General features: G+C 37.2%; 1 long non-coding RNA gene across 1 annotated transcript; it reads left to right on the forward strand.

Annotated features, from left to right (window-relative positions):
- The first annotated feature begins 675 nt into the window (after positions 1-675).
- On the forward strand, positions 676-29,097 carry LOC105467595 (uncharacterized). Its single transcript, XR_011625338.1, has 3 exons — positions 676-757; positions 1,685-1,750; positions 28,873-29,097. It is a non-coding gene; the product is annotated as an uncharacterized lncRNA (long non-coding RNA).
- The last annotated feature ends 42,992 nt before the right edge of the window (positions 29,098-72,089 follow it).

Below are 72,089 nucleotides of genomic sequence, written 5' to 3' on the forward strand. Positions count from 1 at the left end.
ATCCCTCCAAGGGAAGACCTTGAAACTTTCTCTGAGCACTTGGTGTGCACGGCCCTGTTTACAAAGACTTCATTTCCCTTCATCTCTTCCAACATTGTCTTCACCCCTGGCTACCTTTCTAACAGCCCAACAAGTTGTGACACTTGCAATCTGCTGAGTAAGGACAAGGCTTAAATCAGATGCAAATTTCTTAATGCTTCCTTTCCACCTACTAACATTTGCCATTTATATGCAAATGTTAGCCTACTCTCTGTTCTCATTGTCCCTCATCTGTCCCTCCAACTTTGCCCTAATCTGGCTTTAGATAATGAAGGCCTTCGAGTTTGTTAAATCTGGATCCACATTTAACTGTCCACTCGGTAACTCAAAAACCAAATGTCTCGGATCATAATTCTTCAGGAAATCACTCTCTGTAAAAATATATATCAGAGTCTGGGTGATAATGTAATCACAAACTAAGGGTGTTAGTTAAAGTTCTTAAAGGTGAATTTTCTGGCTGTATTCCCACCTCCATGAAAGATAATCATTGTTTTCAAAATCTCCAGTTTAGCAATCTAATGCCTTTGGCAGGAATGCACTAATGTATCAGGAACAGGCTTGTTTAACACATAGAAAACCCAATCAGGACACTTCACTAATATATGCGTCTGCATCGATTTTTGTGTTTTTCTTAAAGGCTTATTTCTGATGAAATCTGTCCTATCGGCTCCACTCCTGGGATAGAAGCTGAGCTCTGCATTCTTCCCAGCAGCTCAGGGTGAAATAAACGCTTGTCTAATGCTGCATGGCTCAATGCCCCTGTGTCATATCTATGCATGCCATAAAAGCAGTGATAAACATGATATATTTTTATGACTCTGAATGCTCTATGTGTCAATAAAATATTTTTTAAACTGGATGAAGGCTGCAGTGAACCTGCCTCCCTACTGAAGCACTGAGTCCCAGTATCTCCGGCTTGATTCTGCCCGGATGGCAGAATCATCAATCGTCTGTGATGAAATTAGGTGTCTAGTGCTTGTGGCATATGCAATGCTTTAGTCCTAATGGCCTAAGGGTTTTTTTCTCTGATACACATAGAGAAACGTTTCCCTTGCTTCTTGTTGGGGAAATGGATCGCAGCTATAATCGACCAGATGAGCTAAATGACCTTTCCTTATTTGAAATGCCCTGGGATTTTACAAGAGGAAAAGATCCATATATGCAAGAGAAACTGCAGTGTAAACTTTTCAACCACACTTTAATAGGCCGCTTTAAAAATATAATTTAAATGTGGAGGAGCTCCTTTACAGAATACTTCCATTGACCGAAGACAAGATGCCTTTCAAACTTTGGGGGAGCAGCATTGTTTATCGTGTTGCAAACTATAAATGAATGATACTGCTAATCGTATTACTTATGTCTACACAGTGCTTTCTCTTTGCTAAAGCATTTTATGTTTAGTTCTCATAATAACATTTAGAAGAATGAGTTATGTCTTATTCCATTTGATAGTACATAGAGCTTAAGAAACTTTACACAGAACAAATAATAGCACTGGGGCCAGAGCACGTTAGAATGGATTAGATCCGGATGAGTTCCTCAACGATTCCCAGTAGGAGTGTCAGCCATTCTATAATGAAAGTATTTTGAATACAAGACAATGAGTAAAAAGCATACTTTAAATGATGCTTTTGTCTGTTCACAGATAAAGGTCAAGGACAAACATCAAGTCATGCTTTGAAAAGAGGAGAACATGTTCATTTCTAAACTTGTGAGTTTCCCAAATAGGCTGAATAAGAACACTTTTCTGCCCTTGAATATAAAGCGTGCATGTTTTATATTTTCCTTAGTTAACTCTATATCTGAGTTTTATTATTTGGGAATTAATGTTGTTTAATTTTGTTTTATTATCATTGGAGATAGGTAAGTGGCTGTGAAAGGAATTAATATTCATCTGCTATTTATTGTCACTGGTACTGGTATATGATTCTAGGTCCTACATAGTCTAGGTAAGGTGCATCTATTAACAAACAGCTCACATTCTCCTAACAACTTCGTAAGTTGACCTGCTTTCCAATTTTCCAATTCATATCGCAGAGGAAAAGAAAAACTTCCAGCTCCTTGTGATATTGCTCATTAGCATAGGGCTGTACATTGTGAATCTCCCCAGAATTGCTGATATTTACATACCGATTCGACATGCATTAGAATTTTAAGGGTCGGTGCTCTAAAATGTTAGCCCATTGAGCACATGAACTGGAATCAGATGCATAATGTTAACATTGCTTTCCCGTTCAATTACATAGCGTTTTGGTCAAAAGTTAAGTTGACACATTTCTGCCAATTCCCTTTTTTTTTATGATAGCCAAATGTCAAGTACATTGCAAGTGAACATTGGCATATGACAGATCGATAAGAAATCAATGTTAATAAGGCCTTTATGGAGGTCCAGATTACACACTCAGATAAGAACAAATGAAATTTTGCAAGAAATCAGGTCAGGGCAGATTCCAGGTTCTGGCTCTTCTATTTCTCTTAGATAAAATGCTGCTTTCATCCTACTGTGTGATAGCAAAGCAGCTGAGCAATGATAACATCCATTGCACAAGTGTGCCTAAACTCCTCAACATTGTGATATAGTTAATGTCATTTACAGATGTACTCTAACACAAATTTACTTCACTTCTTTATTGACAACAAATTCCAAGCATAGAGGAATCAAATAACTTGACTCCCTCAAAGCTGGTCATAAATGTGTCAGATCAGCAATACAATCATGGCTCGTTAATTATAGAACTAAAGTCTTTTCAATTTTTGGCCTCTAATCTTTCATAATAGAATCTTGACACTTCTCACCTGAGAGTGTTGAAGAAAAACCAGAGCTGGATAGTTAAATAAAATAAAAACAGATTTTATTCAGAAAACAACAACAACATAAACCTATTGTAATGGAAAAAAGGGTATCAAGATAGATAGACTCAAACTTAATTCTAAATACAACAAGAAATGTATAGCCAGGAACGAGAGTAAGGATCTGGCGAATTGAAAATTATTAAAAGATTGTATCAGACATAAGGAGAGATTCTGCCTAAATCCACCTAACAGGACTCTTGCTGAAGGCAGGCCAAGGTAATCACACATCACCTGGGGGATGGTGGAGGATGAGGAACCCAATCAGACATTGAGGGTGATCAGATATTAAGGGTGGGGATGGGTCTTGCTGAACCCACTTACTAGGATGCACTCTTGGCACAGCTGGACTCTATAAAAAAGAACAAAGGAGCTCAAGTGTTGGCCCAGTCAAAGAGTGAGCTCCGAGGAGCCTGGTCAAAGTTTGGTCAAGGAAAGGATCTTGTCACCAGAAATTTACACAGTTTCTTCAAAGTAACAGATAGATCATTAAATTGAAGAAAAGTCTTAAGGTCTGGCATATACTGGAAAGTCCCTAATTACAAACTTGATGAAATCATTTGATTTCTCTGAGACTCTTGCCTCAGATAATGGAAGTAAAATATTTAGCACAGTGCATACCGTATTAGCATTTGTGGCATACGTTAAGTGTTCAAGATATGATAGCAGCTATTGTTGATTTGCTTCTCTTTAATCATCACCAACATGAACGTTGGTAAGATTATGAACTTTTCTGTCAGAGACCAGGATTCACATATTAACTCTATAATTTCTGTCGGTGACTCAAAAAATCATTTCTTCACTCAGAATCTTTGTGTCTCTATAAATTGTGGATAACAAAATTATCTAGGAGCAAAATTACAGAGCTAGCATAGGTATAGTATGAATTATATATGAAATATTCATTAGAAATTAAAGTCATAATATTTATTATATAACAATATAAACTTATAAATATATACACTATAACATGTAATTTGTATATTTAAATTAAGTTTATTATCTATCATCAATATCATATTATTTATTATTTTTATTCTTATTCATATTTATGAATAGACACATTTAATGATGTATTTCTGCCAACGACGATTTCTACTTTTACTTTACTACAGAGCGTTCAGCGAAATGATTATAGCAACAAATCTTCACCAAAAAAGGAATAAAGAAAAGAGAAGATTTAAGAATTAAAAAAAACAGTGGTTAATGAGCAACAGATTTAAAAAAGGAAATGACTTTCTAAGAAGGTTTACTACCTCTGTGTAATCCCTCCTTAACTACATTGTATTCTTAATTCTATCTTCTTCATGGAGTAAACAAAAATTCTAATGGTTCCCTATTCAGTTATTAAGAAAACAAGAATGTAACATTCTTTTTCCTTCTCATTGACACCCACCACCATGGAAACCACTGGGAATATTAGAAAAGGGGCAGTACTATGAACCATTCATTACATCTGCATTTCTTTTCTTTTTTTTTTTTTTTTGAGATGGAGTCTCGCTCTGTCGCCCAGGCTGGAGTGCAGTGGCGCGATCTCGGCTCACTGCAAGCTCCGCCTCCCGGGTTCACGCCATTCTCCTGCCTCAGCCTCCCGAGTAGCTGGGACTACAGGCGCCCACAACCGCGCCCGGCTAAGTTTTTGTATTTTTAGTAGAGACGGGGTTTCACCGTGGTCTCGATCTCCTGACCTTGTGATCCGCCCGCCTCGGCCTCCCAAAGCGCTGGGATTACAGGCGTGAGCCACCGAGCCCGGCCTACATCTGCATTTCTATGGTTTAGTTCTTTCTTTTCTTTTCTTTTTTTTTTTCAAATTCTTGCTGTCTTTTTGGTTTACACTAGCTGGTGATAAGGACACTTTGATACTTACTTCAGAAACTGTTTCTCAAAATATCTGTAGTAGTATTTCTGGCTGATTTTTTTTTTCTTTTTTATTATACTTTAAGTTCTAGGGTACCTGTGCACAACGTGCAGGTTTGTTACATATGCATACATGTGCCATGTTGGTGTGCTGCACCCATTAACTCGTCATTTACATTAGGTATATCTCCTAATGCTATCCCTCCCCACTTTCCCCACCCCACAACAGGCCCCGGTGTGTGATGTTCCCCACCATGTGTCCAAGTGTTCTCACTGTTCAATTCCCACCTATGAGTGAGAACATTTCTGGCAGATTTTAAACTCAGTAGACAGTAAACCATTTTGGATTCGATGTATTTAACAGGTGTAAAAGCTCTGATTCTCCATCGAATAATACAGGAATTGATACACCATACCTGGCAGAATTGTGAGGCTCAAAAGAGACTATTTGCAGGATGTTTACAGTGTGATTTAACCAACTGGTTTTCACTTCATCCCAATGCTTTAGTGAAAATAATAGTAGAAAACATACATTGAACACTTATTCCGTGATGAAGACCTTACGAGTTTGGGACATTATAGAAAAACAGGTTCAGCTGGCATGGTGACTCACATCTGTAATCCCAGCATTTTGGGAGGCCGAGGCGGGCAGATCACCTGAGGTCAGGAGTTCGAGATCAGCCTGACCAACATGGTGAAACTCCGTCTCTACTAAAAATACAAAAAACTAGCCAGGTGGAGCATGCCTGTAATCCCAGCTACTTGGAAGGCTGAGGCAGGAGAATTGCTTGAACCTGGGAGGCGGAGGTTGCAGTGAGCTGAGATGGCTCCATTGCACTCCAGCCTAGGCAACGAGAGCGAAATCCCATCTCAAAAAAAAAAAAAAAAAAAAAAAAAAAAAAAAAAAAAAAAAAAGAAAAGAAAAAAGAAAAGAAAAGAAAAAGGAAAAACAGAATCAAAAAGATTTGACAACATGTTGAACAACAAACATGTGGCTGGTGAAGAGTATAAGTCAATCATTTTTATAATGCATAGTATTACTTTACCTATCATTCTCATATTCCCAAAGCATAGAGACAGGGTGAGGTAGGTTACATAAACCTATAGAACAAATGCTTGAAAGACTGAGGATTTAAATTCAGGGCTCCTTAATCTTTACATTAAGGATTCTTGATTTGAGGATGGGGACAGAATTAGAGAGAAGACTGATTTTACATAATTTTATTTTTCTACTAGCTATGTAAGCACAAACTTCAGCATTCTCTCACCACTGATATTCCTCCCTGTTGTCTGCCTTGCAAACATATGGAATTGGCAATTAGTAGTTTACAGTCCTGATGTTTCACTTTTGCTGTCATCTGAGCTTTTTCTCAGCTTAGTAACTATAAAAACCTGCCAAGCCTATAACAAGCTTTGAAAGATGGAGCACAGCTCTTGGTGTAACAGCTGATGTGATGATCAAATCCATGGTCCCTGTGTGTGTGTCACCCTGCCTCCAGTCTGTTGCAGGACTTCTCTGAGTCTACAAGTTTAAGTTTGTTTGTACAATTTGGCAAAGCACCCTAGTCATTAAAATGGGCCATATTGTGTTTAAAAGATGTTGAAAGCTGCGTAAATGAATCAAGTTCTGTGTAGTAAAGAATTTGGCCTTGCTCAAAGAGAGGTCTGGCAATTGCCCTCAACTTCTAGGAGATCGTTTGGTGTCTGATAAAAGCACCTTTGTTTAGGGAAGGGGCTTGATGCACAGGAGCTCAGGGTGGAGCCCGTAAGACCTGATAATATTAGGAGGAGGCCTAACCACACCACAAAGAGCTCCTATGTGATTTAAAGTAGGGGCTTTGGATCATACAATATAATTCACCATGTGGGCAATCAATCAGTCAAGCCCATGTCATGGAACTCCAGTGAAATCTCTGCACATGGAAGCTCCAGAGTTTTTCTGGTTGGCAATACTCTTTAAATAGTGTCACACATCAATGTTGGGAAAATAATGTATCCTAATTCCATGGAGGAGGACAAGGGAATATTCATGTGTGAAGCCCTCTCAGACTCTAACCTAGGTGTCTCTTCCTTTGGCTGATTTTATTCTGTATTATTTTCCGTAATGCACTATAACTGTGAGTATAATAGACTTCAGTGAGGTCTGAGAATCCTTCTAGTAAATGGGTCATTTGAGGAACTTCCTGAACTTTCAGTTGGTGTCAAAAGTTAGGGTAGTCCTGCTGGCTGTGCCCTCAAACTTTTCGGTTTGGCTAATTGTGGTTAACAGCTTCTTTACAAAGAGAGAGAAAGAGACAAGAGAGAAAGAGAAAATAGAAAAACATCTGTCTTTGAACTTTCTTCATTATGTCCAAATCTTGGACAAGCTCTATGCTAATTATGTCAACTTGAACCACTTATTTCAACTCTCTGATTTTCCATCTAATAGTGTAGGAATTGATGCAACATACCTTGTAGGACTGTTGTGAAGATCAAAAGAGATGATTTATTAACAGGATATTTCCAGCATGATTTCTGATGCTGCTGCATAAACATTATGTTTATTGTTTGAAATTCAGGAAGGGCTCTTGGAAACACTCTTAGGGAAAAATCTGTTCTTGGTTAAGTGTGGTCATTTCAGGCATAGACCCCAAAGACCTACGGGAGAGTTACATGGAATGGAGGATATTTGAGTTGCAGGCAGTGAATAGTTAAATGTGAAGCAACTGCCCACTTCATATACCCATGCAGAGAAAATCAGGAATGATCTAGAGAATTGCTGTTTTAAATGTGGAGGCTGTGGATCTGACGACTAAAGTGACCTCATTTAGGAATCACAATCCAGTGAATCTAGGGAGCATTCAAGTTCAGAATATATATTTATTAAGAACTTTCGGCCGGGCACGGTGGCTCTCACCTGTAATCCTAGCACTTTGGGAAGCCAACACAGGCAGATCACTTGAGCCCGGGAGTTCGAGACCATCCTGGCCAACATGGTGAAACCCTACCTCTACTAAAAATACAAAAATTAACCAGGGATGGTGGCGTATGCCTGTAGCCCCAGCCACTTGGGAGGCTGAGGTGGGAGAATCACTTGAAGCCGGAAAGCAGAGGCTGCAGTGAGCTGAGATTGTGCCACTGCACTCCAGCCTGGGCAACAGAGTGAGACTCTGTCTCAAATATATATATATATGTGTGTGTGTGTGTGTGTGTGTGTGTGTGTATATATATATATACATATATTTTTTTAATGTGCTAGGCACTATTGTGGGAGCTGAGGAATTAGCCGTAAATGGACAAAATTCCTCTTTTTCATGGAGGTTGAGTTCTTTCAGGAAAAACAAAAAATAAATGAATAATTGTATAACAGAAATGTCAGTAATAATTGATATGCAAAAAAAAATAAAGCCGACCAAGAGGTTGGAGTGGAGGGGGTAGTGCTATTTGATAATAGGTGGTCAGAGAAAACTGAGACTACAGAGGGAACAAGATTCGTCAATATCTGTGGGAAGAATGTCCAAGACAGAGTGAAACCTAAGTGGAATGTTCCTGGCTATACTGGGAGCCATAGGAGACCAGCCTGGCTACAGCATTTAATTTTATCAGTATTCTCTAGTCAGTCACAAATTTTAATTTAATTATTGTATTGCCATGTAATATTTTAAAATTGGACAAAATATTTTTATCAGACCTTTGAAGTAATATATAGCTAAGATAAAACATTGTAAAGACAATGTAGTGAGACTTTTTAAGTGAACTGCTTAAAAGCATTACAAAAAGATGGTGAATAAAGTCCGCGTGCAGTGGCTCATGCCTGTAATCCCAACACTGTGGGAGGCTGAGGCAGGTGATTGACCTGAGGTCAGGAGTTCCAGACCAGCTTGGCCAACATGGTGAAACCCCATCTCTACTAAAAATACAAAGATTAGCTGGGTGTGGTGGCAGGTGCCTGTAATCCTAGCTACTAAAGAGACTGAGGCAGGAGAATTGCTTGAACCGGGACCCGGGAGGCAGAGGTAGCAGTGAGCCAAGATTGCGTCACTGCATTGCGGCCCAGGCAACAGATAGTGAAGACTCAAGAATCAACAGCCAGATTGGTGTATCAACAGCAGCAGTCTGGAAATGCTCCCTGAAACAATTAACTTCCATCTGAGGTCCTTAGAGAACCATTGAAAACCATTAGTAAAGGGATAGATGATTTCAATTTTGCTACTTGGAAAAAATCAAGTCAGGGCCTTCCCACACACCATGTACCAAAATATTTTTAAATAAGTTATTTACATATAAGATTGCAATCCATAAAAATGAGAATAAGGCATGAGTTAGGACTTAGCCAATCTTGGAGTAGAAAGTGGCTTGCAATATCTTTAGCTAAAATAAAAATTTTAAAAACACATTAAAATATAATACAGCCTGTCTCCCCAATTATTGGCAATAACTGTTTTTTACTCAAATAAGAAAACAAAATAGTTGAAGGGGAAGGAAAATTACTACATGGGGCACTTTTCTGATGTCTCAGCATTTCCCTGTTTTCGATTTTATTTATGTCCTAAGCATAAGTCTGTTGGTGTTATCTGAAATTTGCATTTTCACATACTAATGAGAAGTGTTAGTCATCACAATTCTTAAATTGAACATTACATGCAATCAATCTATTTTCAAATAACTTTTTAAAATTATACTTCCCCATATAAAAAAAAAAAAGTTTAGATAAGCTTCAGAAAATAATTATATTGCTTAGATACCTGTAGAAATTCTTTAGGAGTTGTGCACCTCGTCAGTCCTAATATTTCTAGAGACTGTGATAGAATACCCTTCCATGGAAGGAGACATTTGAAAACATTTGGATCCCACTTTTAAAGTAGGATGTTTTATTTTCCCCTCCATTTCACTCACAATCAGAAACATATGGAATGTTTTATTTGCAGGCTACAAAAACAAATCAAACGAGCAATCCTGTGTTGGAAAGAATTTATTCCTCCTGTGGAACAGGAGTCTAGCTCTGTGTCCAAACTTCCAAGCCCATTGCTTTCTCTCTACAGTCATCAAACTTAATAGCTGCTTCTGTGCCCTCTGTTGTTCCTTCTACTCTGGCAGTATTATAGGGCAGCCCTCGTTTTCCCTCCTGAGATTCATTATTCTGTCCTCTTCTTCAGCTTCATGGAAATATTTACCCGATTATTGTCAGTTTCTCCATCAGGATTGCTGACTGTGTGGTTATTCTGCTGATAAAGTTTCTTATCTCTTTCCTTGAGTCCCTTGATTCTCTACCTACAGGCAATTTCTTTCCATGTGTAAAGGCATTTTCTAGTTATGTGTACTGCTTGTTCTTGCATTGTTATAGAGAAATACCCGAGGCTGGGTAATTTAGAAAGAAAAGAGGTGTAATTGACTCACGGTTCTGCAGGCTGTACAGGAAGCATGATGCTGGCATCTGCTTGGCTTCTGGTGAGGTCTCAGGAAACTTACCGTCATGATGGAAGGTGAAGGGGAAGCAGGCTATGGCCAGAGCAGGAGGAAGAAAGAGAGAGGAGGTTGGAGGTGCCACACACTTTTAAACAACTAGATTTCCTGAGAACTCTATCATGAGAACAGCACCGGGGGATGGTGCTAAACCATACCCCCATGATCTAATCACCTCCCACCAGGCCCCACCTCCAGCACTGGGAATTACATTTCAACATGAGATTTGGGTGGGAATACAGATCCAAACTATATCACAATAGACACCTCATTCCTACAGTTTGTATGATAACCTTAGATACAGGCAAATGAGGGTGCATCTGTAGCCAGTCCCTCAGCATCTTCTCTCTCTCATACATAGTAAGAAGGTTGTATTAGTCAGAGTTCTCTAGAGGGACAGGACTAATAAGATAGATGTATATATGAAGGGGAGTTTATGAAGGAGTATTGATTTACACAATCACAAAGTGAAGTCTCACAATAGGCCGTCTGCAAACTGAGGAGCAAGGAAGCCCGTCTGAGTCCCAAAACTTCAAAAGTAGGGATGCTGAAAGTGCAGCCTTCAGACCGTAACTGAAGGCCTGAGAGCCCCTGGCAAACCACTGGTGTATTAGGTCCAAGAACCCAAAAGCTGAAGAACTTGGAGTTTGATGTTTCAAGGCAGGAAGCATCCAGCACAGGAGAAAGATGGAGGCCAGAAGACTTAACCAGTCTATTCCTTCCATGTTCTTCTGTCTGCTTTTATTCTAGCTGCACTGGCAGCCGATTAGATTGTGCACACCAAGATTGCAGGTGGGGCTGCCTCTCCCAATCCACTGACACAAATGTTAATCTCCTTTGGCAACATCCTCACAGACAGACCCAGGAATAATACTTGCATCTTTCAATCCAATCCAGTTGACATTCAATATTAACCATCACAAAGGTGCGAAAAGGATGTTAACTAGCTTGTTTCATCTTCTAATTGTCTTATCTTTCCCTATTGGAATATTTTCTGCAACAGGATATTATGATTTTATGGAAAGAAAAAACAGGAGCTGCTTTTTAGAATTGGACACAGAATTTGTTGCATTATTTTCTGCTAGTAGATTGGATCTTATCGGTGATTTTTGATGTGTTTTACAGCTTAAAACCTCTTTTGTAGCTGTTATTTTTCAGCTGTTCAACAATATTTGAATAACCTAAACTATTAGGTTTGTGACTAACCTGTTTTTTTCCCCATCTTCCCTTGGACCACTTCTCTTTAGTTTTCATTTCCACCTGAAGAATGTTAAGGCACTCCTAACATAGATGCTTTAGCTCCTGTCTCCATCTTGAGATTCTATTACAGTGACCCCAAAATACGTTCTTTGAAGGTAGAAAATGGTGATGGTAAACCACATAAAGGTGAATAAATATAGCACTTGTGAGACAGGTGAATTACAACATGAAATATCAGCAATTTGAGTCAGGGATTGCATCTTGTTCTAGACACCATCACATTGCATGTGCTGAACAAAAACATGTTTAATGAAACAATGCTTCACATGAGAAAAATGTGTAAATAACCAGATCCAAGTAAGAGTCTACAGAAGTTTGGTTTTTTAGGCCACAAAAATAAAATACACTTGTTTGCAAAAGAGTAATAAGTAGAAGTACTCAAGTATAGACATGTATGTAAATTTGCAGTATACAATTGAACGTGCAAAAATATGATGCATAAAGGGGCTTTTCCTAAGACATTAGAATTTCATTGCTTTTGGGTACTTCCAATTTTATGGCCAATTCCACCCATGCAGGTGTCAGAGTGAGGAAATAGTTGTATGGAATATGGTTTAAAGCCCTTTGGATTCGGTTCATATCAACCAGATCACTGGTCTTTCTCCTGCCATATGCTTGCCTTATATGGTACTTATAAAGAATGCTGACTGATTTTTTTTTCAGCATAAAAAGTTTTAATTTTTCCAAACAATTTTTTTCAAATGGCAAATGAACAGAAATTCAAAAGTTGCAAATTCACAGCTGCAGTCTGTGGGGAGAGAAAAACTTCACCCATCAAATCTGCAAAATATACCAGAACATAAAAAAAAAATCAATTGATTGGCAGATGTGGATATTTACATCTCTCTCTTTAATTGCTTAAAATCATCGAGTTGGGAGACTTCACTAAACTTGGCAGCAATTCAAGTTGAGTATAGCTCCTCTTTGGTAGGAGGCTGAGAAAACTGAAATGTGTATGATACCTTTAAAAAAGAGGATTAAAAAAAACAGGAGAGGTAATGAGGAAATTATAACCAGCAAAGCTGAAGAAGTTCAGAGTCATAGCCTGAGGGATATTAAGAGAGGAGCAAGTTCAAGGAAGCATAGAATTGTCATCATCGAATGCAGAGAAGTTAAATATCATAGACTAATCTAGGTTAATATATTTTAAAAAGTAATAGTTTAAAATTATTTTTGAACAATTACAATTGAGAATAGGGTTTTAAAAGAAGCGACATGATACTGCTAATACCTTACTCAAACAATATTTATTTGGTTTTGTAAAGGTCAAGGAAAATTGCTTCTATTTCTAAGGAAATAGGAATTTTTAGAACCACAGGAGCTGCTTACACGCATTTTCAGCCCACTGTGATACCTAAGGTGCCTTAACTGGAAGTAAAGTCAAACCTCATGTGAGCCACTGCCTGCATGTCTATGTATTGCCACAGGGGGAAACAGTCCCTCCTTTTCCATCTTCAAAATATCACTGGATGTTTCTCATTGATGGCATTTAAATATAACTCTGCTGGCAAAAGAATTTGCTAAATAGTTTCAAGGCTTTTAGCTCCCATAATGCCAAGCCTAACTTAAAGGGCAGAGATAGTACTGAGTATCAACTACGAATAACTTGCATAGACACATATAGGAATGACTAAAGCACTTAAACAAAGTGGAGACAGTAACATTTCGATTAGAAATTGCAAGGAACTGGCTGAATTTTCTAATTTGTAAATGAACTTCATGTTTTATATACTTGAAATTAGGTATAATTAGCATAATTATCCTGATGAGGACATTGAAGACATGAAATGTTAATTTTCCCAAGATAATATATATACCAACTTATTTTTGAAATTTGATTCCAAGTTTTGAAACATAAAAACACATGATCTTTCACCTGTCCCACATTATTTCCCAATAGAAACCCAGGGAACTAAGATTCCCACAGTAAAGATTTGTGTTCAATATGCAGAGTAAAACCTATAGGTTGGTGCTAAAGTAACTGCGTTTTTGCCATTACTTTCAATGGCACAAACTGCAATTACTTTTGCGAAATCCTATTATTACAGAAAAGATTACAAAGAGAATTTGTGGCATTATTTTTCTCTTATTGCCTTAGAAAAGAAGTGATTTCAGGGATCAGAAACTGTTTCTACATGCTCTTGAGGTCTGTGTATGCTTTAAAAATCAGTTATTTTTATTTTTTATTATTTTTTCTATCACCTTATGAATTTCTCTTCCTCCACCAGTTTTTGTAACATCTAAATCCCAAGTTTGAAATATCCTAGTGTTCTGAATTCTTATATACCCTTTTAAATTAGGCTTTTTAAAAATCATGGTTTTTTTATTTTTAGTTTTTGTATTGCCAATACCATCCTGTTTTGATTATTATACATTGCTATGACATCTAATACTCTAAGTCTCCCTGTTTGGTCCTGTTTTCCAAGTTGCCCGTTATGAATTCAGTTTTTCTTTCTCATTTAGGTTAAGTTTAAAAAATTGTGACATCCTACAAAATACCATTAAAAATTTTGCTCACATTTCTTTTACTTCTAAATTAAATTAAATTCTCAATTTGAGTAGTTTCTTCAGGGAATTATTTATTTATTCATTTTTGTCTATTAAGGTTATTTCTATGTCCCTTAATAATGTTCCATAGATTTTCTCCTAGTGGTTTGCTAAACTTTCTAAGTTCATTCCTAAGTATTTTGTAATGTAGTTAGCATTCAAAAAGGTATTTATTTTCCATTAAGCTTTGTAGTGTTTTTTTTTTTTTTGAATGGCTGGTTCACAAAGTACATTAATTTTTTGAAATGTTTATTTAAAACTCCCTATCTACCCAAACACTCAAACAAATTTTGATAGCTTTCTTTTTGGTCTAATGATATAATTTGCAAGTCGTCATAATTTTCTTCCATTTTAAAATTTTTATTACTATATTTCTTCTCCTCCTTCTCCTTCTCTTCCTTGTCCTTCTCCTTCAATTGCCATTACTAAAATTTTCAGGGCACTGACCAATAGTAGTGATAGAAAGTGGTAGAAGTGATAGAAGCCTTGCCTCTGACTTAATTCATAATGACTGGTGTTTCATTCAGTTGTTGGTTCTACCTCGCTGCTCTCAACTTATGTCTGAAATGTTCTCCCTACACATAAACACACAACCGGGTTCCTTACTTCATATTGGGTATTTATTCAAAACTCACCTTCTAATTCATGTAAACTCCATGAAAGACAGAGCCCATCTTCTTTGACTCTGTCTTATGTACTCAGATTCTAGGCAAAGCTTAGTCAATATCTCTTGACTCCACGTTATTGAGCCATTGAGAATAGTGCTGATTGGTAGCTTGACACAACTATTTTTTATTATGTTGAGAACGTTAGCTCTATTATTTATTTGTATACATTTGATCAGGCCTAGATTCTGAATTCTACTAAACACTGTAGGATCTCTTGAAAGGATAAAATTATTCTCTTTTTACTTTTGATCTAATGAAGTTAGACTTTTATTAGATTTTGTAAACATTAAATGATTCTTGCATTCTTGTAATGAATACTGCTTGTTTGCAATGTGTTACTTCAATAATATGCTGAATTTGATTTGCTAGGGCTTTATTTACTATCCACCTAAACTCAAAAGTGAGGGTTTTCTGTACTTTTATGATTGTGCCTCATGTGTTAGGTATAGGTATTTGGGTTATGTGAGGTTTGAAAGCAGAGATAAGGGTGTTTTTCACATTAGACATAGAAATGTCTTTTAGACATGACACAGACTTAATACTGAATTAAGTTTTATAACTGTATTTTATCTAAATTCTATGTTTATCTGGTTTCGTTACATTCCAGCAGTTATTCTATACCAACACTTGCATGGAAGCTGTTTTATTAATCTCTTATTAAGGTAAAGTTACTTAAATCTCATGTCTCCCCTGCCCCACTTGCCAGAATGCTACACGAATGGCCTACTTTCTGAACTTTTACTTGTCTGAAATATTCACTCATCTCACATAGGAAGGACAAGTTCACTGGCTACTTTTCTCACTATGCTCTATGCTAACTTCTTCTATTGTTTAGAATTGAAAAGAAATATAAAAACCACTCTCTACTTTTAACTGCATAACAGGAGCTCTTCGGCTAGGTGCGGTGGCTCATGCCTGTAATCCCAGCACTTTGGGAGGCCAAGCATGGCAGATCATGAAGTCAGGAGATCGAGGTCATCCTGGCCAACACGGTGAAACCCTGCCTCTACCAAATACAAAAAATTAGCCAGGAGTGGTGGCAGACACCTATAATCCCAGCTACTCGGGAGGCTGAGGCAGGAGAATCACTTGAACCCAGGAGGTAGAGGTTGCAGTGAGCCGAGATTGCGCCAGTGTGCTCCAACCTGGTGACAGAGCAAGACTCCGTCTAAAAAAGAAGGAGCTTTTCCTGACTGACTGTATTTTGAATTCTTTTTCTTTATCTTGGAAATTTCAGGACATATCTAACTAGTTTTTTTAGTAAATCAAAATTCCTATTTTCTCCATAGAATTATTATTATGGTTGTTGTTATTGTTTATTTCAGTGAAGTTTCCTTCTATGTCTCATATTGTTTCTGTTCTATTTTTATAGGGTTGCTCCTTGGCTAGGTCTCTTCAGGTTACTTCCAAGGAGACCAACCTATAGGAAGAGCAAATCCATCCTTCATGCCTCTCACAGACAGATCTCATTTACATTGACTCCAGAAAAAAAATCACCAATGTTTGTGATATTTGAAGGGTACCTTTTTCGATTTTAGAATGTTCATATCTCTCTAAATTCTGTATCTTGAAAGGAATCTCAAAAGACTAGGCATTTAGAATTTTTAGTTAAAATTTGTGTGTTACTGAGAATTCTTGCCTGGATCAAGTGTTTCCTTAAATAGTTGGCATAATGCCTGGTGAATAAGAAATACTTCAATCAAGAAGGAAATGGGATTGGATGTATGAGATTCTTTATTCAAATGATATCTTTTAAAGTACAGACTTGGAAACCACAGCTACCCCAAGGATTATATTTTGGGAGTGTAGAAAGATTCAAGAAGATATATAAATTTCTTTATGATGACAAAGATTCTTTCAAAGGAAAGGAAGCGGAGATAGAAATACACTAATGATTACAAAATGCACAAAGTTATATCCATAGTCATCCTGTTACAAGGCAATGTTTTTATAAGGTTATAATGCTGTTATAACACTGTTAAAGCCAGAACTTTCACTGGCTCCCTGTTTTACTCAGAGCAAAAGCTAAAGGATTTGTTATGTCCTCCAAGGCATGGATGATTTGTTCTTCTTTTGCATCATTGAGTTGTCCCTCACTGGCCTCATCCCTGTGTACTTAGCTTGGTCTTCACTGGCGTCCTTTATAAGCTGATATGCTTGTCTCACTCCTACCTCAGTGAAACACTTGTCATTTCTTTTTTTTTTTTTCTGCTTGGAATGCTCCCTCTACAAACACATATGCAACTAGATTCTTCATCTCCTTGTGGGTCTTGATTGCAAATTCACCCTTTTCTTAAGACCATTCTATCTAAAATTTTAATCTCCCACCAACATTTCATACTCCCATTCTCTTATTTACTTATTTTTCTTATCATGACAGAAAATGCTTTGAATTTCACCTGTGTATCTTGTTCACTGTTGTTCTTTCTTGTTTCCATACAGGCTTTATAAGGACAGGGCATTCAGTATGTTGTGTTCCCTATTGCAACCCTGGTTCCCAGAACAGAGCCGACCACCAGTAGGGATTCAATAAACATCTGTAAAATGAATAAATAATGAGATATGATAACAAAATTGGCAATAATGGTGGGTCTCTGATATGGTTTGGCTTTGTGTCTCCACCCAAATCTCCTCTGAAATTGTAATCCCCAAATGTCAAAGGAAGGACTTGGTGGGAGGTAATTCTCATAACAGTGATTGAGTACTCACAAGATCTAATGGTTTTATAAGTGTTTGGAAGTTCTTCTTTTGTTCTCTCTCTCTCTCCTGCCACTTTGTGAAGGAACTGCCTGCTTCCCTTTCTTTGTCTGCCATAGCTGTAAGTTTCCTGAGGCCTCCCCAGCCATTCAGAACTGTAAGTCAATTAAACCCCTTTCCCTGATAAATTACCCAGTCTCAGGTATTTCTTTATAGCAGTGTTAGAACAGAGTAGTACAGGAAACTGGCACCCCAGCAGAGAGTGGGGTGCTGCTAAGAAGATAACCTGAAAATGTGGAAGTGACTTTGGAACTGGGTAACTGGGCAGAGGTTGGAACAATTTCAAGGGCTCAGAAGAAGATAGGAAAATGTGGAAAAGTTTGGAACTTCCTAGAGACTTGTTGAATTGTTTTAACCAAAATGCTGATAGTGATATGGACAATGACTGGGATCTTTGAGGTGGTCTCAGATGAAGATTAGGAATTTATTGGGAACTGGAGCAAAGGTCACTCTTGCTATTCTTTAGCAGAGAGGCTGGCAGCATTTTGCCCCTGCCCTAGAGATCTGTAGAACTTTGAATTTGAGAGAGATGATCTGAAATTGAAACTTATGTTTAAAAGGGAAGCAGGGTGAAAAAGTTTGAAAAATTTGCAACCTGACCTTAAAATAGAAAAGAAAATTCCATTTTCTGGGGAGAAATTCAAGCCAGCTGTGAAAATTTGCAGAAGAAATGGGAAGTTGAATGTTAATAGCCAAGACAATGTGGAAAATTTCTCCAGGACATGTTAGAGATCTTCAAAGCAGAGCTTCCCATCATAGGGCAGGAGGCCTGAAAGGGAAACTGGTTTCATGGGTCGGGCCCAAGGCATCCCTGTTCTGTGCAGCCTCAGGACACAGTCTCTGTCCCAGCCTCTCCAGCTCCAGCCATGGCTAAAAGGGACCAAGGTACAGCTTGAGCTGTTGCTTCTGAGGGTGAAAGCCCCAAGCATTGCTGGCTTCCACATGATGTTGGGATTGTAGGTGCACAGAAAAGAAGAGTTGAGCTTTTGGAACCTCTGCCTAGATTTCAGAGGAAGTATGGAAACTCCTCTTAGATGTCCAGGAAGAAGTCTGCTGTAGTGGTAGAACCCTCTCTGCTAGGGCAGTGCAGAAGGGAAATGTAAGGTTGGACTATGCATCTAGAAAAGCTGCAGGCACTCAACACCAGGCCAAGAGAGCAGCTGTGGAAACTGAACCCTGCAAAGTCATAGGGCAAAGGTGCCTAAGGCCTTGAGAGGCCACCCTTTGTATCAGTATGCCCTGGATGTGAGATATGGAGTCAAAGAAGATTATTTTGGAGCATTAAGATTTAATGAGTGCCTGGCTGGATTTTGGCCTTGTATGTATGGGGCCTGTATCTTCTTTGTTTTGGCAAATTTCTCCCATTTGAAATGGGAGAACTTATCTGATGCCTGTACCCTCCATCGTATCTTGGAACGTAACTAGCTTGTTTTTGATTTTACAGTCTCATAGGCAGAAGGGACTTACTTTGTCTCAGATGAGACTTTGGACTTGGATTTTTGAGTTAATGTTGGAATGAGTTAAGACTTTGGGGGACTGTGGAAGACCTGGACTTTTGAATCAATGCTGGAATGAGTTAAGACTTTGGGGGACTGTTGGAAGACTTGGACTTTTGAGTTAATGCTAGAGTGAGTTAAGACTTTGGGGAACTGTTGGAAGGCATAATTGCTTTTAAAACGTGAGGACATGAGATATTTGGCAGTTCCTCCTTTTCGCTCCTTCTCTCTCTCTCTCTCTCTCTCTGAATCTCCTGCAGCCTTGTGTACAAAGTGCCTGCTTTCCCTTTGCCTTCCATCATGATCGTAAGTCTCCTGAGGCCTTCCCAGCCATGTGTAACTGTGAGTCAATTAAAACTTTTTTTTTTAAATAAATTAACTAGTCTCAGGTATTTCTTTATAGCAACATGAAAACTGACTAATACAGTGTCTTAGTTCATTTGTTTCTATAAAAGAATAACAAAAACGGGATAATTCATAAAGAGGTTTATTTGGCTCAAGTTTCTTGAGGCTGGGAATTTTAAGAGCATGTTGCTGGTATCTGGTGAGTGTCATCTCATGGCAGAAGGACAGAAGACAGAGAGAAAGCATGAGGGGCACATTGCCTTTTATAGTAATTCACTCTATGACAATAAAAACTCACTCCTTCAATAATGGCATTAATCCATTCATAAGCTTTGTGCTAGTGACCCAGTCACCTGTTAGTTGACCTCACCTCCCAACACTGCTGAACTGGGAATTTCGTTTCCAACACATGCATTTGGGGAAGACATTCACACCATAGCAAATGGTGACAATGTAACTGATTACTTAGAAAATACAATTTGCAATATCCAAACTAGTATTGAAATTTCCATCTGGAGCTATGATTGAGTTGGGGACCTAGTACTGTGTATAGGAAATGGGGCAACCTTTAAATTGTGTTTTTCTCTTAGATGCTTTTATGTTTTATGGCAGTGAACAATACATGTAACAAAGAGCTATTAAAATTATGGGGCTGGTGGTAGTAACTCTGATTCTGATAGAATGCAAAAGGCTGTTATTCGTTTACAGAGAGCTATTTCCAGATAGTGCTATATTTACTTATTGATGTTATGTTTATAGCAATACAACTAAAGCTAACTTCCAGGCAGCATCCCTGCCAGTGTCCATTCTGATTGGTTATTAATTATTTTGAATGCCATCCCTAATGAGTGTTTAAGAAACATCTTAATTACTGGAATTCTATTAAAAAAACTCAGTTGCTATGGTCTAAAATGTTTTAAGCCCTCACTTCTTTCTCCATTAAGTAATTATTTTTTACCTTTATTTGTGATAAAGCAAAGTTTTTAGATATTCAACAGTAACATTAGAGTAAAGCACCCTGTAATCTCTCGTGATGTCTTCATGGGTGATTTCATGTTTGCTCTTTTCCTTTGCATACGTTTCACATGGTGGAGTTTTCTCAGCACTTGCTTCTCAGATAAAATGTTATTATACCTTTACAGAGAGGCTATACTTGTCCATATAACCTAGAGTAGTTCATCTCAACCTTCTCTGTCACTGATCCTTTTTTCCCTATAACATATGTCATCACCTGAAGTTATTTAGTTACGTATGTATTTATGTGTAGTTGTATTCAATTGTTTGTATATTCCTTTGCTAGAATATAAGTTTCACGATGAGAGGATTATGTCTCTTTTTCAATACTGTATCTCCAACACATAGAATGGTGCCTCGTACATATTAGACATTCAATAAATAGTTGTGAATCAAATGAATTAATGCTGATATTTTATAGTTGCTTGATAGTTAGCCTACTGAATCTTATATTAGCATTGAAACATGGAGTAGGCGTTACAGATAATGAAAAGAGAAAACAAAGAATAGCAGAACATAATCTAAAATAACATCCACCTAGTTGCTTCATGTATTAAGTTATCATATGTGGCATCTGGAAGCTCTGCTCTTACTAGTTCTATTTTCATACTGTCAACAAGCTGCTGCCTCATCCATAAAAGTGAAGCATTTATGCACCAACGCAAGAGTTACTTTTGACTTTTTTTCTCCTGTAAAGCACTCAAAAATATAATTCCAAAGGATGAAATGACTGGGGGAGGATGGATGGTAGGAGAATTGTATGACTGAAACCAGAAGCTTACATAAGGATTAAATCTGGTCCCTAACATTAAAGTGGTAGTTGCATTTTGGAAAATTGAAATAATGAAATAATGATGCTTGGCTGAGCTGTAGTTGTACTCTCAATGGCACTATACGATTTGACTTGAATAGAAAAGCAATTTAAATTCTTGTTTAAATTAGCACTGAACTCCAATATCACCTACTAGTTTTAAGTTTAGAGGTATATTTTATATTCAACACTTCTGTGGCAAAAATCGACTGCATTATTCATTCTATAAATATCTCTCAAGTATAAAACGTGTGACAGACACTCTGCTAGGTTTTGGGGATGCAACGTAAACACCAAATAGCCTCTACCCTCTCGTAGCTAACACCTACTAGAAAAAAGTCAGTCTGCCCAGCACTGGGGAAAATGTAAAGCTAAAGTGTTATCAAAAGCTATTGCAAAAAATTAAAGTGTCATAAGCTATGTGACTAACCATGTGACTGGCACCCAACAGAAACACAAGCAAAGATCAAGAAAAACTTGCATCTGCATGTGCATGTGCGTGTGTGTGTGTGTGTGTTGGGGAGTGTTTGTGTGATTGGTATATAGACAACATAATTGGTGACAGGAAGGATATGCAGACAAATTCTACAAAGGCCATGTGTTCAATGTTGTCTGTGCATCTATGATATGTGCTGCAGACATTCAGAGGGAGGAATCACTAAGGTCTACTCCAATGGTAGAAGCCGTAAGCAATTGGAAATAGGTACTGAGGCATTAATAAGGCATTAATAAAAATTAAATAAACAGAAAACAGGAGAAAGGAACTGTGTCATTGTAAGCTAGGTGATCAAGACTTGACAGGGGTGAGATTAACCAATCTTTAAGTTCCCGTCATCTGGAAATGTATTGATTTTCTTTTGAGTCATAAAAGTAAGGTTGAGCTAGATCAAGGAAGAAAGGGAAAAAAAAATATTCTTCTAGGCAATGGCTCTCAAAGGTTTCTTTTTTTTTTTTTTTTTGAGACGGAGTCTGGCTCTGTTGCCCAGGCTGGAGTGCAGTGGCCGGATCTCAGCTCACTGCAAGCCCCGCCTCCCGGGTTCACGCCATTCTCCTGCCTCAGCCTCCCGAGTAGCTGGGAGTACAGGCGCCCGCCACCTCGCCCGGCTAATTTTTTTTTGTATTTTTAGTAGAGACGGGGTTTCACCGTGTTAGCCAGGATGGTCTCGATCTCCTGAACTCGTGATTCGCCCGTCTCGGCCTCCCAAAGTGCTGGGATTACAGGCTTGAGCCACCGCGCCCGGCCGAAAGGTTTCTAGATACACAGCATCAACACCACCTTGGAAATCTGTTAGAAAAGGAAATTCTCAGACCACCACCACAGGCCTACTAAATAAGAAACTCTGTGCAGAGCCCAAGAATCTATGTCTTGACAAGCCCTCCTGGTGATTCTGAGGCATACTCAAGTGTGAGAACCACTGTTCTAGGGGATGGGTATATAAGAGAATAAGACAACAAGCAAAATTAAAAGTCAACTATAATTGAGATTTTGGGCTTTGGCTGCCAAGTGAAACCCAGGTGAAGATTTTTGCAGGCTCTGGGCTAGAGAGTCCCAAGTTGACCAGATCTCCTAACAAACTTACCCTGGGTCTTTATTGATCCCGGCATTTGTTTTTTGGCTTTCCTCTGTGGTCACCTTGTTCTTTCCCATTGTGTCTCCATTTATGTAAAGTCTCCCTTTCTCTGTGTCTCCATTTATGTAAAGTCAACTCATTTTGGGGGCCTCCTTAAAGTATTGAAAAGTCTTTTTTTTCCCTGATTTTTTTTTTCATTTCAATAATGTCTGTATTACTTGCAAGTTTTTATTTTTTGTTTAAACTTTTTAACTGAAGAAGAATTTACATTAAAAAACATGACGATATCTTACATGTATAGATTCAAGGATTATTTAGAAATATAACACACCTCTGCAAGTAGTAGCCATGTTGAAAAACAAAATATTACCTGCACCCGAAAGCACCTGCATATTCCATTCCAGGCACTACATATTCCCAAGGTAAAGGGAACAACTGCTTTTATTTCTAACATGGTATATTAGTTTTGATAGCCATTTTCTCCAACTGCACCATTTGTTCTCATTTCATCTGACCACTTCGTTTGGATGCAGAACACTGTTTTATTGATCATTTCATTCGATTGCTGAAACATCACTGATAGCAACATTGGAATGTTGAAATATCATGACTAAAAACATGCTGTGATTGGTGACCCTTTGAAAGAAGCCCAGTTCTTCAAGATTGTACATTGAAAAGGAAATGCACAATTATATTAATCACTACCAATCAGAGCAGCAAAGCAAGCAAAGGAGCTAGCAAACTTGTCTTACCAAAAGGCCTTCTAGGAGTCTTCATCTTAGCTTCCTTACTCTTTGACACTTAACCACTTCTTTTCTTTGAACCAAATCGGGGTGGGGGTGGAAATAAGGAAAGGAAAAGAGAGGAGAGGAGAGGAGAGGAGAGGAAAGGAAAGAAAAGGAAGAAAGAAAGAAAATGAAAAAGAAAAACAATTCTTTCATCGCAAAACACCACTCTCCTCTATCAGCACCCTCACTTAATGTCAGCATCACTTCCTTGACATGTTCTGCCCTCCTCTTCCATAACAGTTGACTAGACTTTCCTGAGATGAGGGAGGTGTTGATTCCTCACCTCTCTGGAATTCTGGCTTACCCTCTTCAGGAATTAATATTTGTTCACTGATTTCCTTTTTGATGTCCATCTATAAGACCCTATAACATAAACTCCAAAAGAGCAATAACTACTGTCTGGTTGAGCATTGTCCCTCTACCCCCTAGAACAGGGCCTGACACATAGTACATGCTCAACAGATATTCACTTGAAACAATACATTTTATGCATGAGTACTAAAGTTTCAAATAACATTTAAATTAGGCAGTGTTTGAATTTGGAATCTGCCTTGGCTCTGCCGATGACTAACCATTTGATCCAGTCAAGTCATTACTTTCTCAGTGCCTCAGTTTTCTCCTTTGTAAAATTGGGACTATGGAGATTATCAAAGGTCTCTAACTCAATGAAGTGCATAAAGGAAATATGTGGAGGGTAAGGATTAGGGCAAACAGATCTAAGAGGCAGCTTCCACTCAGCCCCAGCAGTTTGTTACAAAGGAAAAACACAAATGCAATATTGCTTCAGAGTGTAGTATTTCTAGAAATGCTGAAACTCCAGGTTTTTGTTTTTTTTTTTCACTAAAATTCACATGAAATGTTCACAACGAATTCAATTAAGAAAATGAAAACACCATAGGCTGAAAGTGACCCACAGTTTAATTCTTTCTGTCTTGGGGTTAGGTCAGCACTAACAATACTTTGACCCGTGATCATGTAACCTTCCTTAACAAAGGAAGGTTATCTGTTTGAGTATACAATTTATCAGCTTTCTCAAGATCTCTTAAACATAAGAAGAGACTTGTAAAGTGAATCTTTTTATATTTCTGAGAGTGGGAACATTGATTTTTCTTAGAAAAATTTCTTTCCTCTCTGTATATATACCGCTGTATTATGGCATTTTGATATCAGAGCAACTTTATAAGATTTGATAGCAAAATGACCACTACTCAAATTTCAATGACCATTTTTATTCCCAGGATCTCAAATAAAATACATTCAGGTCTATATATGAATTTTTCCTCTTAGGGCTAATATTTTCTATATATTTAAATTAAATTTATAATCATGAAGTTTAGAAAATAAGCTGACCAATGGAAAGTTAAAAGCTATTTGGAAATAAAATGATAATAATAATAATTGGGGAGTAATTGAGAACATGTATCCTACTTGAAGAAATAGGGAAGTATTTAAAAATAATAGTCAGTAAAATTATTACAAAAAATGAGATCAAAATCCTGAATATTAAATAGAAAGAGAAAAATGCTAAAAGGTATTTTTAATATGTCATTAATTTTTTTTAAGTTGCTGAGTTAAAAAACACTGGCAGAAAAAAAAATACCAAGATGCTAGAATGGATGCTTTAGGGAAAAAGATTATAAATGCTCTTCTTCCTTTTATTAATTTTCTGGCTGTGACCCTATCTTTCTTTTTTTTTTTTTTTTTTTTTTTTGAGATGAAGTTTCACTCTTGTTGCCCAGGCTGGAGTGCGGTGGCGTGATCCTGGCTCAGGGCAGCCTCCACCTCCTGGATTCAAGTGATCTTCCTGCCTCAGCCTCCCAGTAGCTGGGATTCTCCTGCCTCACCCTCCCGAGTAGCTGGCATGCACCACCACCATTTTGTATTTTTACAAAATTAGTAATTTTGTATTTTTAGTAGAGACAGGGTTCCTCCATGTTGGTGAGGCTAGTCTTGAACTCCCGACCTCAGTGATCCACCCACCTCAGCCTCCCAAAGTGCTGGGATTTAGAGGTGTGAGCCACCGTGCCCGGCCAAGTAAAATTTCATATGCATATCTGTGTGTGTTCATGGGTATTGCATTCTCTACCAAATCTATTTTATAATATAGAACACATTATTAATGGAGGTAAATGAAAGCCATAATATCAAACTGGGTCTTGCAGAAAATAAAATGGTTTTTTAAACTAAACCACCATAATACCAAACCTGTTTTATGTATTTATTATTTTTATCCTGAGTTTGATTCTTACTATGCTTTCACTCTGCCCATAAGCATGTCTTCCCTGCAAATTCAGACTAAGAAAGATTTAAAATGACACCAGATGCTAATTTCCTTAGCATCTTCTTTTAGACAAATAGGTAGATGCTCCCTCAGTGGGGGGGGAACAAGCTGCTTGCTGTACTTATCACAGAGATTGGAAGAAAACAAAACACCTGCAGGAGCAGGTAAGGATTAAACCATTTCTGGACAGAGGCCCCGGGGCTGGAACAGGCCTTCACTCTGGCTATCTTAGGTCAGGACATCTGTGCAGTGTGCAATTGACATCCTGAGAAAACAGAGGTTTAGAAAGAAAAGTCAGGGTCAGTCCAGGGAATTCATTTGTTGGAACAGCTTTGTTGCACTATTCTAGGGAGAAGAAGATAAAACTACATTGCTAGAAGTCCTGCTTAGAATATAAAGCACATTGAAAAATATTAAAATGTCTTGTTTGATCAGTTTTATACTCCAAGACTCATGCAAAAATGAAGAAAAGGGCATGTATTCCCAGAAGACTGTTTTTATTTTTTGATCATGACTAAGATAGATTCAAGATGGGAGAAGAGGTAGATTCGTGGATGATGGAGACTGTGGCGGAGTTTGGGAGGGGAGCAGAGAGATCAACAAATAAGAAATTGCTTGAGGATGTGCTAAGCAGATGATAACAAATAGCTAAGACCCCAATGACAAAACCAATCCAATCCTCTTGGGAAGATTATTTGAGAAAACATTCCAGACAGAGGGAATGCAGTGCAGGGTCATAAAAGAGGAATGAGGCCGGGCGCGGTGGCTCAAGCCTGTAATCCCAGCACTTTGGGAGGCCGAGACGGGCGGATCACGAGGCCAGGAGATCGAGAGACGATCCCGGCTAACACGGTGAAACCCCGTCTCTACTAAAAAATACAAAAAAACTAGCCGGGCGAGGTGGCGGGCGCCTGTAGTCCCAGCTACTCGGGAGGCTGAGGCAGGAGAACGGCGTAAACCCGGGAGGCGGAGCTTGCAGTGAGCTGAGATCCGGCCACTGCACTCCAGCCTGGGTGACAGAGCAAGACTCCGTCTCAAAAAAAAAAAAAAAAAAAAAAAAAAAAAAAAAAAAAAGAGGAATGAACTTGGCAACTATTAGCATCAGATAAAAGGCTGTGAGGATCTGGTATGTGAAGGGTGAGACCTGGAGGAGATGGCCCTGAAGAGGCAGAGAAGAGCCAAGTCACACAGGATATTTTAATCCAGGTTGAAGGATGTTTTCTTAAATGCCCTGGAAGCCATTGAGGGTTTTTATGTTGGGAATTGGGGTGATTTGATTACCATTTTTTTAAAGATCACTCTGGCTTATGATGACATACTTTTCAATATTTTCCATTTATAGTCTTGCCTTTGAACATCCAGGCTGTAATCCAAGCCATCAGACACAAATGGTGACATGATTAGGAAAAGGCTGTCTTTATAGTACCCATTCTGGACCAATCTGTAGCTTTTATGTGCACATTATCATTGCCCCTGAGCCATAATGGGCCTGAAATTGGAGGCAGCATTCCACCTGAGTCATCATCCAAACCACTTTATAAAGCCATCGTCTACATACGTCTCTAGAGGCTCATTCAGTTACTCATAAGGCCTAACTTTTCTCAGCTTATGAGGAATATCAAAATCATGGATATGGATGTTCATATTAACACCATTTGGAGTAATTCTATTTTCATAAATAGCCACCAAAAATCCCTCCATGCATTAAACATAACAAATTGAGCAACAACACAAACACTTCTGTAACTCATTAAGGGTCTTTTTTTTCTTTTTTCATTTAATTGTATCCTAACCCTTTCATGTCTTGGCAAAAGGCAAATATCAGTATTTTGCCAGAATGGCGTTATTTTAAGCAGAAAAAGAAGGACCATAAAGGCACAAATAAGTCTTGGGGGGAAATAAAAGACTTTTTTTTTTTTTGTTTAACTAAACCACCATCATATCAAACCTAATTTATGCATAAATGTTCTCAGTTCTCCTCCTCCGAAGCCTGTAGCTGGAGAATATATTCTCTCCTCATTTTTCTCAGCCTTTAAGGATTGTTTGATCTTTACCAGAGAAGTTTCTGGACTTTTATGATGGAGAAATGGAGAATGGGCAGAAGAAGGAGCAGTCAGTAGACGGGGAGTTGAAGGGCTTAGCAAGATATAAGTTAAATCAGCCTAAGTAGGAGACAGCAGAAGGAAGAACCAAAGGTTTCACAGCCAAAATTGGAGGGTCAAACTGGGGAGAATGTGATAAAGAACAAGAGGGCCTAGTGGAAGCAAGAGAGTGAGAGCACTGGAAAGAAGAGAAGGAAATATAAGAGAAATATGCTGGAGGGATGGATTTGATCAGAATTCTCTCCTCTCTTTCCTTCCTCTCCCCTCCCCCTTTCTTCCTTCCTCTCTTTTTCTCCTCTCCTCTCTTTTTCAGTTTTTCTTAAGACACAGTTTTATAGAAAGATTCAGCTGCTCAAATCTGGGAGTCAAATACAAGTATGTTCTTTTTACTTATTTGGAGGAAAGATGGTAAAAGGAAAGAAAATAAAGGAAGAAATGTGGCAGGAAAGAGACTAAATAAAGCAGCAAAACCATTACAGGTATAGTTAAAGATTTTGCCTCTTACCATTTCCAACTCTTTTTTACTGTACAAACATTGCCTTTTTTTTTTTTTCTAAAACCTGAGAGAAGGCACGTTCTTTCTTAGTGATAATAAATAGCTCTATGGGTGCGAACAGAAACAAGATGCAACAGCTTAGCACGGAAATGGAAGACGCACAGGGATCTATATCAAACTTACCTGCTATTCCAGCTCATCTCCCTTCATGCTGCCTTTCTTTATGGATCAATCATATGGAATTATTCACTATTCCCCAACACACAAACACTTCCTCACCTTATTCTTGCCTTCTCAGCCAGAAATCCCTTTCTCTTCCTCTTCTCATTAAATTATTAAATGGTAATTTATTTTGCACGTTGTATGTATCCATGGTACTAGATACAGTGATACTCATTGAGAACAAATGTTCAATCTGCCACTTTCTAAAATTGGTTTTCAAAGTGTATGAAAATAATTATGATAATACCATAACATATCTTCACAAAAATCCTTATAAACGTTTAATCCTATAGTAATTTTTGTTTTGTTTTGTTTTTTTGACACAGGGTCTTGCTCTGTCGCACAGGCTGGAGTGCAGCGGTGCCATCTTGGCTCATCACAACCTCTGGCTCCTGGGCTCAAGCAATCCTCTTACTTCAGCCCCCCAACTAGCTGGGACTACAGGCACAGGCCACCACGCCCCATTAATTTTTGTGTATTTTGTAGAGATGAGGTTTAGCCATGTTGCCCAAACTGGTCTGGAACTCATGAGCTCAAGCAATCCACCCTCCTTGGACTCCCAAAGTGCTGGAATTAAACGCATGAGCCACAAAGCCTGGCCCTGTGGTGATTTTATTCATCCTCTCATTTTGCTCTGCATTTCACACAAAGCCACACCCACAAAACACAAACAGACAGTTCCACATCCTTCTCCCAACCCCACATGTAAATTAAGATAACAATGCTTTGTTGTTGAAAATCATTGTCTAGAATCACACAGAAATGATTCTGCTTCTGTCTGGATTCGTGAGCAGTCTGTCACTGGAAAATCCATACAGGTTATATCATTAGCAAAAATGAATTAGTTCACATTCAGTTTTGAAATTCAAATAAATCTATGCAATAATTACATATATATTTGAGAAGATTCTTACACACATCCTTATTTATTATATACCTTAAATATTTATAGAATTTAAAGATTGGGATACAGACTGTTATAGTTATTAATTAAAGAAAAGAAGATTGTCTTTTCAGTTGAGTAACTAGGTTTACAAGCATCTAATGAGGCTTGAAAAGAGTAGAAAGCATTGACTAACTTTGGTCTAAACAAGTAGGCAATGCATCAATATGGTGAATCATATGCCTGAACAAACAAATCTAACTACCTGGTAGGGTGACCAGGAATGAAAGTCTAGTCACTGGACTTGGGTAATGATTGCCAAGGAGTGATTATCTTTTAGTGATGAGAGAAAGAAAGCCCATTCATGTGCCAAATGAAATTCTAAATCAATTCTTCAGTTTGCTGTTTAAATGTAAAGTAGTCAAAACACTAGTTGATTAAGCACTTCATTTTATGAAGCAGTATTCTTGAAAAGGAGGAACTTAATTATATCAGAGGCATAATATTAAACAATGATTTTCCTTTATAGTCTACTAATAATAAAGGCAAAGGTTATTCAAAGGGTGAGCATGAATAAAAGTGTTATGAATTCTGAAAGAATTACATAAAATACAGGAAGTATATTCTTAATCACATCCTTGGTCAATGGCAATATTTACATTTTTGTCTTAAAGACAAAAAAAAAAAGAGGGATTCAAATATACTAACAAGAATAAGGGTGTACCCACTTCCATGGCCCTATTGCCCCCAAAATGTGTGAGTAATTCTAAAATCTGAGTAGGCTTCAGCTATTTATGGGTGACATGCAAATAATAACTAGAGGTTCCAATAAAATGTTTTTTTTTTTTTTTACAATTATTTAAGCATTGATTAAAATAGTTGAATTAAGAATTATAAACAGTTTAGTGCACAGGCCTGTATTAGTCTATTCTCACACTGTTATAAGAAATACCCGAGACTGATAATTTATAAGGGAAAGAGACTTAATTGACTCAGAGTTCCACATGGCTGGGGAAGCCTCAGGAAACTTACATGATCATGGCAGAAGGCAAAGGAAAAGCAAGTATCTTCTTCAAATGGCAGCAGGAGAGAGAAGAGCATGTAAGAGCAGGGAAAATTGTCTTATAAAACCATCAGATCTCCGAGAACTCACTCACTATCACGAGAACAGCATGGGGGAAATCACCTGCTATGATCCAACGGCTTCCCACTGTGACCCTCCATTGACTCGTGGAGATTTTGGGGATTACAACTTGAGATGACATTGGGATTGGGACACAGAGAGAAACCATATCAAGTCCAAACGTAATAGATTAAATTAATTATTTGAGAACTGATTGGCTAGAAGAAATTCCACTTATAAAGTAATTACTTATTTTAAAACATAAAATAATTAGAGATATCAATACATGCCATTTTTGTTTCAGAGCAATGTATTAGAGGTGAAATTTGAAATTTTCTTCAAAATGTTAACAGATTTTAAAGATATTTATTGTGGTATTTTCAGTATAATCGTATTTGGTAAGTGGGGTTATGATTTTTTTGATGTCTTACTTTCAAAAAGACAAACAAAATTCTCACTATATGTATATAAACTGAGTGATTCCAGATTAAAAAAAGGAAAATTAATCTTCATGAGAAGGAAAGCAAAAGGAGCAAATCTATCACAAATATATCCAATAGAACCCACAATATGTTATGTTTAGAAGCTCAATAGTTTCTGTTATTTTCAGAAATTCATTTATGTCAACCATTATGAAATAAAGTACAAAATAAAATACTGTACAACTAATGTAAGAAATATAAAATACTAAAGTAAAAGTGTGTACTTCTTAATGAGAAAGGACAAACTCTTATTTTTTTAAGTGTAGCCAAAAAGACCATTAAAATGTAAACTTTACCTATGAAGAGAGTGCCTGAGTAAGAATCTACAACTAGAAAAAGAAAGTGAGAGATTACGCAACTGGTCTTTAAGAAAGTACAAATCATAATTTACAATGCAAAGCTCTGAGATGTGGTGAAAAAAGAAACACCGTAAAAGCAATCCTTTAAACCACCCTCCTATGCTTCTAACATAACCCAAGAAGAAAATTTTGTCTTCAAGAGACCCCTCTTTCCACAGACGCCTTCCTAGGAAAAAGTGGCAATCTCCATAATAGTACTTGAAGTAAGTACAACTGGCATGTCGTGGCTGCTGCTTCTCACCAGTGTAGACAGACTTTTAGCAATTAAGGCAAGTCTGCTTGCTGAAAAATCCCCTGGTGAAACGATTCAGGCTTGACAGACATGCTGCAAAATACATATCCTTTTAAAATCACACTGATTATTCCATTTTTCTTAATTCCAGAGTTCTCAATTCTATAAAATTTCAGACTTGAAATCTAGAGCAAACCTCTTGAAAATCAGCAGATTTGTTTAGAAACAAACGCACCAGGTAATCCACCCTCTTTTTCTTCCCTCTACTCTCCACATATATATATCTTTTTCATTCTCCTCCCCATGCTTTCCTGTAAAGGTCTGTTAATGTTACTGGCAACACTTCTGTATTCAACCTCAGTTCTTGCCTCCTGATAAAAAAGAATTTAACTGAGAGTCATAAGGCAGAAAGAGACTGAGGCAAATTTTAGAGCAGGAGTGAACGTTTATTAAAAAGTTTAGAGCAGGAACAAAAGGAAATAAAGTACACTTGGAAGACGGCCAAGCAGGAGACTTTAGAGAGTCAAATGCCCCGTTTGACCTTTGATTTAGGGTTTTTTCTTTTCTTTTTCTTTTTTTTTTTTCTTTTTTCTTGAGACAGAGTCTCGCTCTGTCCCCAGACTGGAGTGTAGTGGTGCCATCTCAGCTCACTGCAAGATCCGCCTTCTGGGTCACGCCATTCTCCTGCCTCAGCCTCCGGAGTAGCTGGGACTACAGGCGCCCGCCACCACACCTGGCTAATTTTTTTGTATTTTTAGTAGAGACGGGGTTTCCTCATGTTAGCCAGGATGGTCTCGATCTCCCGACCTTGTGATCCGCCCGCCTCGGCCTCCCAAAGTGCTGGGTGTGAGCTACCGCGCCCAGCCTGACTTAGGGTTTTATATGTTGGTATACTGCCAGGATCTTGCATCCCTTTTCCCCTGATTTTTCTATTGGGGTAGGCTGTCCTCATGGGCAGTAAACTGCTAGGGCTAGGGAGGGGAGCATGCACAGTGTGTATACTGGAGTTGTACATATGCTCACTTGAGGTGTTGTTTCCTTATCTGCCAGATGTCTTTACAAAGTCATATACCAGTTAAACTCCACTATTTCGCCTCTTAGTGCACATGCTTGAGCCCACTAGTCCAACTCCTTGAGATTTTATGGCAAAGGTGCTGATTGTCAGTTTCAGGTTTTTACTATCTATTGGGAGAGGGCCTTTCCCTGGCACTGGTTGTGACCAATTATTATTTTAGAGAGTAAGTTAACAACTGCCTGCCCATCACCTGATAGTCGCCTGACATTCCTGGTGATGTATCATTGGCCAAAAGGAGTCAGTTGCTAAATGCAATCCATACAATTCTCTAGTAGAAATAAAATGTATTAGCATAAAATACAATTAATGCAAAAATATAAAATAAATACAAAACTATGAGATACATGCAATGTGCATGTATCACAGATTTCTATTCAAGTTGATGTATATGTAAACAGTTCAATGTACGTTTTTACAAAATTTTATATAAATTTTATGTAAACCTAAACCATTTCTTATATGGGAGTATGAAAGTAAGTTATTTAGTATATAAAGTTAATATTTTCTGAAGTCAAGACTTTTATAAAATTTACACAGGCACTAAGAACTTCATTCATCTGCTTTTTAAAAATGTAGACATTTAAAATATTTTCATAAAGCCATGCACACTTAGAAAGTCAAAATTAAATGGAAGGCTGAATAATTGTCTGATAGATTTATTTTATTTTATTTTTTGAGAAGGAGTCTCACTCTGTCGCCCAGGCTGGCGTGCAGTGGGGCGATCTCAGCTCACTGCAAGCTCCACCTCCCGGGTTCACGCCATTCTCCAGCCTCAGCCTCCCGAGTAGCTGGGACTACAGGCGCCCGCCACCTCGCCCGGCTAATTTTTGTATTTTTTTTTAGTAGAGATGGGGTTTCACCATGTTAGCCAGGATGGTCTCAATCTCTTGACCTCATGATCCGCCCGTCTCGGCCTCCCAAAGTGCTGGGATTACAGGCGTGAGCCACCGTGCCCGGCCGAGATTTATTAATCATATCATCTATAAGATAATAATTCACTTTCTTGCCTGAATAATCTCTCACGGTTTTTTGAGGGCTTGGGAGCTTGGGGGTATCAAATGTGGCATTTGAGACCTGTCCCATTTATCTTGGCTACAGGAGCACTGTGTTTAGAACAAGCATTCTTTGTTGAAGTTGCTTGAGTTCCTCTTGCTGAGATATGACACATACTAGAAAATTGCTCAGTGTAGAACCATTATCATCAGTATTGTGACTTCTCTGATTCACATTTAGCCAATGTAAACTTTCAATCACTCTTCTTCTTTCCAAATATTTTACTATACTTGTCTTGCCGCAAAAAGGATTACTCATTGCTCTTTTGCTTTTTATTTAGTTTTATTCGCTGTATATGTTTAATAAAGGTCTACATACTGCACTTTAACTTCAAACTTCCAAAACTTCTGATACATCATGAAACTCATGAGCAATTTCCATTTCCAGAAATAGCAAAGCATCCTTCTGAGATGTTGTTAAAGTCTGTTTTAATATAGCATGTGTTTATTTAAACTCAGTGCCAAATAGCTCCTTGGTGGTAGTTTCTGCTTATAGCCAAAGGTTGAATAGACCATGGAGAATAATTCTAAGAGTGAAGAAGGTTGTTCTGTGACAAGTCTAGAGCTCTCTAGGGAAGGAAGTGTTAGCAAGCATACACTTCTCCTTTCAGGAGTAAGAGTCTCATCTTCATTTCTCATCATCGGGCCATTAGGTTTGTCAAATTCTAATACATTATTAAGGTTCTATAGGGAACCAGATACTAACACCCCATTTCTCCTTTCTGGGATGGAAGAAATGTACATAGTCATATCTCTTAACATCTGACATGACACACAACCTAGCCAGATAAAAGAGTATAACCCGTACGTAGAGACTAAAAGGTAAGTTTCTTTTTCTATTATCATAGAAATAATTCACTTCAATTTTAGAGAATAGAGAAAATAATCCCTTAACATTGCAGAAAGGATTGAAAACCCAAACACACAGTACAAATAACATGTTTGAATGCACACACACACACACACAATTGCTGGAAAAAAATAAGAATAAAAGAAATTTTGCAAATATTAGCAATTAAAAACTTGAATACATTATGACCAAAAAATTTTAAAAATGTTCCACAATTTATAAGTGAAATAGAATAATTTTTTTTCTTTTTTTCCCTTCTTTCCTTTTTTCCCTACGTAAAAAAGTACTGAATTGCTTGAATGCTTTTATTTAAATATATTATCAGAGCTCAAGCCTCCTGACATTCATCTCGGCAAACCCATGTGCCTTCAGCGACAGTGAGCGCTCGTCTTCTCTGTCCCTTGACTGATTTGCATGCTCTCTCTGGTGTCCCCAGCAACAGGTGTCTCATTAGCACCTGAGCGATGCCAGCTTCTGAGGAAGGCTGTGAACTGATTAAACACATGCTCCATTTTTATCTCTTTATGAGTCATTACTTAAAAGTTTTATCACCAGATTGCCACACTTAATTACGTGCAGCCATAATTAAATATGAGCATTCTTAGGTCTGCTTTTTAAAATTGTAGTTTAAACTTCAGTGGCATGTTTTGCTGTTTGCTAATTTAGAACTATTTTTAGAGGAGCACTAGAAGGTGCTTGTTGAAGGGGGCATAGTGGGGGAGGGTTTTTTACTCTTTCATACACTAGGTTATATAATTTTTTCATAAACTGAAAACAAATCTACACTGTATTTAAAGGTTAGAGAGAATCATCAGAAGCAGGGGCAATTAAACTAGAGTGTGCTAAGTTTGTCTTTATGGGTGCAGGAAACTCTGGCATTGCTTGCCTTATAAATTACAATTTAACTAGGATTCTAGGAAACCTCAGGCAAAATCAGACAATTTTCTGAATTCTCCTTTTGCCTTGTGTTCTGAAGGCATCTGTTAATTGGATGAGGGCAATATAAAACAAAATCATCCATGTTATCAAGAGGATTATAAATCAATATTTTATTTTTCTCCTGACATATTTGTATTATCCATTTCAGTCAAAATTACTTGGTTGGAATGATTTCATGTTTTGTTTGGTTTTGTTTTGTCTTTTTGCTCTGATCTCCTTCACACTCTCTAATACTTATAAATCAGGGCTGAACTAGAGCTCCTCTTCACATTTGCTAACACATGGAGCAACCAGAAGGTTTGGTTTTATTGCCATGCTTGTCTGTGGCCTCTCCAGGACACTCCCATGAGTTTATGAATCTTTCAGTGTTCGCCAAATTCTGATAACCTATTTGCCATAAACAATTTCATCATTCCTCTAAAGACTTGTACCCCTTCCTGCTCTAATACCCCTTCCCTACTCTAGGATGATGGGAAAATATAGCCACCCCATCCCTTTCTTCCTGCCTTCTAGAAACAAACATGCCAGATGTATGCAAGCTATAGAAGTTATACAAATTTCTTCACCAGAGATTTCAGGCACTCACATAGGGAATTATGAAAAAAGGGAGCAGACCTTTCCTTTTGAATGTTAACATGAGAAGACACCTAAAATCTGAGGCTGCTGTGAGGACATTTTGGAAGATCTTGCTGCCTTCTAATTAGCACACCCACATCCCAAGCATCTTTTTTTGTTTTTTCAAGACTGAGTTTCCCTCTTGTCACCCAGGCTGGAGTGCAATGGTGCAATCTCCGCTCACTGAAACCTCCGCCTCCTGGGTTCAAGTGATTCTCCTGCCTTAGCCTCCTGAGTGACTGGGATTACAGGCACCTGCCACCATGTCCAGCTAATTTTTGTATTTTTAGTAGAGAGGGGATTTCACCATGTTGGCCAGGCTGGTGTTGAACTCCTGACCTCAGGTGATCTGCCCACCTCGGCCTCCCAAAATGCTGGGATTACAGGCATGAGCCATCGTGCCTGACCCAAGCACCTCATGCCTTAAGACTGACAGCCTGGACTCCATCCTACTTTGTGGGAAAACTTCCCTTGCCTCAGAAAAGAGATCTCACTCTGGATCTCTCCAGGGTGGTCCAAGTTCAGGAAGTGTCCTGAGTGTCAGCCAGACGGAATTAATGTTTTATCTCATTTATCTGTGTAGGAGACAAGAGGAGACTCTGCAGGGTGATGGAGAACAGGCTATAACACATAAACAAGGGTCCAAGTGTTTATGGGTCCAATTTTATTTTCAATCTCTCAGTGCAAATTTTTATATTCAATCTCCCCACAAGTAAGAATTGTGGCTCTGCTTCTGCTGCAGGTTTCTTTTTCTCTTTCTTTCTTTCTTTCCTTTTTTTTTTTTTTTTTCCCCAGATGGAGTCTCCCTCTGTCGCCCAGGCTGGAATGCAGTGGCATGATCTTAGCTCTCTGAAACCTCTGCCTCCTGAGTTCAAGTGATTCCCAGGCCTCAGCCTTCCAAGTAGCTGGGACTACAGGTGCCCGCCACCACACCCAGCTAATTTTTGCCTTTTTTTGGTAGAGACAGGGTTTTGCCATATTGGCCAGATTGGTCTCAAACTCCTGACCTCAGGTGATCCACCAACCTTGGCCTCCCAAAGTGCTGGAATTTCAGGCATGAGCCACCACACCTGGCCTCTGCAGGTTTCTTTACTTGTTAACCAACTATGACAATTTGGATACTTTGTTTTGAAGATGTGAAAATAAAAATAAAACAAGACAAAACCAAACACAGAGCCTCTCAACCATAACTGGATTCAGAAAAGAAAAAAAAAAAAAGAAATAGATGGCTTCCACAAATAAAAAGTCCAGAAGTAGTTCTCACTTCAGTCATGGCTTGATAGAAGGGCATAAATATCACCAGGATCTCCAGTGTTTCCCTCTATTTCTCAGTTTCCTTTGAAGTAGGTCCACCTGGGCTTTGGGCACTGAAAGTCGGGGGGGGGTGGTTTCCAAAGAAAAATTGCAGCAGATGGAGTTAAGCAGGCACGGAAGACTTTCCTCGGTTCTATTGCAATAGGGGGGAGAAATTGAACTCAACTCCTCTGAAAGGCAGCAGGGTTTTTAAGTGCTGGGATGAGCAAGTGGAAAAGCACTGGTGAACATTTGTGAGGAGGCTGGTCAATGCGATTAGGCCATCTGTGCTGCTAAGTGGCACTGAGACAAGTTACATCCTACCCTCCCAGAGACATTGGTCATGAAAGGCTCTTTCTTAGTAATTGAAATAATTACATTTAAAAAGGATGGCTCCCAGGTCCTTGAGAAATACATAGCAGGATTGCAAAACTGGCAAGAGGCTAGCAGAGGATTTACATCTCAAAAGGGCAGAGAAACAATGTTAAATTGAAAACTTTCCAAAGTAAATGCTCTAAGAAAGGGGAGACCAGGGATCCATAGCTAGGAAGAAAGCTGAGCTTAAATCAAGCCGAGGGGGATAGTAAGGCTGTCTTGTTCAGGGTGTATCTCCAAATGAGAATCAGAGGCTTTGGTATCAAAAACATAAACAACCAAGTGTTAACCAATAATCACTCTTTCTAAGTAGTGACTAGTCTACCTTCTGTAGATTAAATGTGATTAGTCTACTCTCTAAGCCAACTACTTTCATAGTCTACTTTCTAAGCCAATATTGTCTAAGTCCATAATGTGAAACAAATAGTTGCCCCAAGAGCAAGGCTCTGGCTATGTCATTGGAAATATGTCTTCCCAGTACTGTGTTAGGCACATTTGCTTCCTTCCTATTCGCCTAGTAGGTGGTGACGTCAAATTCCAGCATCATGTGTGAATGATATGCCTTTGCTCCTCACTGCACAGGTAAAGAAAACAACATGTTAAAACAAACAAATAAAACTAAATCAAATGAATTTGGCTTGGGTACCATCTTTAGTTCAGGTAAGCCCAAATATTTTGGAGAGGGTCTTTGCTCTTTTATCCCTTGTGGTGATTTGCTTATTGCTTCTGATGCACTGTCATCATTGTTTACTAAAATCATTCAGCTTCATTGGTTCTGTGCTTATTTTGGACACAAAGGTTTGGATCAAGACTTCCAAGTTGTAGCCCCAAGAACACAACCTCTTGGGGCCTACTTTTCAGATAATTCATGTATCTTCACTACTCGAGGAGCCCCTCCCCATAAGATATGTTCCTGTCTTTGAGAAGTCATCTTCCTCTATATCAAGTCACTTATGTCTTCTATTACTAGCAGAAGACTTATTCATGACCTTAAAGTATGTGGCAGCCTAATTCCTTAAAATAGATGCTGATGCGAAGAAATTCCATCTTTAAACAGAAAGGTTGGTTATCTTTCCACCTAGGGAAGGGAAAGGGACATTTTATTATTATTATTATTACTTTTTCATTTCATTAAGGTTCCTGTAAACATTGAGGACAGTATAGAAATTAGTACTTCAGTAAGTTATCCTGCTACATAATTTTTAATGCCTTCCCTCTTATGCAGGAAATGGCTCTGGCTTTAATTAAATTGTTTTGATTTACATTTTTGCTCTGAAAGAAGTGGATGGGATGCGATGTGGTGGAGAGGAATTTCTCACACAACTTATAGGGATGTGATTACATGGTTTATTTTGCATTTAAGTAGGTTCATTTCATCCCGCTGGATTTGAATTTTAGTGTCCCTTCTTATGAATTTAATTTTTGTCATATAGACTAAGTGTTGGCAAAAGAATAACGACAGAGGTTAATCTGATGGAGTTCTAACACTATCTAATGCTTTCTGGAGACACTTGTCTGCAGGCCTCAGAGAGAAGTACAAGGTGAGATTTAGAAAAATAAAGTACTCAGGAAAAAGAGAATGCGAGAACAAGTAGGGGGTTAGTTGAAGAGTGAAGGAAAAACAATAGGAAAGAAATCATAGTATTTATAAGGAAATGTTCCAGATGTTTTGAGAAAAACAGTAAAGAAATGACTCAAAAGTATATTAGTGGTAAGAAAGAGGGGCTAATGACCAAATAGCTGGTGAAAATAACAAATTAGAAAAAGTAATTTTAGTGTGTGTTTGGAAAAAGAGATTTTATAAGACCGTGAATAGGATGGGCTAGAATATGTCCATTTTAGCTGTGTTTGTAACACATTGGCTATAATTGCATTGTGAGTGTAAAATAATTCAATGGGCCACCATTTTTCCCAAACCATAATTAGTACCCAATAAATGATTATGGAATAAGAGGTATTTTTTATTCACGTCCCATTTTTAATATTTGTTAATAGATTTCTAAAATGCCAAATCTCATATTTTAATGTTATCATTATTATGTTTTAACTTAAAGCAGGAATAGCAAACTTTGGAATCACAGAAAATATGTAGGAAATTCATTTCTTTAATAGCATGTAATTTATTTAAAGAACATTTATTATACATGGTATCCCTGAGCTAAATGTTCAGGATATCCCGCTGCCTATTGGTGGCTACAAACAATTCTCCTCTTTCTGTCCACATCTGGAAGTTTTTCAAGGAAATTCTTTGTAAAAATAATAGTATGGGAATTCAAATTCTTATGTTTATTCATTAAGAATTTATGTAACAGGAAGCATTCTGAGAATTCACGTTGCCTATGCTTGTTTCAAATACAGCCAACATGGAGCCTTCAGAACATGTCAGATCTTAAAGGAGAGACAATTTGGCTCTGTGAAGTTAAGAAGTTAAGCCTGAGGAGGCCTCCATATTGAGTCCTTACCTGGCAAACTCTGACCTTGCTTAACACGTAGTCTAACAGGAAAAGCCTCACTTAGGAGTCCTCAACCATTGCAAATAGTGGCTGAGTCTTTGTCAATCACAGCAACTGAGGCTCAATCAATCACAAGTGGTTAGATGATTAAAATAAGCAAAACACCAAGCTGTAACCAGTTAGGCCGTATTTATGCGTCACTTCCATTTTCTGTCTATAATTATCATCTGACCACCTTAAGACTATGGAGTTCTTAGAGCTTGTTCCAATTCTGAGGGCTATCTGATTCTAGAATCATGAATAAAAGCCAATTAAGATCTTTAAAATTATTGTAATTTTGCTTTTTGATAGCCCTAATAACTCGGGGACACTAGTGGAAGCCAAGTGTCTTCTGAAATTGTTTTCCTGTTCCAAAGACTTCTCGATTAAATATTTAACATAGCATTTTTATTGTGCCTGTTTTGCAGGAATATTTTTTCCAGAGATTTTATATGTTTTGTGGGTCTTTGTGGTATGTATTTTTCTACATAGAAAAATATCCCAGTGAGTACTTAATTGCCAATATTTCAGTTTTAAAAGCTACTGGAAATAATCTAATATCTATATTTTTAAATGGTTATAGAGGGTGTCAAATATATAACATTGATATAGAATTATTTTAAACTAGTGAAAGGAGAGCATAAAACTTTTCTAACAGTGAAGAATTAAAGGATATGTTAAGTGTCTAATATGTGGGTACAATTCTATAATTTTTTTTCTGCTGTTTTCGCTTTTTTAGATGCTACTAGAGAAAACAAAGATAAATAATGCCAGAATTAAGTTCCTTGGGAGATAACAGTTTGGAATAGAGATGGGCAAATACAAACATAAGCACAATACATGGTAGCAACTAAGTAACAATCATTCACTCTGACTCTCACAGATAATCATTATAAACTAAAAATATTTAAAAAAAACAAAAACAGAACATGGTGCCACCGAGCAGGCAAATGCAGGCAGATAAGGGTGGAAGGCCGCTCGCAGAAGATGAAGATGGCCCTAGTAAGTTTCTGGCTTTCATGGTTTTTCTATGGTTTTCATGGTTTTTCTATGGTTTTTAATGGTTTTCACGGTTTTTCTGTGGCAGATTTAACTGCTATAAGGCAGAGTTGAAGACAACTGCAAGCTTTGGAAAACCAGAGCAGAAATGCCTGATAGAAGAGAGCTAGAGCAAAGGAGCCCCACAAGGCTGACTCCAATCAGTTCAGCTAGGGATAAATGAACTTAACTGACGAATGAGGTGTTGTTTTTGCTTTCAGGATAAATGTAGATATATTCCATTTATTATGTAAATCCAGAACAGTGGCTAGTACATAGTGAGTGCTTATAATACTACTAGATAATATTTGTTGAAAACTTACCATGTCAGCAAGCGCAAAGATAGATCAATAGACATTTTTCATCAGACAAAAAGTGAAAAAAAAAATTTAAAACAAAACAAAGGGAGCACAATACAGTGTAAGCTCCCTAACAGAGTGCTGTGTGAACATAGATGTGATGTGGTTAATTTCGCTTGAAGGTAGGTGAAGAGTGACATTTGAACTGGATCTGGAAGGAGTACATACACTAGCCAACATCTCTGGCAAAGTAAAAGGCAAAGCAAGGAACAGAAACATTGATTAAAAAAACCAAAAGGAGAACTCAGTGGCTTGAATTCAGGGACAAGCTTAAGGATAGGTCCAAGGAGAGATGTGCTACTATATGTGTGATAAAAAATCAGACAACAAAAGCAAAAGCAAACAAAAAAATTGGACAACAGTAGGAAGCTCTAATGATACAAGCATCTCTGAAAGATGACTCTGACTGATGGTGAAGTATATTACGAAGGAAATGCTAAATCTATGGTTTAGTGTATCTTCCAGATGGACATTTTCTACAATTCTTTTGTTAAAATCAAATATTCAATTAGTATTTACTAAATTATATCTTCCTTTTTCTTACCAATCACATTCAAATTGTTATGCCAAGAACTGGGTGCGGTGGCTCAAGCCTGTAATCCCATCACTTTGGGAGGCCAAGGCAGGTGGATCGCTTGAGGTTTGGAGACTGAAACCAGCCTGGCCCACATAGTGAAACTCTATCTCTACTAAAAATGCAAAAAATTAGCCAGGTGTGGTGGTGTGCACCTGTAATCCCAGCCAATAGGAAGGGTGAGACAGGAGAATCACTTGAACCCAGGAGGCAGAGGTTGCAGTGAGCTGAGATTGTGCCACTGCACTCCAGCCTGGGTGACAGAGCGAGACCCTGGCTCAAATAATAATAATAATAATAATAATAATAATAATAATTCTATGCCAAGTTTTGATTCTTTTTTACCCCCTGAACATTGCTAGATCTCATCTATCTTTGTTCTTGTTGTTTTCACCATTACCACCCTGGCCTAAGCTATTTAACGTAGGTTATGGGAATTAATGATTGCAGTTACCTCCTTGCATCATTCATGCTCTCCTCCAATCTACTCTCCAGGTAGGAGGAGATAGAGTGGCTTTATAAAATGTGCTTATGCTCGTGTTACTCCTATTAAACTCTTAGAGGGTTTGCTTTTATTTGTAGGGTAGTGAAAAATGTGGAAATAACTACCATGGCCATGAATAAAGGAAAACAAAAACGAAGATTGCTGTATGCTTTAATATTCTTTGGAGCTGGTTTCAGTGAATAAACAAAATCTGCTTGTATCAACATGAATATATCATAAAAGCAATATTGAGTAAAAAAGCAAGTTGCTGATGGATATGTATAATATAATGTCATTGATATAAATTAAAAGTCACATAATTCAGATGATATATATTATAGATCTATGTAGAAAAACACATTACAAAATGCTCCAAAATATTAGAAAAATGGCAAATCTTTTTCCAAAAAGTACTTTTATTTTCTTTAAATGTTTTTAAGTTTGTTAGCAAAATAAAGTAAATGTGGCAAAATGTTAACATTCATTAAATATGAGCTGTGGATATATAGGTATTATATTGCTTCTTGTTTTTCCTTTGTATTTAACAATTAAAAATAAAAATAATGCTTTAAGGTGTTATTTTCTCCTATTATGTTTATGGAAATGAATCAGTCTTGCAATACTAAGTAAGGAGGAAAGGTAAGATGAATTCTTTATGGGAATATAAAGTAGAATAGATACTTTGGAGAGCATTATGTTAATATCACAAAATTCTTATTTCTACATATTTCCAACTATATATTACTCCTCACAGTAGTTTTCAAAAGTTTTGGTTTTAGGACCACTTAACATCCCAAAATTATAGATTGCACCAGACACTTTCTGGTTATGTGGGTTAATATGTTGATACTTTCCATATCAGTATAGGAAGTTTTGAAAATACAAGAATATAGAAGCGCACAAATTCTATTAGCCATCAAAAGAATGATGTTACACCATGTCAATAGCCTCTCAAAACGCTAAGAGCATGAAAGTGAAAAGACCAATACTGCCTTAGTGTAATTATGGAAAGATTTTCATCTTGCAAACCCCCTGAAAAGTCCCCAGCATCCCCAGGTGTTTGTAGATTACACTTTGATATCCAACAACCCTGAAAAAACTTTACACGTGTGCATTACACTACATTTACAGAAAGATGATCAGAACATTATTTACAAAAGGGGAAACTAGAAAAAATTAAATGTTCATCAATATGAGAATGGGATAAATACATTTTCATATATTCCAAGTTGGGTTCCTGTACTGAACTTACAATCCAGCCATTGTAGCTCTACATATCATTATTACATATCATTATCATTGTTCCTCCTGTATACAGTGTGTATTCATGGGTGTGTGTGTGTGTGTGTGTGTGTGTATGATGGAAGAAAATATATCCAATTAGGTACATCAGTTTATGTTTATCAGGTTGGGAGAAAAGAGAGAAGAAACAATTGGAGCAGACACAATAAACAAAGACCAATTTAAATTTACATGTAAAAATATTTTATCTTAACAATTTCAGAACTGAAGGAAAAACTTTTGAATTTGCCAATAGATGCTATATATTTATTTCTAGTCAAAAGTTTAAGAAAACTGTTCCATGATTTTAGAGAATTTTGTGGCGAGTCAGGTAAATAAATACTTGTTATATTTATTTATGTTAGATCACCATTTTTCAATAGATAGGTCATTATAGTGAAAAATTAATCCAAAGTATTTCCAAAAGTCATTTAAAACTATAGTTCTAATATAATGAACTTGTAACTCCTCATTTTTCTTTTTCTAAAAAAATCTATATGTGATTTGTGATGCTTTTGGTGGGGATAAATGTAATGGATCGAGCTTTCCATGTTATGGATTTGATATTAAGAACATTTATCTTAAAAGTAGCCTTTTGTCTGTTTACCCAATGAACTGCTAATCTGAGAAAAATCTGATTAGTTCCATCCAGAGTTTGATTCAATTTAGGGGAGCCAACCTTTGCTTCTGAGTAGACAGAACTGCTTCTCTCTTTTTAAACTTATCTTTTTTCAATCATTCTTTATCAGTTCAGGGGTGAATATAATCATTTTAATGAAACTTAGATTGAATGATCTTAGAATGAATGGCAAGAATGGTCAGAGTCTCCATTGTAGAATAGATTGTTTCCCCTTGTGTGGTATTTATTTCACTGCTTCTCAATGATTACCTGTCATATGTTTTGCAAGGACGGGCATTAGTGTAACTATGGCAATTTTGCATCAAAACATGTAGTTATTGGGGGGCAAAGGCATGTATAGAATTATCTTGAAATACGAAAAATGAGACTGGAGATAAACCAAACAGATATGAAAGACTTTCTAAAAACTAGTTATTATTTTTTCTCATGAAAACAAACAGTCAGAACCTCACTTCTACATGAAAACCAATCTTTTTATTTGTCAGGAACACTGAGAGATGCTGTAAGCATCTTTTAGACATTCATTTTAAGAACTGAGTCCATCTTTGACAGACTAATTGCTTGTTCAGTGAAGAGAAATCCCAATGACAGATAATGATCCCTTTTAGTTAAACAATCCCTCTTCTGGTGATGTCATCTATGCTGATGTTGGAAGGAGTTTCTGAAAAATGTTTTGCACTTAAAAGGCACTTTCTCTCTGACGGAAACATTAATTTGTCCTGCTAGGCCCCATTAAAAAATAGTAAAATAAATACACATTAGAAGACCTTTAAGGAGTGGCTACATTTTTTCCTATGTATGCAGTCAGTCAGTTTCAGGACCTTGGTTGCTTTGTTTATATTCCCAACTTTAGTGGTGCATCATTAGATCAGTGCACCAGTGGCCCATCCGTGCACCTAGAGAGCTGTTTTTCTTCAGTCATTTGCTTTCTGTTTTGGAATTTTTGCTTTCTGAAGGATTATAAAATGAAAAGCAAGTTAAGCTTCAAGGTATAGTCAGAGATAATAAGTCAAATAAGAGAACTATGTGGTTCCTGATACTTTCTTGTGCTAAATGTAAAGAAAATCCACTTTTTGCTCAGTATAAGGGTGGCTATGGCTTTCGTGATCAACTGGAGTAATGTATAAACTTATTTGTGGTCAGACCTTGTGGAGTTTGATGGAGGACACATGCTAAAGGTCAGTCATCACAATGAAAGCATCTAGAAAGAGAGCAATTAGGCGGTGAAGAATCCAGAATCCACGTCCTATTTGGGTCTCTCGAAGGATCTTGGCTAAGTTATTGCAGTGGAATAGAAGCCAAAGCCAAGAGTAGAGAGGCTTTTTTGGCTTCATAGAACTGAGAAATGATCATGTACATGAAGAGATGCCATCTGTGCTGTTCCAAATAGTGGAGTTAGCCCCAGTGGCTGAGCATTACACAAAAGTAATTTTTACATCAACATAACAAAGAACTTCCTTTTGGTCTAAAGATATCGTTGATGAGGATATGAATTCACTGCTCCTTGGTTTATTTATGAAGCTAGAGAAAAATCTTTCAGAAATTTATTTCCAATGCATGAAAAGTCTTTTTATGCATTAGAAGATAGAACGTTTTACTTTCATTTCTTTGAGTTCCAACATCTGATCTGTCCTCCTCATGCCAGAGCCCAAGTCAGGCATTGTGAAGTGGTCTTCAATGCAATCTCCACAAGTTTCCTTTAAAAAGGGGTTGGTGTGAATTGGTGAGTAAAGAGATGTATAGCCTTTCTCAGAGATCCAAACATTGACACTAATCTAAATTGAATTTTAACCCAAATGTGATATATTGCTACTTACTGGCTTCTGAATTAAAATTTAGAGGTTAAATATGTGATGCAGAGTGACACTAATTTCAGGACTTTGGTAACATGATGTATACTTACAAGAGTGAAAACAGAACTGGGATCTTAAAAGAAAACTCTGCAAAAAGTGATGCTTTGTTATGACCTAGATATTTGTTTTTGAAATTGAATCCCCTATTAAAATTTTCTGGTATTTATTTTATGGGTGACAGCAGTCAGGAGGGGTACCCCTCATATTGGCTTCTTACTTCCACCTCTTGTTGCCCAATCCTGTCCTCCAGAGCCTAGTTTCTCCCTTGATCCTTCCCTTCTCTTTCCAACTTCTACTTTTGGACATTCCCCCTCCCATTCTCAGTGTTTTAAATCTCAGTGACTACTCCAGGTAACTTTGCTGCTGATTTGAGTATCTTGTTTAAAAGAAAGTCAAGTCGGCAGGAATGTCTCAAAAAACTGAGGCCGAGGGTAGAGGGAGTACGCCCAAGTCTTGGAGTCTTGGTCCTGTTCACAGTGTTTGTGGGTTATTTCCCTCTCTATCACTCACCTCATATATATATATAGAACAAGAATAAACACAAGTAGACATGTAAAAAGGTATTGCCAGCCGCTATCTCCTTTACTAGTTCATACATTTAATAATGTACTGAATGAGTATTCACATGCAAGTGCTAAGTGTTGTAGGTACACAGACATATTTGAATTATTGGCTTATGCAATAATGGAGAAGGGCAAGTCCAAAATCTGCAGGGTGAGCTGGAAGGTTGGAGACTCAGGGAAGAGTTGATGTTGTGATTCAAATCCAAAGGCCATGATACTGGATACCAGTGGTAGATTGAATGTTTTAGTTCAAATCTGAAGAATGTCAGTCTGAAAGATGTCAGGCTGAAGGCCTTAGCAAAGCTGATGTTGCAGTTCAAGTCCAAAAGCCATTTGCTGCAGAATTCCCTCTTGCTCAGAGGAGTTTAGTCTTTTGTTCTATTCAGGCCTTCAACTGATTGAATGAGACCCACCCACATAATAGACCGTGATCTGATTTATTCAAAGTCTACCCATTTAAATGGTAATCTCATCCAAAAATGTCTCACAGAAATATCCAGAATAATATCTGACCAAATATACGGGCACCATGACACATACAATAGTCATAAATTGACACATAAAATTCACTGTCACAGGAGGTGGCATTTAAGTTAAGACATGAATGCAAAAGACAGAATAGCAAAGAATTTCAGGTAACAGGAAGAATAGGCACAAAAAGTTTTGTGTTTGTGAAACAGAAAACAGTCCTATAACTAGTTTGGTAAGTAAGGAAAGTGACTGAGAAAGTATAGGAGAATAATGCAGGGGAAATTTATGTAAGGCAGTGGTTTTAAACCTTGGCTGTTAGAATTACCTAGGGAGCTTTAAAAAAATGCCTAGGGATTTAACCAAAGGACCAGTTAATTCTCCATGAAATTCAATGTGCAGCTAAGGTTGGGAAGCACTGATGCAGACTAGGTGCTGAGATTTTATTCCAAATGAAAGAAGATGTAGCTGGTAAGGTGCATAGGTTTCATGATTTTTAAGAAATCATTATGGAAGTATTCTGGTTCCAGTAATGGCAAGACTCTTTCTCTGATAACAATCATAAATCTGGACAAAATATTGAAAAATAAATAAATTGAAGGCACAGGAGAGCAAAGTAAAACAGCCAGAAAATGGAACCTGACTCTGAAAAAAAAGGAGAGTGTGTGTGTGTGTGTGTGTATGTGTGTGTGTACAGCTTTTACCTCGAGGGAACTTCTCAACGTATATAGTACAGGTTGGCTAGAACTCAAGCAGAAAGCTGCAGTTTTATTTACTGGAGGCAAAAGAGAATAGAGTTTTGGGTTTCCAGATGGTCTGGAAACTGGGGGGAGGGTAATTCTGGATAACAGCCATACAAAGGGAAACTCCAAACCCATATCTCTACCTCATTCACCAACTTGGCTGAGACTTAAACTGCACATGTGTGGGGGAAACTCTAATAAGCCCTGCAGGAAGCAAGGCTGGAAAAGACTTCAGCGGCTGCCCACAGCACAGGACACTGAATTTGGAGATTGAATCCACCCTAAGTAGAGGACCTAGATAAACCTCTGAATTCCCTCTAAGACTCCACAAGAGTCATAAGTTAAGAGCACAGATGAAGGCCCAGAATAAAGTTCCAAGTGAAGCTCCAGAATTATGGAATTTGCCTTTTAACTAATGGTAAAACTAAAACATATCTGATATAACAAAGCAGAAAAAATTCAGATTAATCAACTAGTAATTTATCTGCTGGTTAGAATAAAAATAAACACATTCCAAAGGAACAACATATCAAGAGTGTCAAAAAATAACATCCAGAATGTCCGGTATACAATAAAAATTGGTAGAACAGTAAAAACAAACAAACAAACAAACACACAAAACCAGATAATTTCTAGCCTGTATCTTAAAAAAAAGAAAACTCAATAACCAGTCAATGGAAATAGAAACCCAAATAACTAAAAGTTGGAATACACAGAAAATAATTTTAAAGCAGGTGGTATAAATATGTTCAGCACTTAAAGAAAATACAATAGAGGAACTGATGGAGAATCTCAGGTGAAATGGAAACTATAAAAAAAGAAACAAAAATTTTAAAACTGTGAATTACAGACTTAAAGTGAACTTAAAGCTAGGTCAATAAAAATTCTCTAATCTGAAGAACAGATAAATTGACCATAATCTCAATAACCTATAGGAAAATATCAAGCAGTCTGAATTACATCTAACTGGAATACCTGAAGAAGAGATAGCGAATGGAATTGAGAAAAAAATTTGTGACAATGGTTGCCAAATTTGGTGAAAATTGTCAACCATCAGATTTAAAAAGATCAGTGGATACATGAAGGCATAATATCACTGATGATTGTATAGCTATTAAGACTATAATAAAGAATATTATGAATAAATTTATACCAATAAATTTGGAAACAGCTAAAATAGAAAAAAAAGTCCATTAAAAACCTTCTTAATAAAAATTTCAGGCCCTGTTAATTTCACAGTTAAATTCTACCAAGGGTTTAAGAAAGAAACAATGCCAATCTTACACAAACTCTTTCAGAAAACAGAGGAAGCTTCCCAAAATATTTTATGAAATCGCCATAATCTAGTTGAAAAAACCTTACAAAGACATTATGAGAAAAAAGAAATTATAGACCAATGTCTTTGAACATAGATCGACAGATCCTTTAACACTATCATCAGGGCCGGGTGCGGTGGCTCACACATGTAATCCCAGCACTTTAGGAGGCCAAGGCAGGTTGATCACAAGGTCAAAAGATTGAGACCATCCTGGCCAACACGGTGAAACCCCGTCTCTACTAAAAATACAAAAGTTAGCTGGGCATGGCGATGCACCTGTAGTCCCAGCTACTAGGGAGGGTGAGGCAGGAGAATTGCTTCAACCTGAGGAGGCAGAGGTTGCAGTGAGCCAAGATCGCCACTCTACTCCAGCCTGACTCCTTCACAGAAAAAAAAAAAAAACTATCAGCAAATTGAATTTAGCAATATTCACAAAGGAGCCATTTAATGTAAGATTATAAGTAATACAAGTTTAGTGTAACATTTGAGAGAATTAATTTTATTTACTATATAAGTAGGATGAAAGAGAAAAAGACAGTATCTGTTGATACATATAAACATTTGATGAAATTTAATGACATTTGTGGTTTTAAAATAATCTCAGGAAGTAGAACAGAAGGGAACCTTTCAATCCGACAAAGGTCATCATCAAAACTCAAGTTAACCTCACACCTAATGGTGAAATATGAAACACTTTCTAAGAGGAAATAGTGGGAATTGGGCTAAGGAAAGGATATCCGATCTTCCCATATTGTTCGACACTGTACTTGAGATCCTATCCAGGGCAATAATGTCAGAAAAATAAGAAAAAGACAAAGGTACTGGAGAGGAAAGGTAAAAGTTATTGCTCTAGGCTAATTATGGTTTCCATACAAAATATTAAAAATATACCAAGTAACTGCTAGAACTCATATGAGAATTTACCAAAGTCATAATGTACAAGGTTATTATACAAAAATTATATTGAACAAAAAACTGATACAGAGTTTTTTGTGTCTAATAAACTTGCATGCTGTGACTTTGGTAAATTTTCATGAGTTCTAGCAATAATATCTAGAACTCATGAATATTAGCAAAGTTATCTAGTATCTGTAGTTATCTAGTATCTCTGCCTAGTAGCAAAGAATTGTAAAATGAAATTTTAAATATTTCCTTTTCAATTGCATCAAGAAGTATAAAAATCTTAAGAATAATTAAACAAATATTCAAAACCTCTACAAAGAAAACAGTAAGACATTGAAAAAAAGTAAAATAGCTAAGCAAACAAATGGAGACCTAAATAACCTTTACAAATTAGAAGATGTCCATTCTCAACAAGATCAATATATAGATTCAGACAATCCCAATCAAAATTCAAGTAGTTTTTTTCTTTCTGTAGGCATGAAAAACTAATTCTTAATTTTATATGAAAATGCAAATGTTCTATAACAGACAAAAGAATCTGAAAATAAAGAATAAAGTTGACAGACTCCCACTACCTGGTATTAAAACTAGCTATAAAGCTATTATAATCAAGACAGTGTTATTAGGGCATTTGAATAAAAAAATCAATGGGACAGAAAATCAATGGGGCAGAAATAGTCCTCCTCATTTTTGGTCAATTGATTTTCAATTGAGGCTGCAAGTCAATTCAATGTCAAAAGGAGACTCTTTTCCAAGACTGGGTATTTAGGAGGTTGGGGGAGGTAGTGTGAATGGGGAGAGGGTAAGGAAACTCAATATCTGTGCAGAGAAATAATCTTCAACCTGTGTCTCACTTCATACACATAAAAATAATACAATCCCAATCATAAACTGAAACATAAAAGCCAATACTATAAACTTCTAGAAAGAAACATAAAAGATTATCTTCATAACCTTGAGGTTGGAAACAACTTCTTGAACTATACATAAGAAAGCACTAATAGTGAAAAGAAAAAGAAGGAAAATGGAAAATTGAATTTTATCTAAATTAAAAATATCTTCTTATTAAAAGACATTGTTAAGAAAATGAAAAGCCAAGTATCTACTGGGAGAAGATATTTATAATAAATATATCTGAAAGACTTAAATACATAATATATAAAGAACAAAATAATAATAAAAAGATAAGCAACCTAACAAAAACGGGCAAAGGATTTGAATGAATACTTCCATTAAGAAAATAAATAAATGGCCAATAAGCACACATCTTTGGACATCTTTTTGTCATCAGGAAATTGCCAATTAAAACAATGAGGTATAACTCTATTTAGCTACTCTAGTTTCTGAATGGGCAAAATTAAAGACAAGCAACATTAAATGTTGGAGAGAATGCAGAACAAGTGAAACTCTGATATGTTATTGGTGAGATACAACAATTTTAGAAAACATTTGACCATTTCTTATAGAGTTAAATTGACTCTTAACATATAAGATCCAGCATGTCCAACTATGTTTCCATAGAGTTTCCAGTATAACTCTATTTAGCTACTCTAGTTTCTGAAAGTGTACAATTAAAGACAAGCAACATTAAGTGTTGGAGAGAATGTAGAACAAGTGAAACTCTGATATATTATTGGTGAGATACAACAATTTTAGAAAACATTTGGCCATTTCTTATAGAGTTAAATTGACCCTTAACATAAGATCCAGCATTTCCAGCCCAAGGTATTTAAACATAAGAAATAAAAACATGTCTACACTTAGAATTGCTCCCAAATTTTCATTGTACCTTTATTCAAAATAGAACAAAACTGAAAACAACCTGATGGTTATCAATAGGAGAATGATAAATTTCTGTTTACTTATATAATGGAATTCTACTTAGTACCAAAAAAAATAAATAAATAAACAACAACTACCAATTCATGTAAAAACACAGATGAATTTCACAAATACTAATATGATGTTGGGCAAAGGAAGTCTGTCTTTTAATAACAAAGGGTGCATACTATGCACATGTACTCAGGAAAAAGCAAATGTGTCTTTACTGACAGAAGTAAGAACAGTGGTTGCCTAAAGAGTAGGCTGATGATTGACTAGGAGGAGTTATAAAAGGTGTAATGAAAATATTTGATATCTTGGTTAGCATGAGTATATACATTTACTGGGAATCTTTAAGTTGTGTGCTTGAAATTAGTACATTTTGACTGAATATAAATTTGATCTCAATTTTAATGGTTTATGGGTAGATATAAATGAAAGCTAGAAGAATCAAGAGGCTATTTCAGTAGTCTAGACAGGAGATTATGGTAATTCAGAGGAGGATGTTAGGAATGGAGCTGAGAGGCAGTTATATCAGGGAAGTAACCTGAAGGTGAAGCTGGCAGGAACTGCAGATGGACTTGGATCCAAGGGGTAAGAGATAAAAAGGATTCAGGATGCTTCTGTGATTCTGGTAAGGGGACTAGGTGGATGGCATTTCTCTTTCGGAGACTGTGAAGACTAGGAAAGGAACAGTGTTGGAGAGTGAGTGCCTATGATGAATCAAGAGCTTTGTCTTACCCGTGTTAAGTGCTGTTGCAGCACTTATACAGCAGAGATACCAAGCAGGCCCTTGCATTTTTCAATCTGGTTTTCAGTGAAGAGTCCAGTGCTGGGTGTATACATTTGGAGTCAATAGCATAGAGATTGTATTTCATAGAAACTTTGAAATACAGAGTCGCCAGGTATGTGATGTATAGTTGCACAAGAATGGGTTGCATGAGAAGAAAAAAGGCACTTGCTAAATGCTTGAACAATGTGTTTATAGTGAATGAATGGTAAAAATGTAGGAAGATTATTTTGTTTTGAATTAGAAAAAGAAATGACACCAAAAGCAAAATAATTAACTGATAAAACACCAAACAAAAATGTATCTGATTGTGATTTGGTTTCCAGTTGGATCATATGAAAAGTAAGACTTTGGGCAAATTGTTTAATGACATTGGTTTCTCTTTTTTAAAATGAGGATAATAATCATATGCATAGTACTGGATGGTTGTGCAGATCAAAAGAAATGAGTAGTACAAAACACTTTTAAGTGCTTATGAGAAATGTAAATGCTGGTCATTATAGATATATTTCTTTTTGTTGTTTATTATCACTATGTAAAATTCAATTTCTACCAGACTTTACTTTCATAGCAGTCCTGTTAAAATATTAGTTGAAAATGATTACCTGGGTTCCTTGAATTTTAATTTGAATAATCAGATGAAAAAATTCAGAAAGCATTCACTTTAGATGGAAAAAATTTAACGTAACCCACGAGAACCTGGTGAGGTGCATTTTCCAAAAGACAGTACTTCTGTGAAACTCCACAAGCTTGTCAGACTGTCCTGGACTTGCAGACTGAAAATGACATTCCTGGAGACTTTTTAACATCATCTCCCCAAGGACAAACAGATTGCATTCTTTTTGAGGTGGGTCATAAAGGGATCTCACCTGCCTTTATTCTTAGCTGAAGGTACAAAGGAAGCAGTTCCTAAGTCAGGAGAATCCCATCAACCCCCACAACCTGTTTCTGCCAAGGTGGAAGATGAATGAAAACAGAAAGCAGCCGTGACTGACCACATTGAGAAAGAATCAGACAGTGCTGCCTCTGCCAGAGCCCTGGGCATGCATCTGTGATCCAGTGTTGAGTCACTTCCTCTAGCCCAGGTGGTACACAGCCCTGGGTTTTTACAGCTGGGTCAGATCATACAGGTATGGGAGTGTCGTGAGAATCTAGAGTGTCTTGGGATGTATCATGAATATGGAAGCCAAAGCAGCTGCTGCAGGCTGGCCAGTCAAACCGTATCACACAAAACTCGGGCTCCATGAACCGTAGAGTGAAATGACAGTCTCCTTTAGAGCCTGTGCAGCCCTTTGTGCTTTCCCAAAGCTTTTGCAGTGATGGACAGCTAGATCTAGTGGAAAAACCCTGGATCAGGTTGGTAGACTTGAATGTGAAGGCTTACTCTATGCTTATTTACCTTAACATTCTGCAATATTTTTTCTCCCCTTGTTCTTTTCAGATTTTCATGTGTAAAACTGGTGAATAACGTTACTGATTTGTTAGAAATAATTTGAAGATTATATGATTCAAGTTACAGAATGTCTAGCCTACAATTTGATATATATTAGGTATTCAAAATCAGTGAATCCCATTTTGTTTATCCTTGATATGGTCTAAACCAGTGCTGCCTAATCGAAGTATAAACTACACATACAACAATTATTTTTCTTTTTTTTTTTTTTTTTTTTTTTTTTTTTTGAGATGGAGTCTGGCCCTGTCGCCCAGGCTGGAGTGCAGTGGCCGCATCTTAGCTCACTGCAAGCTCTGTCTCCCGGGTTCACACCATTCTCCTGCCTCAGCCTCCCGAGTAGCTGGGACTACAGGCGCCCGCCACCTCGCCCGGCTAGTTTTTTGTATTTTTTAGTAGAGATGGGGTTTCACCGTGTTAGCCAGGATGGTCTCGATCTCCTGACCTCATGATCCGCCCGCCTCAGCCTCCCAAAGTGCTGGGATTACAGCCGTGAGCCACCACGCCCAGCCCCAATTATTTTTCATAGCTACATAAAGGAACTAAGAATAAACAGGTAAAATTAATTTTAATTATATATTTGCTACAATAAATCTACATTATCATTTCAGTAAGTAGTTGATACAAAATTATTAAAAATCAAAAATTTTTGATTTTTTATGTCTAAGTTAATTAAAATGAAATAAAAAATTCCATTCCTTAGCCTAACCTGTTGCATTTTAAGTGCTCAGTATTCACATGTGTCTCTGGAATTGGACAGTGCCTATCTAAAGGAGTATGAGTTACGAAGAAAAAATGAATACATGCAGAAAGAATAAAGTTCAGTTGGCTAAGAACCGTCACTTTCTAAGAGAGAAAAAATGAGATGGATTTATAAAAAAATGATGTTGAATCTGGTGCCTTGAGTATAGGGTTATCATTTGTAGAAATAAGAAAGTAATTTTGAGGAACAGGTGGATTGGAGATTAGAATTTCAATTGTGTACATGCTGAGTTTGAGATGGTTCTTTTCGGTAAAGGTGTGGACATCAAAGGGCTTAGACAGAAAAGTATGCATTGGAAATTGAGGAGCTTTGGTTTGCCTGTATTTAGGCTATGAAAGAAAAAAAAAGCCAACCCAAAAAAGACACAAGAAGACAAGAAAGTAGGAGAGAAATCGAGCTAATATAATGTCCCAGACTCCAAGTGTTAAATGACTTTGCAGGTAGCAATGAAATGGTACTTGGAATGTTGCTGCAGAGATAAAGAGGAAGCAGAGCAGCAGCTCACCAGCAGCCCTGGTTGCATCACTGCTGCTCATTCTCTCTGCTATTCCTGTTTTCTCAGCTTCATGTTACACCCCAGCGTCATCTCAGTCATCGTCTGTTCTGCTCTAACAGGTGCATTAATCAAAAAGAAGAACAGCCCTGTCACTTTCCTCTTGCCTGTCTTACACATAATTTTGGTGATTTGGTTCTTTCATTTGACTTGTTCATTCACTGAACTTGTACTTATTCAGCTCATACTTCCTGTGTGCTCAGCACCGAGGGTTCCAAAATGAACAAGGTCCTTATTTTCTCTCTAAGAGGCTGATTTGCTTTACATGAGAGTGCTTTGGCAAAACCGCCTGTTTTTACCTACCCCAAACCAGTCTTTGTAAAGGGAGCAACGTTACTTTCCCTATCTCGGGCAGGGTTCTTTTTCTATTTGGGAAGTTGCCTGGGAGGGTAAGAAGTGCTCCTTGCTTCTCCCGCTTCTCAGAAGTCTCCCGGCTTCCGCATGCCTAGTAATACCCTAGGCCCCCCTCAATTCCCAGCTGTTATTGACTCTCTCTCTCTCTAGAACCCTTGCCAACTATCTAGATTAGTATTTATCCAATGATAACAGTACTAGGTGATTTTAGGTGGTAATAAATTTAGGTGATTTGAGGTGGTACTCTAACATTTTTGTGTTTGATGTCTTTAATTTTTATGCAACTATGTATTTATGGTAACTGACACTGTATTTTAAACTTATTAATGATGTTTCTTGAAAAATGTTATTTTAAAATAAATAGGTTTTAAGTCAAAAAACAAACTAATTTTTTAAAGTCAAGTGAAGAATAGTTTCAGCACTTTATGATTATGGCAAAATCATGTCTATTGTTTGGAAAGCCTTAAATTAGAGGATAATAAAAGAACATGCATCATCAGTATTAATTAGGCTGCATGTCATATACTAAATACTCCAGAAAGACACACAAAAAAGGACAGACCTGACTTTAGGCACTTTCTTCTACTGTCTGATGAAACAGTATGAATATCAAAAACCTTCAAGTGTCTGAGATTTTATATTACTTGCAATAGAACAAGTTCGCCACTCACAGTTGCCTGGTTACTGTAGAAGACAGTTTATTACACAAAAACAATAGTAATAGTCAGGTAACAGTTCTATTGTATCTCCCCAACCCCTATCTCCCAATCCGTGATGTGAAGAGGACGAGGTGATACCTGCCCTCTGTAGGGTGTTTCAAGAAAGGAGCCTTGAACTTAGGGAACTGTCACCTTTTATAACGGGCAGACAGCATGCTTCCCTAGGTTCTGGGGTGAGACCTTGTCTTCATTGCACTGGACTGAAGTATGCTTGCCATTTGCTCCAGCTTCTGTTCTTGTTCTTACTAACAAAATATTCATGAACACATAGTGCCGAACATAGGGTAGTTGCTGCTGCCTCACTTCACAAGGCATGCAGAAATATGGCAGTCTCATGGATAATTGTCTCCCAATAATCAGTTGGGACATGAAAAATATAGATGAGGAAAAAAATACATAAAAAGCCATCTTGATCATCATCATATATGGTATATTTTGAATTACTGCCACATTGATTCACAAGCTAAAAGCCAATCCGTAACTTTTCTTTCTGGGAAAACGGCATTTATATTTCTAAAAATCAGTCATGAATTAGACTTGAAATGAGTTTTTTCATTAAAATGAGTATAACTTGAAATATCAAGGCCAGCTGCTGTGGCTCGCACCTGTCATCCCAGCACTTTGGGAGGCCAAGGCAGGTGGATCATTTGAGTTCGAGACCAGCCTGGCCAACATTGGCAAAACCCCATCTCTACTAGAAATACAAAAATTAGCCGAGTGTGGTGGTGTGTGCCTGTAATCCCAGCTACTCAGGAGGCTGAGGCAGGAGAATTGCTTGAACCCGGGAGGTGGAGGTTGCAGTGAGTCAAGACTGCATCACGGCACTCCAGCCTGGGTGACAGACTGAGACTCCATCTCAAAAAAAAAAAAAAAAAAAAATTCAGATATATTAGAAGTACATGCATCTATAGCCATCCACTAACTAATGCAACTTATTTGAATGGGACTTGTCTATTTTCCAGTATTTACTTGGGAAAAAACACAGTAATAAAATATGATGTGTTCCAAGAAAAATACTACATATCTGAATGTGGCATTTGAGGGTTCTATCATATGCTGTAATAACACTTATGTGCTCGCAGAGGTGAGGGGGATGCAATTATGCTAAAATCTTAAACATTGTAAAACAATCTTCAGCCAGCACATATCAAAATACTCTACTAATTACTCCTGGTATGTATATTTTTTCTTTTAAAGGCATGTTGCAAATGCAACGTATGTCATGTCTAGAAGGTACAATTTCCCTTTGCTTCGGGGCAACATCTCAACATAATTTTTATTGGTAAATTTCACAATTCATATATCTTAATAACAAGGTGGAGTGCAGGTTCATAATAATATATAGTTCATTAGTTGAAATCTGCCTTTTCATACAAAAGTTGATTCTAAGTTTTTTTGAACAGAAGTCATTGGGTAGACAAAATACAGAGAGTCTAATTTGGAAGAAATAAAATGAATATTACCCTTTCTAGGTGAGTTTACGTTCTTTAATGCTCAATAAATCCTTCGGAAGCTCTTTTTGGGAAAACGGTTTTTCTATCAAAATTAAATATGGACGATTTATTTAATCTAGATGGTGGCTAATTATGAATGGATATAATTATTTTGTTAGATAATTCTTGTCTGGTGGCTCTGTCTTTATTTTATTTATTTTTTTGTTGAGATGGAGTCTCGCTCTGTCACCCAGGCTGGAGTGCAGTGGCACGATCTTGGCTCACTGCTGCAACTCCACCTCCCGGGTTCAAGTGATTTTCCTGCCTCAACATCCCTAGTAGCTGGGATTACAGGTGCCTGCCTCCACACTTGGGGCCTTTTTGTATTTTTAGTAGAGATGGAGTTTTACACGTTGGTCAGGTGAGTCTCAAACTCCTGACCTCAAGTGATACGCCCACCTCGGCCTCCCAAACTTCAGGGATAACAGGCATGAGCCAATGCGCCCGGCCTGGTGGCACTTTCAAATGGATAACAATTCAGTAATGGAGAAATGGAATTGACCTGTAATGTGAGAGTCATGGTCTTAACATACTTCAGTTCATCAGAGATGATGCGGTGCTTTGACTAAATTATTGATTATATACTTTTTGGAAAGACACCTTAAGTGTCCCTATGAACTTGAAGTTGTCTGGGGTAGCTCAAAAAAAATCACATTAATTGGAGTATCAAATTGTAAGACTAAAGTCTAGTGAAGAAACTGCTCCCCAGTTGTTGAGATGTTTCACTTATTTCAAAGAATATTTGAAGGGTAAGAAAATCAGTGTCTAGACAACCTTGAATGTTCTACACTGTGGTCAGAAAACACAAGAAATTCTTTAGTTTATTTTTGGGCATTGTTCATCTTTAATGACTACAGGTCATAAGACCAGAGCAAAAAACTTTTGACATGTGATTTAATGAATATACGAATGAATTAATGAATAAGAAAACTTTTAGAACTTAAACTTTGTATTTATTTTTTTAATTTAAAAATTTTTTATCTATAACTTTGTGTAAGTACATAATTGGATCTATAACACACATTCTGTTGATTTTTGATGTTGTTTTTAAAAATTATTTCCTTAATTGTTTTGTTTCCTCTTCCTTCTCCTCTTCTAGCCACATTATCCTCTTGCCATAATAAACCCCCTGTATATATATTTTTAAATCAGTTCAAAATTACAGCATATTAGGGTTTTCCAGAGAAATAAAAACAATAGCATAATATCCTATATTATATGATAATAGAATAATATTACACATATGCTTGTATATAGGAAAATATCATTTATATATATATACATATCTATCTATTCCTATATCTATATATAGATAGATAGATTTCTTATACAGTTTTGGTTCAAGGAGCCATAGAAGTCTCATGATCTGCTTTCTGCAAGTTGGAGTCCCAGGAAAGCTAGTGATGTAGTTCGAAGGCTTCAGATCCAGAGATCTAGTAGTATAGATTCCTGTCTGGGTCTGAAGGCATGAGAACCAGAAGCACAAAAGACAGAAGAATGGTGTCTCAGTTCAAAAGACAGGCAGAGAGTGAATTCAGCCTTCTTTCATCTCTTTGTGCTATTCAGGCTTTCAATGGATTAAGTGATGTCCACCCCCTTGGGAACTGCTTGACTCAGTTTCCCCATTTAAAAGCTAGTCTCTTCTAGAAACATCTTCACAGATGCACCCAGATATAACACCTAAACACTATCTGAGCATCCTGTGGCTCCATCAAGTTGTCATACACAATTACCCATCAAATATGTGGAATGCTTTTGTCAAAAGATAAGCTCACTTCTCCCACATGTCAGAATTCCAACAGTCATGGTATGTTGACAACCTATGTGTATTGAGGGAGAAAAAAGTTTGATATTCCCAAACTTCAAGTTTGAAAACCACTGCCCAGAACATTACCTGTTGTTCATACTGCCATAAAATGTATTAAAAGGGTGAATGAATATCACTATCTACTTTCTATTGAGAATAACTCAAACGTAATGACTGAGATCAGCTTAGCAGCAACATATAATCAAGGCAGATTTTAGGAATTCATATTTAAATACAAATTAAGGACAGCAAATAAAAGTCAAATGAATGGCATGTGAATAAAGAAATCTGTCATGGGTTAGTAGAAATAAGTGAAAGGCAGTGATAACATTATAATCATGATGTCAGCAGAGATAAATGCCATTTATACAGGTGAGAGGAAGCAAGATGACAGGTGGCAAAAATATTCTAGGGCCTAAATGTCATTTGGTAATGACTGCTTTTTGACATTTTTACCCAGGATAAGGGGTATAATTCCATTCATTGCATTTTATGAAATTCAAAAATAAGATGGGTATACTTTTGTGCTCCGACTTTTTCTGCATAGTTACGACTTCTCAAATCGTGTGTAATTCCTAATGGACTAGGAAAGTGTAGTCTGTTATTTATATGTGTAGTCTGTTATTTATATGTTCCTCATAGTGCAAAGTACACAGCATTGACTAAAAATTATTAAACAGTGTGTCTTGGAGGAAGACAAAATATATATTATAAATATATATTTATTTATATAAAATATATATGATATTATCCTATATATATAGTGCAAGGTGTGCATACCAGTAACCTGCTATTGCTATGGATTACCATTGTACTAAGAACAGTACAGTATACAGTCCTGATTAGAATTTTAGTCTCTTGGCCGAGACTTCCTGAGTTCACATTCTCTTCACTGGCTGTATGCTATTCAGCAGTGACTCAACTCTACATCATTTTCTTCATCTGGAAAAGAGTGTTAATAATAGTATTAACTATTTAAAGGAATTAATGTTTATAAAAGGCTAAGGACAATGTTTAGTATATATGAAACACTAAGCAATTGTTAATTGTTTTACCATTTGTGTGTGTGTGTGTGTGTGTGTGTGTGTGATTGTTACCATTATTAAGTAGTATTAAGTAGTAGAAACTTAATAAGTAGTAGAAACTCAAAATTTACTAACACACCAACAGCCTCAGCAGAAATAAAATTCAGATGAAGTCTATACTCTCTTCCTGGGCAGACTACCCGGCACATTGTTTAACATCTCTGAGTCTCACCTGTACTTAACCTCTGGGCTCTATCTGCTGCGTCAACCTTGAGCATGATCTCTGAGAATGATTTCAAGGCTGGCGCTAGTAGGTTAATACTAAACTACTGTGGGACTTATGTTGGTCACTGAGTGACTAATATTCTAAGAGTCTCTAAAAGAGGAATGCATGACACAGGCTCTAAATTTAAGCAAGGCATCACAGTTATAAGCAAGTGATAGCATATACAGTTATTCATAGAAAAGTCTTTCTCAAATATATGCCACTGAGTATGTAAGTTGCCTTGTAAAATGCAAACAAACAAGAAAGTAACAAATAATGCAAGCAAACAAATGAACCAATCAGATTTGTGGTCAAATAAGTTTGGAGTCTTCTGGTTTCAACAAAATTATTCCTTTACTAAAGGAATTCTCAGAACTTTTAATATACTAATATTGTAGATCTCCAAGATGGTTAAATTGACCAAGCTCTCCAAGTGTAATTTATCTTGAAACTTAAAAAAACCAACAACAATTTTCCACACAAATATGCTATTTTATGAAAAATACAATTTACATATTTAGAATGAAAGAGTATTATTCTGCATTTTGCAATTTCAAATGTCTATACATGCTGTATAAAATACAGCCACTATTATTATGTATAGGTCACTATAATAACTTATTTGTCAAGCCATTATCTTTGTCAAATGTCTATTACCCATAATTCAATGTAGCCACATTTTGTTAGAGCCACCCTACCAGCTCAATTGTATACCAAGGAGCCATATAGAGTTAAGTAGTGGCAATTTAGTCCTAACTCCAGCACCAGGAGAGACCATTAAGATATATGTGAATGGATGGGAAGAAGCATCTATAAAATAAATCTGAAGAGTCAAGAGAAACTGAAGAAAAGTAGAGATAAAGGTACATATTTCTCAAAGGAAAAAAGGAGATGTCCGGTCATTACCAAATGACATGACAGATATATCTCCAACAACAGCATATCTGTATAAAAGACAGTAGGGTGGGCCAGGCATGGTGGCTCACACTTCTAATCCCAGCACTTTGGGAGGCTGAGGTGGGCAGATCACGAGGTCAGGAGATCAAGACCATCCTGGCCAACATGGTGAAACCCCGTCTCTACTAAAAATACACAAATTAGCCAAGTGTGGAAGCATGTGCCTGTAGTCCCAGCTACTCAGGAGGCTGAGGCAGAAGAATTGCTTGAACCTGGGATGTGGAGCCTGTAGTGAGGCAAGATTGTGCCACTGCGCTCCAGTCTGGGCAACAGAATGACACTCTCCACACATACACACACACACACACACACACACACACACACACACACACACACACACACACAAAAGATAGTAGGGTGGATACGTCACTTTCAGTTAGCTAACATCATTCAGCCAATCAGTCAAATCACTTAAAAAAATTGTGGAGAGCACCGACAGTATGCCAGAATTATTCTAGGTATTGGGATACAGTAAGGAGTGATTGGACATGATTCTTGGTTTCAGAGACCCTACATTACATGGAGTGAGGTAGAATAGCAGAGAGATACACATAGTGTGCCATTTACTATGTGTATCTTCCTGCTAGTCAACCTATTCTATTTCCTGAGGAAAATTAAGCTGGGCAAGAGGTTGAATCTTACAGGGCAGGGAAGAACTCCTTTTGGTAGGGTCCTTACAGAAGATGATATGATTTAGATATGTCTTCCTGCCCAAATCACATGCTCAATTGTAATATCCAATGCTGGAGGTGGGAGGAGGTGATTGGATTATGAAGGAGGTTTCTAATGCATGGTTTAGCACCATCCACTTGGTGCTGTTCTTGTGATAGTGAGTCCTGGCAACATCTGGTTGTTTAAAAGTGTGTAGTACCTCCCCACTCTCTCTCTTCCTCCTGTGCTGGCCATGTGAAGTGCCTGCCCCCACCTTGCCTTCTGCCATGATTGTAAGTTTCCTGAGGCCTCCCCAGAAGCCGAGTGGATGCCAGCATCATGCTTCCTGTATAGCCTGCAGAACCATGAGCCAATTAAATCTCTTTTCTTTATAAATTACCCAGTCTCGGGTATTTCTTCATAGCAGGGTGAGAATGGACTAATACAGAAGCCCTCTCTGGGAAGATCTTACTCAGACAGAGGTCTTATTAATGAGAGGACGTGTTACTGTGAGTGGATAAATTGCACTGGAAGCTGAATAATAGGAAGCACCCAAGACTAGAGGTGGAAACCTGCCTAGAGTACTCAAGTAACAGCAAGGAGGCCAGAAAGTATTTTTATTTGTTTACTTTCAATGAAATTCTGTCCATGTTAAACCAATTTAAATGAAAATATTTAATGAGACCAATTTTCTGCTATATTCACATTCATGGATACTATTCAATTTTATCCTTATATACTCTGCCTATTTCATCTCAAACGTCTCTAATATGTAGTCATAGCTTGATGTTTAGATAGGATTCAAATCATAAACTACTACTAATGTTTATGTTGTATTGATCATTTTCTAGTCCCGTCTATTAGTCTGGTACTCACACACAGTCCTCGACCTTTTCCAGAGATTATTGCATTTCATTAGTGATTAGAATTATAATCTTACTCCTTCTCTCCTCCAAAAAATGGGTGTGGTAGATTCTAAAGATGTACTCAATTCGTCACTCCTCCTGGGACCTATGATTGGGCCAAATGACTGCAGTGAATTTCCACTTTGGGCAGGAAAATATGCCCTTCCCTTTGGCTCTGTAGCTCAGCCATGTGACTTGCTTTGGCCATGTTAGACAATGTGATAGAAGCAGAGGTTTGCATAACTCTGTGTAATTGAGCTTCACTGCTCTCTTTGTGCCTCTGCCATGAGATCATGCCTCAGTTAACCTTTTGGAGGATGAGCAACTTGTGGAGTGAAGTAAGTTACCCAGGTCATCCCAGCCAAAACCAACCTTGCTCAGCTGAATGCCAGGTGACAGCCTTCATTTAAGGGAGCCTAGACAAGACCAGCAAAGCCATCCAGATGGCCTCTCAGACAGATGGTCAATAAAGGCATGTTGTTTTAGACCACGGAGATTTTGTGGTTGTTCAGTATGCAAAGGTATTTTGGTAATAGGTACCTGATACTATACGCTATGCAAAGCACATGTGTGTTTATGCCATTCAATACTAAAACATGTTAGAGTACAGTGTCCCAATCAACATTAGTAATTTGTAAACCTTAAAAAGGAAGAGTTTTTGTGGTTGTTGTTGTAGCTGCAGGGTTGCCTCATGTTTCTTAAATACCTCTGGCCTAACTGAATACAGCATAAAAATGTATTTATCTTAAGCACACACGTGTGACAGCTTCTGCCTTCTAAGGCATAGCCTCAAGGCTTGCTCAGAGATGACAATAAAAGAACCCCCAAACACCTGAAATAAATTTCTCAAGGCAACAGTGCTAACATCATGAATCTGTCTAGAAAGTCATCAGATCTTTAGAAGCTACTTAATTAATAAGTATATTTTAAGCTTTTTAGTGCCTGACACAAAATACAGAGGATATTGCCCATACATTGTTAATAACCAAATACAAGGAAATCTAGGTAATAAAATATGAGGAGAAAAAAATACAAACATTCACACTATAAATATCAAAGAATATAAGAGGGATGTTTCTGGAGTTAAGGAATATTTTCAATTGGTTTTGTAATTGGGTTTGTTTTTGTTCAAGTGTCACTTTTGAAAGCTTGGTAAGATTACTATTAAATATGAAATTTTAGTTTTATGTAGAAAACCTTACATCATGCTTATTCCTGGCCTGTGAAAAAAGAAGAGTAATTACTTTGTAATTAGAAGGAAGTGATAATGAAATTTTTAAGAAAACAGAAACAAAAAAATATTTTTTATTTAGATGAATGGTAATTCTTTGAAACAGTTGGCAATTTCTTGCCTTATGGAAATAGCCATCCCTCTACTTTTTTATGGAACAGTTAAAGCAGAGACACTTGCCATTCCCAGAAGAAAGCCTTTTTTTTTTTTTTTTTTTTTTTTGGACAATCTTCCAGGGCTTTGCCTGGGAAGTGTTTGACCATCTGCTAACTCTAGGCCTTTGAGGTTGAGAATGTTCTGTATTTTAAAGGGAAATCTAATTTCTTGTTCAAGGAGATCTCAAGTTCAGAGAGGCTGTCATCTCCTCCGTCCCACCCTTGTTTGTGGTCAGATGAAACCACACCAAAAAAAAGTTGATGCCTTTTCACTAACACAGGTGCATAGGCATACCTGTAATAATCAATTACTTACATAAGGCAGAGAAAGTGACTCAAGGTCAGAACTCAGGGATGAATGCTGCCATTCTGTCCTGTGGTCCTCCAGATCAGGGATGAGAAAAAAAAAAAGAAAAATGAAGGAAGCTGCCAATCCAGCCCTGTAGAGGCGGGAAGGGCTACTCCAAAACTCTGGTTACTTGATCATGGAGAGCAGGTTCTCTCAAAGTGTTTAACTCAGATGCTGAGCCTCTAGTTGCATGTGGTCATAGACTCCTTAGCTAAGTTCCCCAAACAAAACCTACTCAGGAGGCTAAGGGAAGTCGAGGCTGCGGTAAGACAATCATCCTGCCACTGCACTCTGGCCTGGGTGACAGAGTGTGACCCTGTCTCAAAAATAATAAATAAGTAAATAAAAAGAATGAAGTTTTTGGAACCACACTTCCTGGCTTTGGTGTGACCAGGCAACCCTGAGACAATCATTTCACCTCTCTGTACTCAGTTTTCTTACCTGTCCAATGAGTATAGTGAAAGCACTTACCTCACAGGGTTGTTATAAGGATTAAAATTGCTAATGTATTTAAAGAAGCTAGAACAGTGCCTGGTACTTTGTAAGTGCTACAAAAATGGCAACTTTTACAATAATTCATTTTGACAAATGATTTTACTGTTGCTACTTTTGTGTTTTTTGGCTGCCACTAAATGAGAAAGTCATGCTAGCTACTGGAATCCATTTCCTCATCTGTAAAATGAGGGTGTTGTACCCTATAAAGTTAGGACTCCGACACTGTCCTTCTAAGACACACAAATATGAATTTGCTTGTGTTTGTGTTAAACAGTTTGGAGGTGTTTATATAACATTATAATTGGATGTAATAATCTTTTTTATTAATACAAGATATATTAAGTATTTTAATCCTTTTTACATATTTATTGAGTACCTACTATGTGTCAGACATTGTATTAGATGCTGGGAATTCAGCATCAAAAACCCAATACCCCTGTACCCCGTACTTGTGGTGTTTTCATTCTAGAATTTTTCCCTTGGTTTGCAGCTGTATCAGCTACTTGACAGAATACTCAATAAGTGTATAGGGAACTAGGAACTGGGATCTCAATTCCAGCAGTATGTTTAAGTTATTTAACAGTAATTTAATAGGAGGCTTAATGAAATTTTATAAAGATGCAAAAATTCAAAACTTTGAGTGTTAGGTGTCCCATTAAATTGCTAAAATTGAATTTTTATTTCCTACCTTGGCCACCACATCCATAAGTTTTAAACCAGAAGAGCCAAGTTTATGCTTGCCAAGAACTCTTTAGGAATCCTAATACATGTATTAAATTTAAAAAAAAAAAAAAGATAACTTCAGGTGGAAACATTAAAAATGCAGACCAGTTTGTAAAAGACCATGTTACAACCTCAGGACATATTTATAGTTGTACAGAAAATAAATACAGTATGGATTTTTTAAAGATCAACTTATAAACCTGATTTTGAAATTGCTCATAGTGTTTCTGTGTATGAAATGAAGTAAAGGCGTGAACCAGATTTGGGCTTACATTAATTCTCAGCTGGCTATTTTTGAGGGTAATGAGAGTATAAAGAAGTTCCTCTTGAATATGTTGAGTTTGAGGTGACCACTAGCATCTGAGAGGCATGTGGTTTAACCGTACAATGTTGCTAATGGTTGATTATTTTGCATTTACAAATTGTATGTAGTAGTTGTATGTAGTTTATTTTTAAAAACAAAAACCTGTACTCTTTGATAAAGAAGACTCAGTTTTGCAAACCGTCAAAGACCTAAGATATCATGAGATGAAATCTGTCTCTTTATCCTTCTTCTGTCCTCTCCCCATTCTCCCTCTTTTTGCAGTTTACGCAAAAGGTGAATACAAATATTTTAGTTTGTCTTATTAATAATACACAAAATTTTTGTTCAAAATAGAAAACCAAATTTTACTTTTGTATTAGTGTATTATCAATATTAAAACTAATTTTAATAAAACATCATAAATAAATTTCTCAAATCTATCATCTTTTAACCTCAAGATTTTCATAAACTTTTCATTTTACATTTTTTCCAACTTTCTATATTTATCTCATGTTATCAAATTTTTTACTCCTTCAATCTGAAACCTTTAAGAAACCAGACAAAATTTTTAACACACATTTTTATGCCCTTTTAACTTTCCTTATTAAATGCATATTTTGCATTAGTTTGCACACTCTGCATACAGAATTGTTTCTTTCACATCTAGTAGTTAAAAACTAATTTCTAGTGAAAACCCTCAAACATAATTTTGAAAGTAATTTTATATCAGTATTTGTAAACAAAAAAAATTTATAATTTTTTTAGAAAAATAGTTTTCCAAAGTTTTCTGAAGTTTGAAGGAAATTCAATTCCATTTCAAAATTCAATTTTCTAAAGTTTGAAGAACCTTCAATTCTTCAAATTACCGTTTATTAACAGATTTAAATATATTTAGCTTTTCTGTGCCATATAAAACAACATGTCAAGGTATGTAAACTTAAACTCATGTTTAATAATCAATATTTCAGTATCTTAAAGATGACTCAGACAGTTTATGATTATCTGTTACCTATTTTAATATAACATGAGTCTAAGATTTTAGATTACTGGAAATAATTTTGAATCTACAGACTACACTGGTAGCCTCCCTAATGTCTTCCCCCAGTAATTCTAGGTCCTAAGTAGACACGTGGCACCCAGGAGGACTGTGAAGGTCAGGAGCTGTCTGCCTCCATCAGAACAGAAGTCAAAGCTGTGAAAGCTATACCTGGAGGATACAACCCCTCCCAAAATAGCCAGGAGGTAAAACAGGGAAAGCAGAGGGAGAAGGGGCCGTATCTGGCTTGATTCTGGCTTGTAGTTGCTGGTCTAGGCACTAAGAACATGTCTCCAGACCTGGTTATAGCCATCTATCCAGACCTGATTGTAGCCATCTATCCAGACCTCTGAATCCAGACACTCTAAACCAAAGACATAAGCTCACATTCAAATCAAGCAAGTAGCTAATTATATGTAACTGATAATTTTGAAATAATTTTCATTTTACCAACAATTTAAAAACCAGTTTTATGTACCAAATATCACAAACACATAACACATATAGACATACAAACACACAGAAGCAGCTCCTATAGCTCTCATAAAGGATTTTCATTTGCGGGCTTTTAAATACTTTTTCTTCTCCACATTCTGTCTATCAGTATTCCAACTACTGGTTTCATTGCCCTAAGTATTTTTAACTAGGCAACAAATTTGCATTTCTAAAAGGATAACTCATAGGTGGAACAAAAAATTATATTTCATAAACACAGAGCTAAGATTTTGGGTCTAAGTAATGTATCATCATTTGCTCAAAACAAGGGGGAAAACATTGCTCAAACTGAAGTTCACTTAAGATGGCCAGAAAAGCACCTTAAACAAACATATGACTTCTTATGTAAATTTAAAAGAATGGTATGAGTGGGGGGGAGGGGCAGACATTCTTAAAAATGTAGATTTCCTTTATAGATGTAAATTTATTTTACAAAAGAGTTTCAATATAGGCAATTAAATTCCAAAAAGGTGTATTTTAGTTTAATAGGGTGTTCTTGTTAAAACAGCTACTGTTTTTTAGCGAAAATTACTCAGGGTAATGGGTCAAGCCCATTAAGGAACAGGGTTAACAAAGCATTTATAAGCCTGGACTCAGCATGGATAGATCTGAAAAAGAAATGAGTCCATTACCTGACAGCCTACCTTATATAGATACCTTATCTAGGACAGCTTTCCTTCCACCTATGGGATGGGATAGTAACTAGGACAAAAGTTTAGCAAATTTAATTTTTTCCAATAACTCACGTAAGCATTTTATTTGCCTTTTATAAAGTCTTTAAATAAAAGTATTGAAATCTTTTTAGAAGTTTCTGCATATCAGCAGACATCCCTGGATGAGACTAATTTGGGAGACCTCACTTTCAAATGAACTTCAGTGCAATGTAGTCATCTGGAATATTCCACTGTAACATATCCTTAGTAAGATTTCACCATTTCTGTAAGAGTTTGCTGCTTCTGGGGTCTAATACTTAATGCATGTATTAGCTGGAAAGAACTCAGTTCTTTAGAAATTAAAGATCACATTTTTACCTCAAATATTGACTTTCACTCTCAGGTTTCCTTGATCAAGTTAGCCAGTGATTTTTTTTTCCTACATAAGTGCTCAAGAAAAATGTAACAAAGAGGTAGAACACAAAAATCCCTGCAAATTTCCAAAAGCTAAATTTTACACCCCCTGCAGTATTGCCATTTACTACTAGCTAATTTTTGACACAGTGTGAAAGGAATGAGGCACATCCCCCATATATCTCCCAACTTCCTGAGCCCAGCACAAACACATTCCTCCATATTTCTTTCAAACTTCAGAAAAAACATCACCTGGGAGATCTCCGATAAGGAATGCTAAATGTATAATGTTAACCAATTGTAATGCTGTAACCGAGAGAATTACCTTGTTCCCTGTAACTTTACATATCCTGTTTACATCGGGCTATAAAAAGCAAGCACTTGCATTGTTCGAGGCCCTCTTGTATGCTGTGGAATGGAGGGACCAAGTTCGAACTTGTAGTAAAGATCCTTGCCGCTTGGCTTTGACTCTGGACTCTGGTGGTCTTCTTTGGGGAACAAACGGTCTGGGCATAACAAGTGAGATGTGAGAGGCCTCTAACTGGATCCAAACCAGTGAACTACTAGATCCAATCTGATTCTGGACCCAGTCCAGTTTCTGTCATGACGTCTAAACCCAGTTTGCATCAGAAATTTGCTCAAATAGACTCAGAGAGCTCAAAACACAAATTCATGGAGCTTTGGAATCTGAGAGAACTTACCATGATCCCCAGCTACTCCAAGTCAGCAGTGGGCATGATGGGCCCCGCAGGGACCTCACTTGGTCACTCAGCACTCCTGGGGGTTATTAGAAGCTGTGTTTTGGATCCCACTTCTAATGTCATCTGTTAAAAGAAATACTTCTGCTGAAATAATTTTAAAAAGTTTAATTGAGCTAACGACGATTCATGAATTGGGCAGCCTCCTGAGCCAGATAGGCTCAGAGACTCTAGCAGAGCCACGGGTGGAAGATTTATGAACAGAAAAAGGAAAGTGATGTAAAGAAAATGGAAATGAAGTACAGGAACAGTTGGATTGCTTTCAGCTCATCATTTACCTTATTTGAATACAGTTTGAACAGTGGCCACCTTTGAGTGGCCAAGCATAGACTACGGTCTGTATATAACTCCATTCAGGTTGTAGTTCTCAATGCACAGAGACACCTTTAGGCTGAACTTAAAATACGTAAGGATACAGTTTTAGGCTAAACTTAATTTAACAAGTTCAACTTAATATTAGGTGATAGTAGTTTAAAGGAAGGTTTAATTGAACTTCCATAGCGATGGAAATGCTTTTATCTGCCATGCCCAATATGGTAGCCACTAGCCAACATGGGAAGTGTGTCTGGGTTATGGAGGGGATAGATTTCTAATTCTAGTTAATTTCAATGTATTAAAATTTAAATAGTTCCGTGTGGCTAGTGGCTACCTTATAAGACAGAAAAGTTTAGAGATGTAAGTCAGAGAACTATACACATCAACACAGATTATTACTATTTTCAGGACAAGGAATGGAGTTTTATGCTTCTAACAGCAATCTTGTTTTAAAAAACATCATTAATATTCCTATTTTACAGATGGTGAAAACTAAGGCAGAGTGGCACTATATTATTTGGTCAGGTTCATCCACATTTGGAAAAAGGTTTAGAAACATGGGTCTTTAGGTGAGCAAGTGTCAGAACACTGAAGAGAAAAGCAAGGAACAAAGACGTCCATATTCTAATGGCCAGAGCCTGTGAATACACTGCCATGTAAGGAGACTGTGCAGATGTGATTAAGTTAACAATGTTGAGTTGTGGAATTATTCACATGGGTGCAATATAATCACAAGGATCCTGGTAAAGAGAAGACAGAGGCAGAAAGAAAGAATGAAAGAGACGGCATCAAAAGAAAGACTCATCCCTACGTCATAAGAAGGATTCATCCTTACATAGCTGACTTTGAAGATGGGACTGTGAGGCAAGGAATGTGAGTGGAATCTAGAAGCTGGAAAAGGCCAGGAAAATGGATTCTTTCCCAGCACCTCCAGAGGAACACAGCACTATGGGCACCTTGATATTTGCCCAGTGAAATCGATTTCTGACTTCTGACCTCCAGAACTATAAGATATTAAATTGTTTTAAGCCATTAAGTTTGTGGTAATTTGGTACAAAAGTAAGATAA

Source organism: Macaca nemestrina, chromosome 7 (assembly GCF_043159975.1).
Source record: "Macaca nemestrina isolate mMacNem1 chromosome 7, mMacNem.hap1, whole genome shotgun sequence".
NCBI classification, from domain to species: domain Eukaryota; kingdom Metazoa; phylum Chordata; class Mammalia; order Primates; family Cercopithecidae; genus Macaca; species Macaca nemestrina.